The sequence below is a fragment of the Euphorbia lathyris genome, chromosome 10, assembly GCF_963576675.1.
Source record: "Euphorbia lathyris chromosome 10, ddEupLath1.1, whole genome shotgun sequence".
NCBI lineage: Eukaryota > Viridiplantae > Streptophyta > Magnoliopsida > Malpighiales > Euphorbiaceae > Euphorbia > Euphorbia lathyris.
The window spans coordinates 8,468,632-8,540,720 of NC_088919.1; the positions used below are offsets into that span (position 1 = coordinate 8,468,632).

General features: G+C 37.0%; 2 protein-coding genes, 1 long non-coding RNA gene and 2 other non-coding genes across 29 annotated transcripts; 4 read left to right on the forward strand and 1 right to left on the reverse strand.

Moving 5' to 3' along the window:
* The first annotated feature begins 8,566 nt into the window (after positions 1–8,566).
* Positions 8,567–10,681, forward strand: LOC136209717 (uncharacterized). Its single transcript, XR_010677645.1, has 2 exons — positions 8,567–9,033; positions 10,355–10,681. It is a non-coding gene; the product is annotated as an uncharacterized lncRNA (long non-coding RNA).
* LOC136210197 (small nucleolar RNA SNORD34) lies at positions 9,428–9,509 on the forward strand. The gene has a single exon (XR_010677907.1). It is a non-coding gene; the product is annotated as a small nucleolar RNA SNORD34 (small nucleolar RNA).
* On the forward strand, positions 10,052–10,133 carry LOC136210198 (small nucleolar RNA SNORD34). Its single transcript, XR_010677908.1, has one exon. It is a non-coding gene; the product is annotated as a small nucleolar RNA SNORD34 (small nucleolar RNA).
* A 1,316-nt stretch (positions 10,682–11,997) lies between the features above and the next one.
* LOC136208761 (uncharacterized) lies at positions 11,998–29,542 on the reverse strand. 22 transcript variants are annotated; one of them, XM_065999938.1, is made up of 12 exons: positions 29,319–29,542; positions 29,014–29,206; positions 26,940–28,897; positions 24,628–24,723; positions 23,123–23,784; positions 20,567–20,636; positions 20,304–20,351; positions 20,154–20,219; positions 17,297–19,947; positions 15,584–17,191; positions 14,012–14,662; positions 11,998–12,133 (listed from the first exon to the last, which is right to left on the reverse strand). In XM_065999938.1, the coding sequence occupies exons 3-6, from the start codon at positions 28,884–28,886 to the stop codon at positions 20,582–20,584; spliced, it is 2,760 nt and encodes a 919-aa protein (XP_065856010.1). In that variant the 5' UTR covers positions 28,887–28,897; positions 29,014–29,206; positions 29,319–29,542; the 3' UTR covers positions 11,998–12,133; positions 14,012–14,662; positions 15,584–17,191; positions 17,297–19,947; positions 20,154–20,219; positions 20,304–20,351; positions 20,567–20,581. The 22 variants fall into 22 exon arrangements, with proteins under 22 accessions (XP_065856010.1, XP_065856011.1, XP_065855996.1 ...); XM_065999939.1 differs by having other exon boundaries at positions 17,297–19,411; positions 19,496–19,543; positions 19,750–19,815; positions 19,900–20,636; XM_065999924.1 differs by having other exon boundaries at positions 17,297–20,219.
* A 7,143-nt stretch (positions 29,543–36,685) lies between these two features.
* On the forward strand, positions 36,686–41,881 carry LOC136209743 (disease resistance protein RPS2-like). 4 transcript variants are annotated; one of them, XM_066001324.1, is made up of 5 exons: positions 36,686–36,878; positions 37,670–37,764; positions 37,865–39,538; positions 40,092–40,171; positions 40,317–40,472. In XM_066001324.1, exons 3-5 carry the CDS (start codon positions 37,877–37,879, stop codon positions 40,333–40,335), a joined length of 1,761 nt encoding a protein of 586 aa, XP_065857396.1. In that variant the 5' UTR covers positions 36,686–36,878; positions 37,670–37,764; positions 37,865–37,876; the 3' UTR covers positions 40,336–40,472. The 4 variants fall into 4 exon arrangements, with proteins under 4 accessions (XP_065857396.1, XP_065857395.1, XP_065857394.1 ...); XM_066001323.1 differs by lacking the exon at positions 40,092–40,171 and adding an exon at positions 41,677–41,881 and having other exon boundaries at positions 36,689–36,878; positions 40,317–40,753; XM_066001322.1 differs by adding an exon at positions 41,677–41,881 and having other exon boundaries at positions 36,689–36,878; positions 37,731–37,764; positions 40,092–40,753.
* Positions 41,882–72,089: the final 30,208 nt, after the last annotated feature.

Genomic DNA, 72,089 nt, shown 5'->3' on the forward strand with positions numbered 1-72,089 from the left:
GTTTATTGTTCTTTCTATTAGTCATAAGTTTGGCTTAAAGATAGAGGCACTACAAATTTGCTAGATAGTTTTCAACTAATAGAGTTTGGCATAACACAACCTCATAACAATACCAAGATTCAATTCATTGGATTATGTCTCAATTGAAGATGAGCAGATTATTCAATTTTCTGTCTATCACTGCTGTAAAGAAAATGGTCATTTACAAAGCCTATGTAAGAAACAATCTAATTGTGTTAAAAAAAACAAAAGGAACTTGTTAAGTTACTCTATTAGAAATTGGTCCTGTTTAGAAAATTTTGTTCAAATAGCCTTGATTAGTGTAGAGTTGAGAATATATTCTCATGACCTGCAAAGTATCTTTTTATTAATAGCATTTTTCGTTTATAGTACAAACTAATAAGGATCTTATATAATGTAATTATTTAACTTGTACAATTAATAAGATGGTGGCTTACTATATTAGGAGCCAACTTGGCCCAAAAAGTTGATTGGATCTTATATTTAGAAAGTATCTCGTTAGCTTCTAAACTTGTTCAAAATAACATGATTAACTCCCTAAGTTCAAGTGACGGAACAAATTAGTTTTGGACAACTTGAAATATATATCACTTTAAGCAAATTTAAGGAGCAAATATATGAATGTAAGTAAGTTTAGGAGGCTAATAGATCATTTTAATTAAATTAAGATGATCAATATGTAATTTTAAATAAAATTAGAGAGCTAACGAGACAGTTTATAAGTTCATAGACCGGCTGAATTTTTTGAGCTAAATGGGGCTACCGATATTAAGCCTAAGATGGTGGTAATTATTATCAATATCATGGATTATGTCTAAAAACCAAAACTATAATTGGTCAACCCTAAAATTGTATGAAGATAATGAACAACTTAATGAAATATCTGATACAATAACAAAACAACATTCATACCTACCTAATCAATTATAATATGATTGTTTCTATATTTAATTCAAGGCATAAGATTCAATCTAGCCCTTATACTATACCTTAAAATCAATTGGCTTCCCGTCCTCTTCAAAGAGTCAATCAGGTCCTTATTCTATTCTATAATCAACAATCAGGACCAGTTGCTAAACTGTGGTTAAAAAACGTTAACAGTCAAATATGTTATTTATTTTTAATCCATTCATGGCTACTCTTCCTTACTGTCTGCCATAATCTTTCTGATATGGTGGCTCTTTTATTCCCCTTTCCTCTGTCAAGATATCCATGTAGCATCATCACCGTATAAAATTCAAAGCACACATCAATATACAAATACATAATCAGAAAACCCAAAACTGAATTCGTATTATTCATTTTAGGAGCATATTCTTTCTGGTGGGTAGTCAGGGTTAGGGATAGGGATAGCCTCATCATCCATCAAATCTTGGCACAGTCAGGGTTAGGGATAGCCTCATCATCCATCCACTAAGGCAACATATTGGCACAGTCAGGGTTAGGGATAGCCTCATCATCCATCAAATCTTGATGCACTGCTCGCCAGTCCGCACACTCATCAGTGTTATGCCCATTTTGCCTATGATACAAGCAGGCCTTGCCAACATGAGTCACGCGATGATTTGGGTTCGTCGGGACAGGCCCGAGATAAACCTGCCTGTCAAACTCAAGAAAAACCACGCTACGAGGCTTCAGAGGGTCAACAAACGTCGAGCCATACGGGCGAGACGGCGAAGCATGGCATCCCACTCGTCGGTACTCAGATTCGGGAGGAAGGTTTGTCACCCTTTCCAGTTCATCGGCAAGAAGCCTTTTAATCCATGAAGGATGCGGGTTCAACACAGGCGCGACTGTCTCACCAGGGTTAAGAAAGCCAATACCACCTTGCGACCAAATCTTTTTCTCAGTCGACGAGAACGCACTAACCGCCACTTCACAGGAATCCGTCACTGACCCAGTATACGGAGTAGAACTCTCACTCTCCGTATTTCTTTTTTGCGAGTTAGCACCTCATTTCATCCACACCGGGGAGGCATACCGGGATTTTCGCTCCCCATCATGATCCCCAGTCGGCGGACAGTACACATAGGGATGTGGCATCGCCGATATCGCCTTTTTCACCTCAAGCACTCTGGCAGGATCGATAATATCCCGAAGAGACATTACGAAAGAAGAACAAGGCAAAAAGCGACCAAGAAAGAATCCTAGCAAAGAAAGGCAACCCAAAATAAACACAAAACTAGATCCTATTTATAGTCCAGGCAGACAAGACATGAAAGACAGTTCAGTGAAAGTAAACATCAGATCAATTACAGAAATATAATGATAGAATTCAGAGAACCATTCCGAAAGATCTTCCAAAATCCGCAAAGTACGATTACATCATTACAAAAGAAAACAAATAAAGGATAAGCTATCTTCGCCTATTTTTTCTTCTTAAATCGCCCACAAAATTCGACAGCTTTGATGAAAACATCCGGGGAGAATACAACCTCTGGCGGGATAGCATATCCAGCAGTATGAGCAGCAGCGATCAGCATCATCCGGTCCATCTTAACAAGTTTTTCTTCGCGCTGCCTCGCAAAAGCACGAAGGTCAGTAGCCTCTTTTCGAGCTACCTCGAGGTCCCGATGAAGTCTCTCGTTCTCCGTCTGAGCGCTTGTCTTCTCCTCGGCCAACGCGGCAAACTGACGGGTCTTGTCTAGTAAATTATCTTTGATGTGACAAGTCCAGAGCACTGCCGCCCTCAACAGCAGCTTACGATAGCGCAGCTCTTCGGCATCACGCGACAACGCCTACAGCAGCTCAGAATTTTTCTTATTTTCCTCCCCCAGTTGATCGGACAAACTGGAAATCTTGGCTTCATGACGCTCCAGCAACTCGTCGGCACTAGCCAACTTCACATTCGCTGCCTCTAGCTCGGCCACATCACCTCGTAGACCCTGCTCCATCTCCCGGAACACTTTCTCATCATTCACGCACATGTCGAACACCATATTAGCATTCGCGGTGGCCTGCGAACAAAACAACACAATGGGACTCTAATCTTTAAATAAATCACAACATATTAAACAGAACTTACCACACCAAGCGTCGATAAAGTCTCTATCCCCAGGTTCATCTTCGATACACCATCCATCCAAAATGACTCTCCAGGGACCTTGGCAACCCGGACCATCGCCCGCGGCAAGTCCGACGACATTATGTCCGCATGCACTAACAACACCATGACGAACTCGTGAAACTTCGCCAGCTTCACGTCCATCGTCTTCACCATCTCTGGATGATCACCCACTATGTCGACTAGGTCTGCCATCAACTCGGCCTCCTCCTCGGCGCGTGTTCGCTTCGAGCTCTCGCTAGCACCACCAACACCATCGTCCGCAACCAACCCTTCCTTCTCACTCCCCATCACTTCTTTCCCCTTACTCATTTTTTGCTTCCGGGACGATGCAGCCTCAATCTGACCCTCGCCAGCCAAACTATCTTCGAGCACGACCTCGAGTTGCTCCCCGGCCTTGACCAACTCGTTTTCTTTCACGGGAAGCCCCTCGGGGACCTCTACAGCCATATCCCCATCATCAGCCGCGGATAGTACCCTACCCATACTTTGGATCACCTGATTCGCATCTTCGAGCGACGAGAAGGAAGCTAGAGAAGCCGAAGCACCAGCAAAAGCTTCTTCAGTATTCTCGATACCAACACCAAACTCATCCGGATCAAAATTCATGCTCACCCGAGGATTCCCTGCACTGGTAAAAAAACAACAAAGGAGTCAAATACTTAGCACGTTTCCAAGCAAAAACAAAATCACTATAACATCTAAGCCACCCACACGCCTCACCTACAACAGCAACGTTTACGGTTATCGACTCCAACTCGGCAAGCTCACCGGCTGAGAAATTATACCCTCTTTTCCACTTCTCAAAATCCGACGCCACCCAACCCCGCAGCTGAGCCATCCACCACTGATTCCAGATGTAATAACCTGAGACAAGGACGTGACCGACGAGTTCGTCCACATCCTGTTTTTTATCCTTACCCGCAGGCAAGGCCTTCAGATACTTCACCAACTGGATCTCCGATTCCAGCATCTCCCGAGGCCTCAGCCACCGACCAGAATCCATGGGATCCTCATTCTAGACTACTTGGAATGGAAAGTCCCCATCCAGCTTCCGTACAAGCAGGAAGCGATGCCTAAATTCATTCACTTTATCTTTTAGACCCCCTATCACTTTGAATTTCTGATGGGAAAAGGTAACATGATGTGATCGCGGTCCTTTATTCGGCCGAAAGAACTGACGAAATACAAGACCAGTTGCTCGAAATCCTGCTGAACAGCACAGGGAGTAAAACCCGACCATCATCTTCCATCCGTTCGGGTGAATTTGGCCAGGACAAATGTCGTATTCTTTCAGGACCTCCACGAAGAAAGGAAGAAGGGGGAGCCGCATCCCCGATTCAAGCTGTTCCTCATAAACCATCAGTTCATTAGCCCCACCCGCATGATGAGCACGATCCTCCTCGTCTAGTGTAGCCAATTCATACGGATGGCCTATTCGATAAACCGCGGAGATAGAGGCTAAGTCTGTGGACACAATGATACTGTGGGCGTCCTCTACATCGAACGACTTTGGCCTCCTTGGACGCTCCACCCTCTCAAAGCACCTACCATCGGTACCCACCACACCCGCTTGCCTCATCCACAACTTGGCCCTCATGTCTTCGTATAATGTACCCAAATGATGAGCCGGCGTTATTAAACCGTCCGGAATAACCACCACAACCTCAAGAACCCTGGAGCGTACACCACCAACAGGTCGTTCCCTACTCGGTATAGCTCGTAGCACGACCGACTTCTTCTTCTTCGCTTTTACAACAAGGGAACTACTTTCCCCTTCTGATTCTATCCGCATTTTCTGCTTCGAGGAGCGGGTCCACGATACGTCACAGAGCGTGAAATCACATGGAGTAACAAGCGGCAATCGTCTGAAGGCTCTCCGGGAAGAACCTTGTGACATACTCCCTCTCCCCAAAGAAAATAGTAAAACAAAAGCAGAAAGAGGAAGGTATGACTGACCTTCAAAAAAAGCAAGAGGAGAAACGACCAGAAAAAGCTTTCCCCAGATGGCACGAGAAGCACCAAAATCCTGGAACACTCCAACCTACAGACGGTCGACCTCCACGGAGCGGCAGCCAACTTTCGCAAAGATGGGTTTCAATTGGAAGTGACAAGTCACCAAGAAAAATAGGAAACAGGAAATGAGAAGAAATCATTCTCCAAGTATTTATACTAGGTCCAAAAGTAAAAGCGTCGGCAAAGCACTCCCCCCCAAGGTATCTGGCGGCGCGTGCAAAAGGAAAATAAATGTCACATTTAATGCTACAACGGTAGCCCTAAAAAGCACAGGCGTGGAAATTGAGGAATCTCTTCAGTAAAAATCGGACCGCTTACGCTACCTCCTCTTCGCTACTCGACCACGTCGTTTTATGGTACTCAATCTACCGCTCGCATGCAATGCTCTCAATTTCCTCTTCGCGGTGGGGACTACTTGATTCAGAATATCACAAAGGCCAAATAGGGCCCAAAGGCCCAAGGAGCAAGGCTCACTAAGCCATCTCAGCTCACTATAAATACCCCCAACATAGGAAAGGTAAAGAGATACATTCTCACTCACTACTCAATCGGGTACCCTCTAAGCTCTCCGATTATTTTCGAACATCTAACTATCTTGATCGTCGGAGTGTTCATAGGGACCGCTCCCCGCGCAGAGACGATAACCGAGAGCCACCAGAACCCCCGAAGGCTGCCCGGATCACTGTAGTTCATTACCTAATTAATATCTATGCTAGTGGTTTATTATTACTAATCTTCATTTAGTAACAAGAAAATCACACCGATTAAACAATGTTATTTGATGTGTTTGTAGCAAATTAGTCTTATCTCTAATTATTCTTTCTTATTTTTCTATATTATTCATTTTCTTTTTATTTTTTTTATGTGTTTTAAAATCTTGGCTTAAAGATAAAATAAGTCCTTAATTTATATATTAAAGGTCAATTAGGTCTATAATCTTTTAAAATTATCAATTAATTTTTTTTAAAAAAAATTGTGCGCAATGCATTTATATTAAAGAAATGAAGATTACATTAAAGAAAAAGGAAAACCCTCAACTCATCCCACCCATGTGATTCGAACCCATGACCTCTAAGGTCACTTAAATTATCAATTAAATTCTTAATATATATACAGTAAAACCTCTATATAGGAATACTCTATCTAGGAATAACCTCTATTTTGTTATAAAAAAACTCGGTCCCAACTTGGGCCAGTTATAAATAGGAATAACCTCCCAAACGTTATTTGTTATACACTTTTCAAGTCCCATCTTTAGAAAGTATGCCTCCATATAGTAATAATTATATATTTATATGTATATATTATGAATTCAAACTAAATCATAAAATATTAAAAAAAACTATTGAAATTATTTACGAGTTGGAAACCCAAACTACAACTTGAAATTATAAATATTTAGTATTCTCATTGATGTTTACATTTTTCCCATAAAACTCTTTCAATTATCTATATATTGAAAACCTAAACTCTAAATTAAAATTCTAAATATTTAATTTATTTCATTAATATCTATTGTTATACATTATATATAAACGATGTATGCCTATGATAATCTTAACCAATTTCAAGTGGTATTATTTAAAATTTAAAATTTAAAATTATATGTGTTGAAATTTTTTATTATAGCAAACTCTATTTAGTAATAACCTCTCAATTGTTATACAAATAGTCCGGTCCCAAGTGTATTCCTATATAGAGGTTTTACTATATCTAGAAAATCAATTAAGTTCTCAAACTTCTAAAATAGCCAATTAAGTCCTCAACGTATGTTGAAACTACCAGTTGGATCCTCCCCCAATTCAAATAAAATTTTGGTACAATTTATTTATATTTTCGATTTAATATATTTGTATTTGATATCGGTTTGGTTTTAGTAACACAATCAACTAAACCTAACTGAAATAAATATTAATATACACATAAAAAATACTTTGGTACCATACATTAATTTTGGTCGGTTTAATTTTTGTTTTTACTAAAACTGAACTAATAATCAAAATTTAAATATTAAAAAATATTGATAATCAAACTAAAAATATAAAATCTTCGAACTAAATTTTATTTCAATATAAGAAGAGATCCAATAGACAGTTAATATTTTTGGAGGGGAAATATTAGTTGTTTCTCCCTTATGTTGGAGATTATTATTTATCCCTATTATTGATATTGTTTTTGTTGTTTTTTTATTATTAAACTTTATATTAATTTGCATAACTTAACATCTCAAAGAAAATTAGATTTTAATTTCAAATTTAATCAAATAAAAAAAATAATTGTTCTAATTCTAACCTAATATATATCAATGATATTTGAATAAAGGTATACATCGGTCCTTAAAATTGGTATGGAGAGTAAATTTAGCCCAAAATCAATCTTTCTTTGAGTATCAACTAAAAAAGTTGGTTGGAAAAGTCAAATTAACTCAGGATCAAATCATCAATGAAATAAAATGTATTTTTGATACCTAAATTTTTATCATGTTTATATTTTGATATTTTGATATTCTGCGCAGCCTCAAAACCCTTTGGTATCGACACATTACTTTATGCGTCAGTACAGAATATCGATACACTAGTACTAATGGATTTCAAATATCAAAATGTAAATATGGTAAAGTTCAAGTATTAAAAATATATTATATTTTCAGGACCCATCTGATCAGGCTTAATTTGATCTTTTCGACCAACTTTAAAGTTTGAGTTGATATCCAAAGATTGATTTGCTAAATTGACTCTTCATACTAACTTTGAAGGCCAATTTGAATTTTTTTTGGATAAAAGAATTTGATATTCTATACAATTTTTTCAATTAATTCTGTACATCTCCCTTAAATACGTTGTCGCTTTTGGTAATTTAAAAAAACAAGAGTAAATTTTAAATAAAATCCTTATAGTTTCACTAATTTTTAGATTAAGGACTGTGATTTACATTTTTATAAAGTAAGGACTGAAGTTTTCAACTTTAACAAAATAAGAACTTTCTCGATTAATACTATTAAAATCACCATTAACGACTTAAAAAATGACATATTTTAAGAACTACTAATATTTTAAACAACTTTAATTCTTCAACTTTTTTTGAGATTATTTAGATAATGTTTGGTAAAGAGAGAGAAAGTTAAAGATGGGTTTAATAGCATTAATCCAAAAAGTCATTGTTCTATAGCAAATCTGACATTGAACAACTTTAATTCTTGAAAGTTTTCATTTTCAGGTCGTTAAAAATGGTTTTAATAGCATTAATCCAAAAAGTCATTGTTTTCTTAAATGTGCGAAACCTCAATACTCGTTTTGACAAAAAGTAAACCACAGTCCTTTATCTGAAAATTAGTAAAACCACAAGGGTTTTATTTGAAATTTACCCAAAAAACAATTCAAGGAGACAGCAAACAAAACGATGCCGTTTAAAAAGGGCAAATTCGTCCTTTCAACATACTACCTAGGGCTTCCATCTCATATCGTACTGGCTTTCTCTTCCTCTTTCTGATTTAAAAAGCAGCCGTCTCCTTCAAAGAACTTCATTTTATCTCAAGAAGCAGACGCCTCCCTCAAATCGCTACATTTCCTCTCAGGTTATGCCTCTTCTTTCTTCACCGTTCAGTTGAGGCTTCTAAGCTTCCATTTTTGTCTTTCTTTTCATGAATATCGAATATCCACCGGTGTATTCCCTTTTAAATCCAAAGTTTCTGGATATCATTTGTTAATGGATTCACTCTTCCCGTTTCTTTAAGCATCGGTGTGATTCAGATCTTCCAACTTTTTTCCAAGCTACGTGTTCTATTTTTGATAAACCTATTTTTTTCTGTTTCTGCAGATTGAATAAAGCAGGTCGTCTGCCTACTTTCTTCAGTCTCAGAAATATTGGTTTTGATTTTCTTTTTCTAGACAAACTTGGAGCTAGCACACGATGAGACCCATTGCCAAGAAAATGTGAGGTTTATTTTTTCATGGCTTAATATCTTCCCAGTTGTTTAAGTTGTCCCAATACTACAACTAATCCCCTAACTTATGTTTGTTACAACTAATCCCTCAACTTAATTATTTGCAACAAATAAACCTCAAATATGTTGATAATTGTGATTTCTGAAGTTTTTTATCCTTTAGCATCGGTAGTTTAGTTAGATGTATAGTAGAATATTATTTTGGGTTTAGAGCTTATTTGTTCCAATTGAGCAATTTTAGAGCTTATTTGTTTCAATTGAGCAAGTTGAGATTAGTTGTCACAAGTCTAGGTTCGGGATAAGTTATAGTATTGGGATAATTTAGGGGATATTAAGCCTTTTGGTGATTAATTTATTATAGAACGATAACTTTATTTATAAGGAGGGGCCTAGGATGACTAAAATTTGCCTACATTGTCTGATTGTATTACACATGACAGAGACATTTATAGTTCTGAGGCCTCTTCTGAGTAATTCTCTAATTGAAGCTGGCCAAACACAGTAGAAAAGACTGCTGAGATTTGTTAATTTACCCTTTCAATATGGGGCATGTCATCATGGCAGATGAATCAGTGATAGTTCATATCAAATTGCACCTGATGAAAGAATGCTCTTTTGTGTTGGTTCTGTTTCCACAAAGTTTAAGGCTGTGGGGTGTTAAATTGGGGATTTGATCGTGTATTTAATAAATTCGGGATTTGACCTAGAACTTTGACTGTGTATTTAATAAATTGGTGATTTGATTGTGCATTGAGATTGAGTTTGTATTTAATTAATAAATATGGTTAATTAACTCATTGAGTTTGTATTTAATTACAAAATTGAACTATATTAACATCTGACATGCGATAAGTTTCTCAGAGTTTATTAAAAACGATTCAATTTTACGTCTGTAGTTCAAATCTAGTTTAATTTTGAGATTTTTTTTTAGGTATGTAGTGGTAAAATAAGCCCCCAACGAACCTGTATACGCCACCGTATAGAATAAGAACTTTATTTTTAGGGAGGGGGGCCTAGGATGACTAAAATTTGCCTACATTGTCTGATTGTATTACATATGACAGAGACATTTATAGTTCTGAGGCCTCTTCTGAGTAATTTTCTAATTGAAACTGGCTAAAAACAGCAGAAAAGACTGCTGAGATTTGTTAATTTACCTTTTTTTTTTCTATTGTGTCTGTTATGCTTTGATTTCTCTTTTCCGTTTTCTTTCCTCTTGTCACTCTAAGCTTAGAATTTATATTCATTGTATTTTTCTTTTATGAATTTCTTAATTATTCAATGTTAATTTAAGATTTCTTCTTTTGTAGTGGCCAAAGCAGCTTAATGTACCCTTGAACAGGGCTGTAAATGAGCCGAGCTGCTCATAAACGGCTCGATAAAAGCTCGATTTGACTCCGCTCGATTTGTAAATGAGCTGCTCGTGAGCATGATTTACTAGCTCGGTTTGTAAACAAGCTGAACTTTTACAGGCCAAAGCTCGGCTAGAAAGCTCGATTAATGAACAAATTTTAGGTTTGTCGAAAACTATAGTTTTGTATTAGTTTACAAATATCTAAACTTAATATTATTTAATTTGCTATTAGATGAGTTCCTTCAAAAACATAATGATGAGTAATAGACGAACTATTTTTAAACATCTTGTTTATTTATTCATGGACTTTATTTATGAGCTTGTTTATGTACACAATTAAAGAGCTATTTGCGAGGAAACTTCCAAGTTCAAAGAGAATTTGGGGTTCGAAACAAGCTCAAATCTTGGCTTTGAGCTCGTTTATTTTCTAATGAGCTGAGCTAAGTTTGAGCAAGCCAAAGTTGGCTCGGGCTCAAGCTCGTTAATTTTACAGCGAGCCGAGTTTAAGAGACTGAGAATTAGAAAAATTACAGATTACTATGTTTTGTAGGTTCTCCAATTCAAACGCAATTAGAGACAATTAAATAGTTCTTTGCTAATGTTCGACAAAGTTCACAATATACAATATCAGGTATAAAAAACGTTGATATTTTTTTGAGAGGAAAAAAAAAAGCTACAAAAATGTTTGTGCATATTATGATCCCAAGATGAAAAATGTTTGAAATAAGGCAGAATCAGTCCTACTGGTCCTTTTGGTTGAATTTTTTTTTTTTTTGGCTTTAAACTCATTTGGTATTCAAACAAAAACTAAAGCTTCCAAATCAATTAGGATTCTAACTATTAAAATTATCAATCAAAGTTTTTAAACTACTTAAAAAATTATCAATTGAGTTTTTATTTTATCTTAAAATCAGAAACTGTGATTATTTGATACAGATTGTCATAATTTATATGTTGGTATAAAATGAGTTTGAGGAAGAGAGTTTAAAACTATTCAACTTAATGATTTTTGACGAGGTCTCAATCGATAAATTTGATAGTTTAAAATTCTAATTAACTTTGAAGCCTTAATTTAGGGAGCTAAATGAGTATTATGCCATGTTTTTTTATCAGTAAAAAATGAATAATAGCAAACAGCTGAGGTATCCTTGCAAGACTCAAGTTACAGCAAACTGTACAGAAACAATAATGGTGTTAGAGCAGCCCTCAAAACACACTAATCCCAAATAAAACAATCAAAATTACTAAGAAATTTAATATTCCCTAACTTTAATTTCACAAAGAAGCAAATAGAATGGATAATAGCTTCTCCATCAAAGTTCGTCCCCAAATTTAATAAACTGTAACAAGGAAAGATTTTCCTTTAGCTCTCCTACATAACCAACTAATAATACACCTCCATTCCATATTTACGGTTGCTTCATGCAACGGTTAGCAATAGACCGCCAAATCTCTTTAGTGATAGGACACTGGAAAAAGAGATGCTCAATATTCTCATTGCCATTATTGCACAGCATACAGGTTGCCAGGGGAATAATACCCATTTTAACTACTCGTTCCTTGACTCAAAGCCTTATGTACAAAGCAAGCCAAAGGATAAAACTACAACGCGGTATAGCCTTTTGGTTGATATTTATCAGGTAAACAATGTACATAGATTTAGATTTAAATAGATTGAGGTCTTGAACAGCACAGCACTAGCAATCTTTGTTTCTAGAGTTTCTCAGCCTTCAACCTGAAAGAAACAAAGTCAGGATAATTAATATCAAGCATCTACTTTCAGCATTTTACATGTGAAAATAAAGGATTCAATCAATTGGAGTTAAAAATAAGGCTTCAAAACTTTAACTGCCCCTGACTTTTAAAAGTTTTAAATGACCATTTATTCTTGTTCAATTACATTCAACAGCCTCTTATTTCTCAATAGAATTATGTAACGTGCAAGACAAGCTCCGTCACATGTCAAAGTGCTTGCCACATATCAAAAACAAAATGTCAATAGACAAATAATTAAGAACTTTGACTTAATACATCCATAGCCCATTGTATTTGTTCAAAAAAATCAATTACCCCACTATACTTTTAAAATGTTCAATTTATCCCTGAATTTGTTTAAAACGACATATTAACCCGTAAAATCCACGTAGCAGAGTAAGGAGAGGTTTTGGAAAAATTGAAATCTGTACACTTTAAGCAAGCTTGGTTAATATATCACTTTAAGAAAGTTCAGGGGGCTAATGGGTACTTTTTAGAGAGTCAATTGGTCACTTTAAGAAGTTCAAGGATAAATAGAACTTTTTATAAGTAGAGGGGGGCACAATTGACTTTTTAGAAAAGCACAAGGAGCTAAAGATGTATTAAGCCAAGAACTTCTAAAAGTTAAAGGGAGCCGTTAACGGTAAAATTGGATAAAAATATGAGTTATTGAATGTAATTGAACAAGAATAGACTGTTATTGAATGAAATTGGAAAAAAAATAGCATCATATGAAACTTTTGAAATTTGAAAGTTCAAAAAGTGCAGTTGAAATTTTAGGCTAAATACATGAAGCCTAAAAATAAGCACAATAAATTTGATCTTTCATTTTCATAAATGCTATTAAGTCAACTGTTTTTTCATGCATTAACAGAATGAATCAATCACACCGGCAAGCTTAAAATAGAGTAAAACAAAACAAAACAGAACAGTGTTCACCTTAAAATTTTACAAATCAAGGTCTTATATTGATGAATTAGCTTTTGACAATATGATAAAAGTTCAAGAAAAAAAAAAAAAACTATTGAAGCACATCAATGAAGTTCTCCATTTTGTATCATTAATTTATATCTATGAAACACCGAAGCGTCTAGGAGGTTAACATATGAGTTTCTGACACGCTGGGAACACTCGGGGATACGCATCCGACACTCCAAAATAAGTGTCCCCTCTTTCTTTCTTTCTCTTTTTAATATGTAGACACATCTGGGACACGATTTCTGAGTTAACTAAGTAGAATATACGGGTTATCTTTTAATAATTTTACAAAAAAAAGAGGGGTTGCTATATAAAAAAATAAAATAAAACCCTAATAAAAAAAGGGATAATTCCAAAAATAACTTCTGCTTTCGCTGCAGATAGGTGCCTATAGTTTTTTTTGTTGCAAAAAGATGACTGAGATCTTCGCCATGACCTCAAAAGAGAAAAATGGTCAAATTGATAATGTCAACCTAAAAGTACTTGGTTTTGTAAACGGGCGAGAACCTCAGTCCTTGTTTTGCAAGGACAAAAAAAAAAAGCACAGGCACAATCAGCGAAAGCGCATGAGTTATTTTTTGAATTTTCCCTATAAAAAAATCAAAATCTAAAAAATATAAATATAGCAACCACTCTTTGGTAGCTTAAATAGTTTAAAGTATTAAATACTTCTTTTTTGATGAATTAATGACTTATTCTGAATGTTATTTAAGATTTATAGTGACTTATGAATGTTATTTATATATATAAGTTTGGCCTGTCCCCACCGTACACGTACCCGTGTCGGTGCTTCCTAGATCTATATGGATTCTGAAAAAGAAGCAAGTGAACTAATAACATATCATCAATGTATTAAAATGTAGAAGGAAAGAAATTTTACCTCTTTAAAGTTGCATTGAGATCTCCCATTACTGAATATAAGCTTTCATTTAGTTGTATTTTCTCAAGATTTGGTGTATTCAATGACCCATAAGAGAAAGAATCCATCTTATTGCATTGATTAAGCTTCAAAGATTCTAACAAAGGCAATTCAATTCCAGAAATCCCACCGTAAAAAATTCTCATGTTCACCATATGTTGAAGTTCCAAAACCTTCAGTTGAGGAAATACAATTTGCTTCTACTTCATCATCATCATCATCTCTTGCTACAATTTCTTCCATCTTCCCACAACGACTAATCTGTATCTTTCGTAGCTGAACCAAATGTTTGGCTACTCGTGGCGATAGAAGATATAAGTTGCGACATTCTGATAAAGTTAGAAGTTGCAGATTCTTAAAGGCTGGAATATCTGACGGAATCTGATACCATATATGTATTAAATTTTTCAGACCATACAACTCCAGCTCTTTCAGAGAATTAAGCACCCATGTAGTATCATGTTTTTCTGTGAAGGAGAATATAACTTTTAGCGCATCATAATATGCAATTCTGAGTTTTTCCAAATAAATTAACCTTGTAATCAGTTTGGATGAAAATGCACAATACATCTCCATTTGACTATGTGCATCCTTGTCCTTGATTAGTGAAACCTTCAAAATAGAAAGAAAATACAATGTTAACAACATAATAAATTTCAGGCTTAATACATTATCCCTTGTACTAAACGCTTGATTGGTTCCTGAAATTTTAAAGTATTCTGATAGCCCCTCAATTTGCTTAAAATGTAGTCAATTAATCCATCTGTTGCAAAGAAGTCCTTAAAAAATTCAAACGAATTGACATGTAGAAAAAGAAGAAAGGTCATGAAATTCAATAATTCACAAAGTTAGGGCTTTCACGATGAAAAAAATTAATAATTAACCTCCTTTCTTTTTTCCTATGTGTCAGTCCAAGTCTGACATGTCAATTCGTTTGGCTTTTCCAAGACGCGTGTAGCACACTTTCGGCATGCAGTTTACTTCTTTGCAACCGAGGATTAATCGACTACATTTTAAGTAAGTTGCGGGGCTATCAGGACACTTTAAATGTTCAGAAGGTCAAACTTTTTGGAAGCATTCAGAAGGCGGATGATGTATTTGGCCCAAAACTTCAACTGTCCCTGAACTATCAAAAGTTTCAAATGACGCCCTATTCTTGTCCAATTGCATTCAATAACCCCTATTCTTCTCCAATTACAGTCAATAACCCCTTATTCTTCTCCAATTGCATTCAATAACCCCAAAACTTCAACTGCCCCTTGAACTTTCAAAGTTCCTAATTATTTATCTATTTGGCATTTGGCGAGGTTGTCTCCCATTTTCTGTATCCAACAAATTCTATTGAGAATTATGGGATTATTGAATGCAATTAGACAAGAATATGAAGTCATTTGAAACTTCTGCAATTAAGAGAGGAAGTTAAATTTTTGGGTTGGGACAACAGATGTATTAGGCCTACCTTTTTTATTATCACAAAATGGTATCTACTAAATGATATATAACAAAATATATTATATGATCCAGTGTTTTTACCTCATTGGTGGTGTCATCATTGACTCTATCCTTTTGTGTCAAAAAACACACCAGCTTTGGAAGTGAATGCAAATGTAGTTCTTCAATAAAGTAAACCTCATTAGTGTCATCTTCCACTTCGTTTCTGTACAAAATTCCTTCCATTTCATTACAATCAAGTATCTCTATGCTTTGAAGTCGATTCAGTCTTCTAGCAATTGACAATGGAAATACATATTTCAATTTATGGCAGAACCTTATGTTTACTTGTCTCAAGTTTATAAACCAATCAAATTGTGACCTTGTCCTTGGAATTCCATGCCATATTTCTTTCAAATTATATAACATGGATAAATGGAGACTCCTTAACCCCCAAAGTGAACCATTCTTTTAATCCGTACATCACATTATTGACATTGTTCAAATTTCTAACTCTTGTCAAAGTTAAGTCTTCAGTTCTACTTATCAAATCACAAATCCCACTCTCTTCAATATCAGATGCATCACCTCTAAGTTGCAACTCATTTACTGAACCTTTTCCAAGCAGTTGATACTTCAGATTACTCGGCACATGAATTTTGAATTGCCGGATGTTTTTGAAGACTAGTGACTTCTTAGGCAAAATCAAAGCATTCGGTACATTAATTTGTAACACCTTTAGTGAAAGAGAGCCTATCTCGCTAAGGCTTGCGTTGATTCGCTCTTCAGCATCCTTTTCCACTAGTTCACATTCATCATAATCATCATCTTCTTCTTCTTTTGCTCTGCATCCCCATCTTGTGAAGCTTAATGGCAGATACAACTCCTCTAGTTTCAACATTTTTGACAATACACCTGGTGGAATATATGCAAGGTCCATTTTTCTTAAGTCTAACAATCTCAGATCACCTAGTCGTTCCATCTCAATAGGAATATCTGTTAAACATGAGGTAGAAATTGAAAGAAATTCCAAATTTGTCAAACCCCCAATTGCAGACATATCTTCTGACTTAAGTAATTTGAGACGCAAAGTTCGAAGATTCCTTAGCACAACAAGTGATTGTGGTAGTGAAGGGACGTTCAAAGATAGAACACAAAGCTCTTTCGTTCCTTCGAAAAAATCAATTGGAAGGCTTTGTGAATCTTCACCATATTGAAGTTGTAGCAAAGCAAGCTTTGGACACTCCAAATTAACAGGGTACTTATTGATTTTTTTAAGTACAAGCAATAGACCATAGCAATCTTTATACCTACTTGTCTTTGGCCACTGTTCTATTATAGTGTCGCTGTGAAATACCAACTTATATCTTGAGGAAATTGACTTGGCTAAATCATGTGCCCCTACCAGCATTTTTACAAACTGATTATCGTACTCATCTTTCTCACGACGAAGCCTAATTTTGTCGCCAATTATTTTTCGGGGGTCTTTCGGATCTTTAATGATTGGAATGGATTCATGCACTCGATATCTCGCTTCAAACATGTCATGAACATCTTCAAACGACTTTAGGCCCATCACTTATATAACCAAATCTTCAATTGGTATTCTGGAATCTTCAGGAAACATGCTACAAATCAAAATACATAATTCTGCTTCTAGTGGTAAGCCACCACGCTTATATGTAAGCTGCCTCGCCATTTGATTCAAATCTGAATAGTTAATATAAATGTCATCAACTATTCTCCATAAACTAACCAAATATACTTAATACTTAGCTTCCAATCAACTAATCAAATTATAATTTAAGATTTTACCTATAAATTTGACTTTCTGATTTCACTTCTGCTTCTAATACAAATGTCAGTAGACTTCAGCTTGCTCAGAACTCTGCTTGAGGGGGCTAAATGTAAAACAATAGGGTAGAGAATGGAAAGAAGAAAGTATAAATATGGGAGATGTCCATCCAGACTAAATGTAATTCTCTCTCGACATATACCTAAACAAATCAATGTAAAAATAGTTTACTGCCAATTGAATAAACAAATCATGGTTTGAGATTTTATCTAGAAATTTTTCATGGGCTTGTTTCTTTTCAGCTTATGATTCAAGAGTTAAGCTTCCTCAGAAACACAGTTCAATAACTAAATGAAAAGGAAAAGAAGTAGGTATTTGGAGAGTGGAGGAGATTACAGCAATGATTTCCATGGAAAATGAAAGAACTGTATATCAATGGCAGATGAAATGTGGAGTTAAGTGATAAAATAAGATAATATATATGCAATAATAGTCAAGAGGAAAAGAAGGAATATGTCTACTAACAATCCCCAACCCATATAAAACAATTTAAAAAAGAAGTTCTGAAGATGAACTTCTGTATGAAAATTTTTTTTTTTAGGGCGGCCCGGTCGCATTACGCGTCCCCGCTGAGCGAGGGTCCGGGGAGGGGTCCCACCACAAGGGTGTATTGGGGGCAAGCCTTCCCTTGCCAATTTAATTGGCAAGAGGCCGCTCCTAAGACTCGAACCCGTGACCTCTGGTCACACGGCAACAACGTTTTACCGTTGCGCCAAGGCTCGCCCTCTAAAGTTTAGGCCTTTTATATTATTATGGAATCTCTATATGTATAAAACCAACTTATATTAATAGTTTGGATAAAAAGTACGATTTATACTTGAAACTTGTAGCTGGAGGTGTAGTATTTAAGGTAGGTGTAACAAGAGGTATACTATTTGTCTGTAGGATCACATAATGTTCAAAGGCGGACGACATCAAAAGCTATGGACACTACGGGATCCGAGATAAGCCCTAATGCATGCCCCCTTCCGGGATGGAATGCCCAAGGATGCATTGACCGGACATGTACAGCTTGGTATCGATTGGCTGGCCAATAACTTGGGGAAGTCTAGGTGCCACACGGGAATTTGACATACTTCAGGTCTAGCCCATGGTTTTCTAACCCTCATTTAACCATCGCCTCCATTTAAATAACCTCCCTTCAATTATCTTCCCCTAACCCCAAAACAAGCAGACCAAGCAATACACAGAATTGAAATTAAGACCTGTAGATGGAAGATTGGCAGATGATTGGAACTTGGGTCAGATGATACCGTCGGAAATCAGAGGAATGTGGAAATCTGGATAAAGCAATTAATTAAGTGAATCGATTCCACGATGAAATCAAATTTGTTTCAAACAAGATCCAGAGGCTTACCTTACGAGAGAGAAAGAGTTGAGAGACTGCTATAACACAAAGCTACAACAGAAGAAAAGAGAGGAAGGTATAGAAGATGTATGGAAATTAGTCAAGACACTGAACTGAACGTACTACATGCCGACCATTATCAACCAGATTCTTGCAAAGCATATTATATTATTGGCTAGATAGTAGGGGGCTGTTTGGGTACCTGGAAAACCAAATATCTTAACTTATTTTTTGAGCAGTAATGGAGACAATCTTACAGTGAATATCAGAAATCAAGACGGTCCCATGCTGGCAATGATTTTTTGAGTAGGAATGGAGACAATCTACCAGCAAATATCAGAAATCAATTAAGTGAATCGATTCGACGATGAAATCAAATTTGTTTCAAACAAGATCCAGAGGCTTACCTTACGAGAGAGAAAGAGTTGAGAGACTGCTATAACACAAACACAAAGCTACAACAGAAGAAAAGAGAGGAAGGTATAGAAGATGTATGGAAATTAGTCAAGACACTGAACTGAACGTACTACATGCCGACCATTATCAACCAGATTCTTGCAAAGCATATTATATTATTGGCTAGATAGTAGGGGGCTGTTTGGGTACCTGGAAAACCAAATATCTTAACTTATTTTTTGAGCAGTAATGGAGACAATCTTACAGTGAATATCAGAAATCAAGACGGTCCCATGCTGGCAATGATTTTTTGAGTAGGAATGGAGACAATCTACCAGCAAATATCAGAAATCAATTAAGTGAATCGATTCGACGATGAAATCAAATTTGTTTCAAACAAGATCCAGAGGCTTACCTTACGAGAGAGAAAGAGTTGAGAGACTGCTATAACACAAACACAAAGCTACAACAGAAGAAAAGAGAGGAAGGTATAGAAGATGTATGGAAATTAGTCAAGACACTGAACTGAACGTACTACATGCCGACCATTATCAACCAGATTCTTGCAAAGCATATTATATTATTGGCTAGATAGTAGGGGGCTGTTTGGGTACCTGGAAAACCAAATATCTTAACTTATTTTTTGAGCAGTAATGGAGACAATCTTACAGTGAATATCAGAAATCAAGACGGTCCCATGCTGGCAATGATTTTTTGAGTAGGAATGGAGACAATCTACCAGCAAATATCAGAAATCAATTAAGTGAATCGATTCGACGATGAAATCAAATTTGTTTCAAACAAGATCCAGAGGCTTACCTTACGAGAGAGAAAGAGTTGAGAGACTGCTATAACACAAACACAAAGCTACAACAGAAGAAAAGAGAGGAAGGTATAGAAGATGTATGGAAATTAGTCAAGACACTGAACTGAACGTACTACATGCCGACCATTATCAACCAGATTCTTGCAAAGCATATTATATTATTGGCTAGATAGTAGGGGGCTGTTTGGGTACCTGGAAAACCAAATATCTTAACTTATTTTTTGAGCAGTAATGGAGACAATCTTACAGTGAATATCAGAAATCAAGACGGTCCCATGCTGGCAATGATTTTTTGAGTAGGAATGGAGACAATCTACCAGCAAATATCAGAAATCAATTAAGTGAATCGATTCGACGATGAAATCAAATTTGTTTCAAACAAGATCCAGAGGCTTACCTTACGAGAGAGAAAGAGTTGAGAGACTGCTATAACACAAACACAAAGCTACAACAGAAGAAAAGAGAGGAAGGTATAGAAGATGTATGGAAATTAGTCAAGACACTGAACTGAACGTACAGTGCGTACTACATGCCGACCATTATCAACCAGATTCTTGCAAAGCATATTATATTATTGGCTAGATAGTAGGGGGCCGTTTGGGTACCTGGAAAACGAAATATCTTAACTTATTGTTTGAGCAGTAATGGAGACAATCTTACAGTGAATATCAGAAATCAAGACGGTCCCATGCTGGCTGGCAATGATTTTTTGAGTAGGAATGGAGACAATCTATTAGCAAATATCAGAAATCAGAAATCAAAATCAGAACCGTCACATGGTTTCTGTTTGCTGTTTAGATGGTTTCTAAAGAAAGTAATCATTATTTTGTTTTTTTCCAATCATCCGGTCAGATGATGATTTTGTTTTTTTTCACCATCTGATTAATTTTCTACCTCATCATCCAATTGTAAAAAGAAAAAGCAATGGCTATTTTATCAAAAACTATTATTGTTAATTTATGAGGCAAAATATTATATATATATATATATTGTACGCACGACTTGAATCGTTTAACCATTCAATTTCAAAGATTAATTTAAAAAAAAAAATACTAATGTGGTTTTGTGGTTACATCCTTATGGTTAAAAATTTACAAACTGGTACCTTAAAGTTTATTCCGTTAATAAATACAGGTTAAATTAACTAACAGTGTTAAAAGTCAAAAGAAAAAGAGTTAATTTTGTCCTTGTATTTATTTATTTTATAAATTAACCCATTTATTATCCAATTATTACAAACAAACTCCAAAATAATAAATAAAAATTAATTACATCATCTCGCTTTAATTTTTTTTTTGTTCTCTTCCCTCTCATCGTTTTTGAGCTAGATCAATCATCTCGGATGATTTGGGGAAATCAAAACCCTAATCTCATCCCTCAAATTTCCGATTCATATCCGTTAATCCCTGAAAGCCCCTTTCTGATGCGAGAAAATCACCAAAACCGCTTCTTTTCGCTGGAGAATCACCTGACTCCATCGTATCAGATGAATCATCGTGATGCTGGTTTATTCCTAAACCCGAGTTTCGACAGCGAGCTTATCAGTTTATCGTCGAATTATTATTCACTGAATAGAATGAGAACTATGTCTGCTGGTCTCGGTTTGCTCCGGGCGGCAAATTCGAATATGCTAAACATTGACGCTAACGCTCTCTATCAGAATAGGGCTAATCTTAATCCTAATCCTCGCCGGAGCTGGCGGGCTCCTGATCATGATTATCAGAGTGGTTATTCGTCTTCTGTTCGGCCGATAAATTTGCATCTGGATTGATGGAATCAAGAGGGAGCTCGAGCTCGAGTATTCAATTGGATTTGGAGCAGCTGAAAGGGCAGATTGCTGCTCTAGCCAGAACTCAAGAAGGGAGTCGTTGGTTGCAGAAGAAGATTGATTAGCATAGATCTGATCAAACTGAGATGATTTTTGCAGAATTAAAAGATCATGTTTGTGATCTTGTTGTTGATCAATTTGTTGATGTTGTTGAGAAGGGCGGATTACTCAACTTTTGTTCTCTTTGATTACAGGGAAGGGTGAAGAGAGAGAAGCAAGAAAAAAAAAATTAAAGAGAGATGGAGAAGATTGTGTAATTGATTCTTATTTTTTCCAACCCGCGCGGCACTTAGTGGCTTGCTATCAAAGTCGGCTAAGTAAGCCTTTTATGAGTTGTGGAAGCTAAGTTCGAAAGCACTTGGAAAGATAAAGAGGATTGGGAGAAATAGCAACTGTATTGAACAAGCAAATAAGCTTTACAACCTAATGCAACAAATTTACAAAGTGTTGCAAATGTGATAATTAGATAATAAATGGGGTTAATTTATAAAATAAATAAATATAAGAACAAAATTAATTCTTTTTTTTTACTTTTAACACGTTTAGTCAATTTGGCATGTGTTTACTAACGGAATGAACCTCAAGGTACCAATTTGTGAATTTTTAAACTACAATGGTTCCGATCGAAAACAGGGTATAACCACAATGTTTATTTTTGTACTTTTCCCAAAAAAAATCACACTTTTTGACTTTTTTTTATTCTTCCTCTTTTTCCTTTTTTTCTATTTTTTGGAATTCCAGAAAATTCTAGAATTCCAGAATTTCTAATGGAATTCGTTGGAATTCTAGAAAATGAATGAAAAATAGAAAAGAAGATGAAAGTGTTTGAAGAAAAAGTTAAATTTTCAAAATCAACTTTTTTTTTCAAAAATACCCTTGCCACATCACTCTTTTAATGGTATCAAGTTATTTGTCTTGATTTTGCTAATGGCGCAAAACACATGATTTGTTTTGACGCAAAAAAACCACTGGTACAGATCTGTGAAAACGTGAAACAAATGATATAGCAAATGATAAAATTATCAAGTTGGATCGCTGCAGTTGGGTCTATATATATTAGTCTCCATAAGCCCAACATAAGGCGCAAGACCTTGAGACTTGCTCGAGGCGTGCCTTTAACAACTATGGTGAAACACTCAAGTATTTGAAATTAAAATGAAAGATTAAGGAATAATGGTGTCAATCATACATACAGTAAAGCCTCTATATAGGAATAATCTCCCAATTGTTATACAAATAATCTGGTCCCAAGTGTATTCCTATATAGAGGTTTTACTGTATATCCTTTACCTAGTCTTGATTAAGAAACACACATACACACACTTTCAATCTAAAAATAAACTATACACCAGATAGTAACAAAAAGTACAAGGAAAAAGAGATTTTACCGCTCCATAGTTGCATTAAGATCTCCCATCAATGAATATAAGCCTCCATTTGTTTCTACTCCCTTAAGCATCGGTGTATTCAACGGCCCAGGACAGAAAGATTTCATCTTATTGCATTGGTTAAGCTTCAAAAATTCTAATAATGGCAACTCAATTGTAGAAAACCCACTGTAGAAAATCTCAAGGTTCGGCATGTATTGAAGTTCCAAAGTCTTTAGTTGAGGGAATACAATTTCTTCCCTATATGCTCCTATTTCCCATTCATACTCTCCTAAAACAATGTTTTCCAACTTTTCACAACGGCTAATCTCGATTTTTTGTAGTTGAACTAAAAGTTCGGCTACTCTAGGTGAAAGAAGATATGAGTTGTGACATTCTGATAAAATTAGAATTCGCAAGTTCTGAAAAGCCATGATTTCTAGCGGAACACGAAACCATATATGCAATAAATTTCGTAGACCATGCAACTCCAGCTCTTTCAAGGAATTAAGCACAGCAGAATTAGCATAATTTTCGTCAAACGAAAATATAACCCTCAGTTCATCACAAAATGCTATTTTGAGTTTTACCAAACTTTCCAACCTTTTCTTCATCAATTTGGATGAAAATGCAGAATACATCTCAGTGTCGCTAATTATGTCCTTGTTCTTGATACATGACACCTTCCAACCAAAAAAATTAGCGCATAAGATGCCAAATAACAAACAAACAAAAAAAACATTTCGTAAAATGATTAACCATAAATCTTACTCCAAAATTACTATATATACGCTAAGTCATAAGCAAGAATATGGGCGGAGCCAGTCCAGGGCCGAGAGGGCCGGAGCCCCCCGGCCACCCTTGACCCTTGAGTATTCGTGGTTTCGTCCCTTGTAGTCCCCTAAAATTAGTTTATATAAAGTCTATGTAGTATTATTTCAATATTTTAAAGTAAATAAGATGATTTAAGATGCATGCTCCAAGAGGTTCAATTCCCACCAACCTAATTTTATTTTAGAAAGTTTTTATTTATTTGCACTTTATTTTTCAATAATTCTAGAACTATGTTATTATTAATTAATTTAAATGGACTCCTTATTTTCATAACACTTTTGAACTCATTTTTATTATGTCCTTTCCACCAAAAAAAATAATTTCTTATTTTTGACACTCAAATAGCTTAATTTCTAAATTAAATTTTATTTTATGAAAAATTTTAAAAATTCAAAACTAAAAATAAAAATAAAAAAAATGTAAAACTGTTATAATTTTTTTTAAAGGAACTGTTTTAATTTTTTAGGAACTAGCATTAAACTTATTGAAAATTAAATATGTCTACTCTTAATCTTAATGTTTTAGCCAACATACAAAAACGACCATGTTTTAACGGATTGGACTTTTAAAAATTATCCCAACCGCACTGCTAAAATTAGCCTCCGAGTATAAATTCCTGGCTTCGCTATTGAACAACAAGTTCTATAATCACGCTACATTAGAAATTATAAAAAATTGAAGTGGATATGTACCTGTTTGTTGGAAATGAGTTCATCATCATTTGTTGGAAAAAATAGGAAATCGCCGTCAGATGCAATAATAGGTTCCTCGGTGTAATTTGACACAATCTGTCGAAGAAGATACTATTTCAGTAATATTTTGGCATTTCAGTAAGATAATGCACAATTCATTTATTTTTTTAAAAAGAACAAAAAAATAACTCAAAATGGCAATTGATGTTAACAGAAAGATTTAGCAAATATGATTGAAGAGTAATTCCAATTCTCTGTAAAATGCATAAGGAAGCCAAGACTAAAGCTAGTTCATCATCATTTGTTGGAAAAAATAGGAAATTGCAAATGCACTAATCGGTTCCTCGGTGCAATTTGACACAATCTGTCGATGAGATACTATTTCAGTAAAAAAGTTGCTCAATGTTTGATTTTTTTTTTCCTTTGAAGAAATAAAGTTCTTTGTATGGAGGAAAAGTATCTTAATCCCTTTGTATAAGAACAAAGGCGATGTCCAAGATTGTGCCAACTATCGGGGAATCAAATTAATGAGTCACACTATGAAACTTTGGGAGCGAGTGATCGAACAAAGGCTAAGGAGGACGGTGAAGATCTCAGAAAACCAGTTTGGCTTTATGCCGGGAAGATCAACTATGGAAGCCATCCATCTAATGAGACAATTAATGGAGCACTATCGAAATAAGAAGAAAGACTTGCATATGGTTTTCATTGACTTGGAGAAAGCATTTGGAGAAAGCATATGATAAGGTACCAAGGGAAGTACTTTGGTGGGCCTTGATAAGGAAAGGCATTTCGCGAAAATATATTGACATCATAAAGGACATGTATGAGGGAGCATGCACGAGTGTACGTACTAGTGTTGGGAAGACTGAAGAGTTTCCTATTACGATTGGAGTGCATCAAGGTTCCGCACTAAGCCCATTTCTTTTTGTCATCGTTATGGATGAACTAACAAGTTCACTTCAAGATGGTATACCATGGTGCATGCTGTTTGCAGATGATATTGTGTTGGTTGATGAGACGAAAGAAGGAGTGGAGAGGAAGTTGGAACTATGGAGACAAACTCTAGAATCTAGAGGCTTTAAGTTGAGCCGAAGTAAGACAGAATATTTGGAGTGTAAGTTTAGCGGCCATAGGAGTAGGGAGGCAGGGACAATCACCCTAGATGGGAGAGTTGTTCAAGCCTCGGATTGCTTCCGATATTTAGGATCTATTATCCAAACGGATGGAGAAGTAGATGGAGATGTTACTCATAGGATTAAAGCTGATTGGTCGAAGTGGAAGAGTGCTACGGGTTTCCTTTGTGACCTCGGCATACCTAATAGATTGAAGGGAAAATTCTACCGGACGGCAATTAGACCAGCATTGTTATATGGTACGGAGTGTTGGGCAGTGAAACACTACCACATCCATAAGATGTCGGTGGCGGAGATGCGTATGTTGAGATGGATGTGTGGTCATACGAGAAAGGATCGGGTTAATAATGAAATAATTAGGACAAAAGTAGGGGTTACATCTATTGAGAATAAAATGAGAGAAAACCGACTAAGGTGGTTTGGCCATGTGAGACGTAGAGCGCTTGATGCGCCGGTTAGGAGAACCGAAGAGTGGCAAAGGGATGTAGTGGTGAGGGGTAGGGGAAGACCTAAGCAAACTTGGAGGAGGGTGATCGAGAGTGATATGAGTTTACTGGGAATTGAGGAAAATATGGTAGTGGATAGGACGGAGTGGAGGGAGCGAATTTGTGTCGCTAACACGACTTGATTTCACGGTTTTATATGATGGTTCATGTTAGCCGACCCCGAATCATTTCGGGACTAAGGCTTTGTTGTGGTTGTTGAAGAAATAAAGTTCTTTCTGAGCTTTACTCTTTACATTCAAGCATTACTTACAATTGATTTTAAACATAAAAACAGTGTCTTGCTTGCTATATTAACTTCAAAACAAATTAAATAGGATAAATTCTACAAGTTACTCAACTTTTTAGCATAATTTAAATTCTGTTATTATGGCAAAAACAAGCAAAAAAAGTTAATTTTCACCTATCGTGGAAGATACTAAACAAATTTGAGACCAACAATCATCAAAAAATAAATTAATTGTTTTTGGTAAAATATAAAATTCAATTGCTTATATATATACACGCATACTACTTACACACATCATGCATGTAAGTTATTAAGACATTAAATTTATACATGTTTTTAATATTAAATGTAGACATATTGCAAGTGATCGTATAGATATTAGAATTAGGGTCATAAAAAAGAAAATAGATCAACCAATCCAGGTGAGTTATGCTATGATTTTACCTCATCATCGGTGGCTGCATCTTCATCAATGACCTCACCATTTGCATAATCCTTCTGTACTAGGAACCCAACTAACTTTGGAAGTGAATGCAAATGTAATTCTTCGACGAAGTATACCCCAGACGTGTTATCATCCTTGTTTTTGCAAAAAATTCCCTCCATTTCATTACAATCAAGTATCTCTATGCTCTGAAGTTGTCTTAATCCTCTAGCCATTGACAACGGAAACGCATATTTCAATTTATGACAAAACCTTATGTTTATTCGTCTTAGGTTCTCAAACCATCGAAAATGTGGCCTCGCTCCATGCCATATTTCTTTCAGATTTGATAACATTGATAGATGGAGACTATTCAACTCACAAAATAAACTCAAACCAATCAAATTTGGTTTTCTTGTATCAACTAAGCATTTTAGTTCATCACATTCAGTAATAAACATCCTTTTCAACTGTGGAAAGCCATCGTCTCCTAGTTGGTACATGACATTCTTCAAGTTTCTTACTCTTGTCAAAGTCAAACTTTTAGTTAAACTAATCAAATCCAATACACCAATCTCTCTGATATCATATGCATCACCTGTGAGTTGCAACTCATTCATCAAACTATTGCCAAATTCTTGATGTTGAAGATTATTCGACACAAGAATTTTAAATCGCCGGATGTTTCTGAAGAATGGTGACCTTCTAAGCAACATTAAAACATTTGGAATACAGATTTGTAATGCAGATAGCGGAAGATGTTCTAGCTCAGGAAGGCGCACATAGAATCTCTCTTCATCATCATAATCATCCATTTTCCTTTCTGATTCATCGGAACCATCGTATTCTTTGTTCCTGTATCCCCAACTTCTAAAGCTTAATGGCAGATACAACTCTTCTAGCTTCAACATTCTTGAGAACACTCCTGGTGGAATATATGCAAGATTCATTTTTCCTAAGTTAAGAAACCTCAGATTTATGAGCTCACTCATCTCCATCGGAATATCAATTAAACTAACTGTAGAAATAGTAAGAAATTCCAAATTTATCAAATATCTAATCCAAGAAATATCTTCCAATTTACGTACTTCAAGACACAATGTTTGAAGATTCCTTAGCCAATAAAGTGACTGTGTCAATGATGGGACATTCAAAATTAGAATACGAAGCTCTTCCATTTCTGCAAAAAAGTTAACTGGAAGGCTCTGTGAATCTTTCCCATACGTAAGTCGTAATATACCAAGCTTCGGAAACCAATAAACAGGATGCTCGCTTATATTTTCAAGCGAAAGTGAAAGCGAAAGTACGTAGCAATTTTCATACCTATATACTTCATCTTTACCCCATGTTCTCATTCCCCTGTTACCTTGAAGTATTGAAGAATACCTTTCGCTAATCATAAGTGCTGCATTGTATACACTATCCGGCAGTTTGACATATTGACTGTCGTATTCCTTATCACAAAGCTTGATCACATCATCCATCTGAAAGAGGTCATTCAAGGTCTCATTCATGGTCTCAATGAGGCCATACACTCTATCCCTTGCTCCAATCATGCCATGGACATCTCCAAACATGTTTAGGCATATTCCATACATAACCAAATCATCAATTGGTATACATAAATTTTCATAAAAGGAGCAAATAATCCAAATACATAACTCAGGTTTTGTTGGCCTCCATCTATTGGATTCAATTCTTGCAATAAATCTATCATCTTCAGTTATTACTGGAGCTTCAACTCTTATAGGATAATAAGCTTCAACTGACATAGGACTATCAACTTCAACCTGTAAAGGTCTAGACCTAGACTTATTTGGAGGTATACAATTTGAGCTACAAGCAAAATCGTTTGATTTTGACTTCAGCTTAAGCCAAAAACTTTTTGACTTGTTTCTCAATGCATTGAGAGAACTTACTATGGCAATAGATAAGCTACCACGTTCGTTGGAAATCTGACTTGCCATTTGATGCAAATCTGGATGGTTAATAGCAAAGACACCATTTATACTCCAAAAACTTACCAAATATATAATAATAATAATAATAATAACAATGAACTTCAAATCGATCAATCAATGGTTTGAGATTTACCTAGAATTTTCACTCCTTGTTTTCAGTTTTGGCTTCCAATCGATCCCGCGACTAAATGAAGAACAGTAACATAAAGAATGAATTATACTGAAATTGTATGCTACTCTTGAACAATCGAAGTATAAGTCTCAGGGCTCTCTGCGTCAGAGCTACCGCCGGTATTAGAGGCTGTTCAAGTTCCATCCATTAGGTTCTTCAAAATGTTCAGGAAAAAAAAACGATAAGGAAGAATTTTGTACAGTGCAACATTTGAATTGATATGAAAAGTAAAACAAAATCAATGAGATTAATATTTAGGGATTTACCTAGAAATTGTCCTGGCTTTCTTCCTTTTGAGCTTCTCCTTCTAGTATGTACGCTAGAATCGGGAAATGGAGCAAAATCGGGCATAGAATAATGAAAAGAAGAAAGATTATGAGATTCAGGGAGTGGAGAATTACTTCGTAGCTATGGAAGGAGGAACAATGGCGGACTTATAAGCTGGAGCTCAGTGACTAATAAAATAGTCGCCCCTATTTTACTTGCGGCGGACAGTTTTTGCCCTTTTCATTTTTCATTCAAAAAAAAGTGAAATTCTTTCGACCCTAAAAATAAAATGAAGAAAAATCATACCTCCAAAACAAAGAAAAATACTTAAATTTCGTATTTACTAATAATCTGAAATTTAAGGAATTTAACTTGAAACGAATTTATTTTCCATTGAATTTGCACTAAACGGGTAGCTCATACGGTCCGGTCCATGAACCGGTAGTATGACTCGTTTCTACCTAGGAAAAACGGGTAGCCTACCCGTTTTCCTTTAGGGAAAACGGTTTTTTTTAATTATAATAAATATTAAAAATTGATTGGACGCTTCAATATGTATTTTTTATTTCCGATTTATCTATACGTTTTTTCTATCCAATCAATACATAATTTATCAATAATTAAATTTACGTTCTAAAAGATAAATAAATATAAATTAACAAATAAAAATTAATTGCACGCGTTAAAACGTATTTTTTATTTCCAATCAATAATTTATCTATACGTTTTTTCTATCCAATCAATACATAATTTATCCATAATTAATATTTATTATAATTAACAAAAAAAAATAAACCCATTTTTCCTAAAGGAAAACGGGTAGGCTACCCGTTTTTACCTAGGTAGAAACGGGTAGGCTACTCATTTCTACCTAGGAAAAATAGGTAGTTCATACTACCGGTCCATGGACCGGACCATATGGGCTACCCGTTTAGTGCAAATTCAACGAAAAAAAATTCGTTTCAAGTTAAATTCGTTAAATTCCAGATTATTGGTAAATACGAAATTTAGATGTTCAAGTATTTTTCCTTGTTTTGGAGGCATGATTTTTCTTTGTTTTATTTTTCGGGGTTGAGAGAATGTCACTTTTTTGAATGAAAAATGAAAAGGACAAAAATGCCAAACAGGAGGCGACGGTAAGTAAAATAGAGGCGATGTATAGCAAAACCCAAATATTGGGATTAAGTTCAACTTTAACTTTATTCCCTCCCTTAATCTTTCTCAAGTATTGATTCCCTCCTTCCTTTAACAAAGATTATTTGAAAATATTTATTATCATATTATAAAATCAATAAAAGAAATTAATCTTTTTTTCCTAATTTCATCTTTAATAAAAAAAAATATACTAAGCAATTAAAAATAAAATAATTATTTCTACCAAAAAAAAAAATAATAAAATAATTATTATGGACCTTTCATAAAATTACAGATCTTTGTATTAAAAATTTATTAATAATTTAAGACGATAAATTTCATAAAATTAGACAAACAGTAAATCTATGTCAATAAAATCATTATTACTAGATGTAATGATTTGGATCACCGAAAATATGTTGTAGCTACCACGTCAATTACACTTCATGATATGTCTCACTTCGCCGTGTGGAAAATAAAAATAAAAATGAAAATAATAATAATAATAATAAATTGGATCAATTTGAGATAGGAGTTACCGTTATAATATTCAGAATATTTATTTTTTAATTGTCGCATGTCACTATGTAATGGCCATATGGAGACCTGTGTCAAACATACGTGCTAGCGGTTTCCCCAACTGTGGTTACAGATGTCAATAGATTCAAATATGTCAAACTTTCTTAAGCTACTTATGATATGAGAGTTCAGTTATGTGCCAATTTTTTGATTGACAAGTTGGATGTGAACAAAGTCAATAAACCATAAAAGATAGCAAACATGAAATAGGTTTTAATAAATGTTTGAGAGACTAAGGATCTGTGGCTTCATTTTGTCACAAGTGTGTCTTTTCCATAGTTGTCCCGTGCAAGCCATGTGTCGCTTTCATAATATCTATTAGCTTGAAAAAAAAATCGATCCAAAGTTTTTTTGGTTTCTAGTCACGTTGATGGGATCCTTTTTTCGCACTAAGAATATAAACTAGGGTTTATGTGTCATGTACATCCTGACGGGTTTATGTGTCAGTTTCTGATGTCAATTCCACTCTCATTTTCATTACTTGAAACAGCAACAACAACAAAAATACATTTTGGCACACAAAAAATAAACATATTATTTCTAATTATTTTCATACATCTAAAAAAATCGTTTAATGAAGCAGGAAATGATATCTTGGAATTCGCATCAGCTTATGACTTGAGTATCATGAACACATGGTTTATAAAAAGAACATCCCACTTAGTGACTTATCGGAGTGGCGGTAATACGAGCCAAATTGACTTCTTCCTAGTAAGGAGTGCTCGGAGAAAGAATTATATTGATTGTAAGGTGATCCTTGGTGAGAGTACGACAACCCAACATAGAGTAGTGGTGCTTGATTTTCGAAGTAGGAGATGTATGAGAAAACGAACACCACAAATGGAGATTAAGATTAAGTGGTGGAAGCTGCAAGGGGAGAACCAACAAAAATTTATAGATGAGATGGCCAAAAAAGATATTTGGACTTGTAATATGGATTTAGATATAGATTCGATATGGACTAAGATGGATCATAGTATAAGGGAAGCAACGAAGGAAGTTCTAGGGGAATCTAAAGGTAGCATGCCACCGGGTAAGGACACATCTTGGTGGACAGAAGAAGTACGACAAGCAGTAAAGAGTAGGCGAGAATCCTATAAAATATTAGGGAAGTGCAAGAGTGATGAGAACTACGAAAAGTACAAAGAGGCTAAAAGGTAAGTAAAAAAGGTCATACGAGATGCCAGAGCAGGTGAATCGGGATCTGTACACAAGATTGGATACGAAGGAAGGGGAAAGAGACATATATAGAATTGCTCGGATGAGAGATAGGAAGACGCGAGATCTCGGAAAAGTTAAATGTGTGAAGGATATGGACCAAAAAGTCCTAGTTGGAGATAATGATATCAAAGAACGATGAAGGTCCTATTTTGATAACTTATTTAATAAAGATCGCAGACAAAAGGTTGGAGATATAAGTATCCCTCACGATATGATAAATCGTGAATGCATACAGAGAATTCAAAATGGTGAAGTCAAAATGATATTAAATAAGATGAGATTGAAGAAAGCAGTAGGACCTGATGGCATCCCTATTGAGATTTGGAGATGTTTGGGAGAGAGAGGAATCAAATGGTTGACGATGTTCTTCAACAAAATTTGGAGAAACAATAAGATGCCATCCGAATGGAGGAAAAGTATCCTAATCCCGTTGTATAAGAACAAAGACGATGTCCAAGATTGTGCCAACTATGGAGGAATCAAATTAATGAGTCACACTATGAAACTGTGGGAGCGAGTGATCGAACAAAGGCTAAGGAGGACGGTGAAGATCTCGAAAAACCAGTTTGGCTCTATGCTGGGAAGATCAACTATGGAAGCCATCCATCTAATGAGACAATTAATGGAGCACTGCCGAAATAAGAAGAAAGACTTGCATATGGTTTTCATTGACTTGGAGAAGGCATATGATAAGGTAACAAGGGAAGTACTTTGGTGGGCCTTAATAAGGAAAGGCATTTCGCTGAAATATGTTGACATCATAAAGAACATGTATGAGGGAGCATGCACGAGTGTACGCACCAGTGTTGGGAAGAATGAAGAGTTCCCTATTACGATTGGAGTGGATCAAGGTTCTGCACTAAGCCCATTTCTTTTTGCCATCGTTATGGATGAACTAACGAGTTCACTTCAAGATGGTATACCATGGTGCATGTTGTTTGCAGATGATATTGTGTTGGTTGATGAGACGAAAGAAGGCGTGGAGAGGAAATTGGAACTATGGAGACAAACTTTAGAATCTAGAGGCTTTAAGCTGAGCCGAAGTAAGACAGAATATTTGAAGTGTAAATTTAGTGGTGATAGGAGTAAGGAGGCAGGAACAATCACCCTAGATAGGAGAGTTGTTCAGGCATCAGATTGTTTTCGGTATTTAGGATCTATTATCCAAACGGATGGAGAATTAGATGAAGATGTTGCTCATAGGATTAAATCTGGTTGGGCGAAGTGGAAGAGTGCTACGAGTTTCTTTTGTGACCCCGACATGCCAAATAGATTGAAGGGAAAATTCTACCGTACGACAATCAGACCATATGGTACGAAGTGTTGGGCAGTGAAACGCTGTCAACTCATAAGATGTTGGTGGCGGAGATGCGTATGTTGAGATGGCTGTGTGATCATACGGGAAAGGATCGGGTGAGTAATGAAATAATTAGGACAAAAGTAGGGGTTACATCTATTGAGAATAAAGTGAGGGAAAATCGACTAAGGTGGTTTGGCCATGTAAGACGAATAGCGCTTGATGCGCCGGTTAGGAGGACTGAAGAGTGACAAAGGGATGTAGTGGTGAGAGGTAGGAGAAGACATAAACAAACTTGGAGGAGGGTGATCGAGAGTGATATGAGTTTATTGGGGATTGAAGAAAATATGGTAGTGGATAGGAAAGAGTGGAGGGAGAGAATTTGTGTCGCTGACACGACTTGATTTCACGGTTTTATATGTTGGTTTATGTTAACCGACCCCGAATCATTTCGGGACTAAGGCTTTGTTGTTGTTGTATAATTTTTTCCTTAAATCAAAATTTGTTTTTATTATTTTTTTCTACAATAGTTTTTACCTCAATATAATTTTTTTCCTCAATATTATTACCTAATTTAATTTTTTATTATCATTGTTATTAATTAATTTTAATTTTTCCTGTTAATCAAAATGACAATGTAAAAAGAATAATATACTTGTTTAGGGGTTTTAATTTAAAAATTTATCGTTAAACTTATAGAAAATTAAATATGTTCATGCTTTTCACATTAGACACTTTTTATTTTTTACTCAATACACTAAAACGATACAGTTTTATCACGATGAACACTAAAAAAAATCTTGTCCAACCCGTTAAGGCTGGATTTTAGAAAATTATCCTCAACCTCAGACCACAATTAGCCACCAAATATGAAATCCTGTCTCCACCACCAATGGAAAAAGAGGATCAATGGCAGACTTATAAGCTGGAGCTAAGTGAGGAATAAAATAATATTGGAACAAATATTCAACTTAAGTTCAACTTTAACATTATTCCCTTCCCTTCATCTTTCTCAAGTATTTTTTCCCTCCCTTCTTTGAAAATATTTAACATATTAAAAATAAAGTTCTTACGTGAACAACTTTAAAACTTCCCATCTGTTTGTTTGGGGGAAAATAGTATATAGGAACATATTTTTCCAATTTTCCAGTGTTTGTTTAGACAGAAAAATAAGTCAAAAGAAAATAAGTAGTAAGTCAATGAAAAAAATTGAAGAAATAAGGGAAAATGTTTTACCCTTTTCAAAAGGGTAAAACATTTTCCTCAAACCGTCGCGTTTAGAGAAAAATGAGGAAAACGTTAAAAAATGTAAAAATACGAAAAATATGAAACACAAAAAAACATGAATAACGTGAAAACGTTACAAAACACGAGAATATGAAAAAAATCCGCAAAAAAGATGAAAAGGTGAACAAACGCGAAAAACACAAAAACGCAAAAAGCAAACACTTGAAAAAGCACAAAATATGAACAACGCGAAAAAGTGACAAAACACGAAATATACAAAAACGTGAAAAATACAAAAAAAAAACACGAAAACACGAAAAATGCTAAAACACAAAAATGTGACAATACGTGAAAAACACGATAAACATGAAAATTCGAAAAATGCAAACAAAACACGTAAACGTGAAAAATACGAAAAACATGAAAAAACGTGAATAACACGAAAAAATAACAAAATGCAAAAAATAAAAAACGTGAAAAAGGAAAAAATCGAAAAACTAAACGTGAAAACACGAAAGATTGAAGAAAAAATACAAAAAAACACAATAACATTAATAACACGCGAAAACGTACAAAAAATGCTAAAAATAAGAAAGAACGTTTTTCTTGTTTTTAACATTCATTTTTTTTTTCACATTTTCGTATTTTTCCACTTCTTTTCCATGTTTTCATGTTTTTAATATTTTTTTTACTTTTCGTGATTTTCGCATTTTTCCAAATTTGTGTTTTTAACAAATTTTCACGTTTTTCTTTGTGTTTTTTCACGTTTTTCTGTTTTCTATATTTTTTCAAGTTTCCGTGTTTTTAACGTTTTTGTGTTTTATATATGCAATTGAAAATAAAAAAAACTACAGAAAATATGTATTTAGTGTTTGGAAAATATTTTCCAGTGTCGTAGCCAAACACCAGAAAATATTTTCCAATGGTGTTGCCAAACATAAGAAAATATTTTATTTCATGCACAATATTTTTCCTGCAAATTTTTTTACAGAACACAATATCTTCCCCCCAAACAAATAGAGCTTTACATTAGAATCTCCTACCTCGATGTTGGTTTTTTTACTTGTCCAAGATATATATTTTCTATGAAATTTGATATTTTTATAAATTCATTAATGTAATAAAAAAGGGTAAATTCAAAAAAAAAAACTCACGTGGTTTCATGGATTTCAAGAAAAACCCCTATGGTTTGTTTTTACAAAAAAAAGGAGCGTGTTATACGCCGTTACCCGAAAAACGGAAAATGGCTTAACACCGTTAAAATGGATGACGTGGCAATGGGTAAAATTGGAAAAAAGAATTTTTTTTCGGGTAAGAAGAAAAAGAAATAGAAAAAAAGGAGGAGAAGAAGAAGAAGAGAGAAAAAAAACAAAAAAAAAACCGTCTTTCTAATTTTACCCATTGCCACGTCATCCATTTTAACGATGTTAAGCCATTTTTCGTTTTTTGGATAAATTATAAGAGCATCTCCAACGCTCCCCATAAGGAGCATTGGGGATGCTAATATAGGGAGGGTTGAAGTCCAACCCTCCCTATATCCTTCTCTTCTTTTAGGGAAATTCAGAATTCTTCTCTAAAAGAAGGGAATGAGAACACTAATTTAATATATTTTTATTAGTTTTTATTTATTAAAGATATGTTTTAAATGTAAAAGGTATTATAATATTAATAAATGTTGTATATTAAATGAAATTGGGGAAGAAATTTGATTAGTGAGTTGGAGAAAAAATAGGGATTGGGGAAGAAAAAATGGAGAATTAAGAATATGGAAGGGAATTAAGGGGAATTGGGTTGGAGATACTCTTGCTAATTTTTTTTTTTTTTTATAAAAACAAAGCAGATGAGTTTTTCTTGAAATCCATTAAACTACAATGAATTTTTTGGAATTTACCAAAAAAAAAAAAAAAAGTGTTAACTAATTTTTCTACTTTAATTTTGATCAGTAGGGCTCCAAAATCCCATAATCAGGCAGGCCTGCTCTCTTCCCTAACCCCATCCAAGCAGAGCCTAACTCTTTCATACAAATTTGATCTTACTATCTCTGTTGATTTGACGGCATCCTCTGGCCCAAGTCCCAATCATGAAACATATGTGATTACAGGTCTTAATTTTAATTTTGTTTGCAATTACTTTCGTAATTCTGCTTCTGTTTTCTTGGCGTCTTTGGCAAATTTAAGCTACTGATAATTGTCACTGCTTGCTGCTCCTATTTCTTTCCTCACTTGTTTAGTGTGTGTGACTGTGAGCATAACTTAATTGAGCTGCTGATGAACAACAATCAGTGTTTTTGAAGTGATTTTTAATTCACTTAGTATTTCAACATTTTTCTTCGTAGAATTGTAGTCTGCGCAATTACTTGAGCACTTTCGCTATGTTTATTGCTGATTTCAACAAATCAGGGCGGGCTTTCTCTAGTATAGTATGTATATGTGTAATTAAAGTGTTTTAGGTTTTTATCTCAGTTCTGCAAAACCATGAGTGAGATCATTGATTCATTTGATTATGGGAGAAGGGTAAAAAATGGCCCTAAAGTATCTGGTGAAGTGTACTTATACCCTTAATGTTTTTTAGCTTGCAATTTTACCTACTTCGTTTTTTCCTAGCTCAATTTTTCAATTGAATTTCATTAGTAAATAGGTCCGAAATTACTGATCTTGTCAAAATTCGTCAATATGTTTCATCCGTATTCACTTGAAAGTGGGCAAAATTGAGCTAGGCAAATGATGAGGTGAAAACTTTAAGGGTATATTTACATTTAGCTCTCTTTTATTCTATCAAACAATTGTCATGACCTTGCAGTTAAAACAAGCCAGTGCTACGATATATCATTCAGTTAAAAAAGAGTCTAAGATTGAGTTACAACTAGCTTATAGACTAGTATTTACTTTACAGCTTGGCAGTTGTTGCTAATTCTTCTGAGCAAGCTTAATTCCTCTGCCATTTTGTGTATTAGAAGCAGAAGCTGATACAGGAAGTCAAATTTGCAGGTAAAATTTCAATCCTTAATTTGACTGCTTGATTAAATGATTAATACATATTTGATTAGTTTATGAAGTATGATTGACGATAGTACTGTTCACCATCCAGATTTTCAATCAAATGGAGACACCTCTGGAAGCCGATTTGTGTCTTTTAATTTGCAGCATGTTTCGTGAAGGTTTTAGAATACCAGTTGAAGATTTGGTTAGATATGGGATTGGTTTAGAGTTGTTTAAAGATGTGCATGACATATTTGGAGCTAGAGATAGGGTCCATCACCTCATTGAGATCATTAATAATACATCACCTTACAGAGTCAAGCTTCGACGCAGTAAAGATGAGTACAATAATCACTATGTCGAAATGATGGATGATGCATATGGCTTAGCAACATCAATTGCCTTAAGGCATCAATTAGTATTTGGCCATGAGACTGTCATGAAAAAGTGGCGAAAAACAGGTGAGTATAAACATTACTTTGGACTTTCACTTGTGCTTAAAAAAATTAGTGAGAACCCTGTTAGTTTGAAGTGTCCAAAGCTTGTTGTGCTACAACTTCAATATGGGGAAGATTCACAAAGCCTTCCCGATAGCTTTTTTAAAGGAATGAAAAAGCTTCGAGTTCTATCTTTAGACATTCCATCACTGCCACGTTCACTTAGTGTCCCAAGAAGTCTTCGAATGCTGCATCTTAAAGCACTTAATTTGGAAGGTATGCATGTAATTGGAGGTTTGATAAATCTGGAATCTCTTTCAATATCTACCTTTAGCTCAACAGATGTTCCTAGGGAGATGGGACAACTAGGTAATCTGAGGTTGCTTGACTTAAGAGAAATGAACCTTTCATACATTCCACCAGGTGTACTGTCAAAAATGTTGAAATTAGAAGAGTTGTATCTGCCGTTAACCTTTAGAAGGTGGGGATGCAGGGCAAAAGAAGAATATGATGCTTATGATGAATGGGAACCAAGGGAGGAGGAGGATGATTATTATAATGAGGATCGAGTCAATGCAAGTCTTAGTGAAATAGCTTCTCTTTCGCTAAATGCATTACAAATTAGGGTACAGAAAGCTTCACTTTTGCCTAAAAAGTTTACATTCTTCAAAAGCATTCGGAAGTTTAAAATTCTTGTACAAAATTATCTTAAATATCAATTGTTTGGCGAAGGTTCAATGAATAAGTTGGAATTCACAGGCCATGCATGTGATATCAAAGAGAGCGGTATCTATGATTTGATGAGTAGAACTGAAGACTTGAGTTTAACAAGAGTTAGAAATTTGAAAAATGTCATGAACCAACTGGAAGTGGATGGCTTTCCTCATTTAAAGAAGATGAGTATTACTGAATGTGATGAACTAGAATACATAATTGATACAGAAGAAAAACAGATTTCGTGTAGCTCATTCTGGGAGTTGGAGAGTCTCCATTTATCAAAGTTATGCAAGTTGGAACAAATTTGGCATGGAACAAGGCCACGTTTTGGATGGTTTGAGAAATTGAGAAAGATAAACATAAGGTTTTGTCATAAATTGAAAGATGTTTTTCCGTTGTCTATGGCTAGAGGATTGAGACAACTTCAAAGCATAGAGATACTTGATTGCAATGAAATGGAGGGAATTTTCTATAAAAATGAAGGGGATGATAATGACAATGATGTTTACTCTATTGAAGAATTAGATTTGCATTCACTTCCAAAGATGATTGGTTTTCTAGTACACAAGGATAAAACAACTGATGGGGTTCATGACAACACCAATCGATTCTTGACAAATAATAATGAGGTAAGAATGCAGTATAATTTCTGTTGACGCCTTATCTTTTTATAGGATTTTTATTTATTTAAAAATATGGTAGTGGATAGGATGGAGTGGAGTGGAGGGAGAGAATTTATGTCGCTGACACGATTTGATTTCACGGTTTTGTATAACGGTTCATGTTAGCCGACCCCGAATCATTTCGGGACTAAGGCTTTATTGTTGTTGTTTTAATCTTTCTTAATATTACTCAAATAGTATCCCATTCACAAATTGTGTCAAATAGTGCATCCAATGGCGCTTTCCAATCCTTTTCATCAAATGAAAGCACATCATCATCATTGAATGCTATAAGTTGTATTGTTCCGGCGACGTAAGGACCTGTTTCCAACAAACAGGTCCCGTTTGTTTGCCGGAAAATATTGGGCAGAAAAATATTTTACTGATTTTCCGGTGTTTGTGTGCTTAGGAAAATATGAAGTATGTCTATGTCTATTTTTATTATGATGCGCAATAATATTTTTAGAGTAAAATTCAGTATTATTTGTTAACTAGCCTTTTTTTTCATTTCATTTGGAAGGTTTCACTTACCATGGACGAGGACATAATTAGTCATATGGAGCTGTATTGTGCATTTTCATCGAAAATGATGGATAAAAGGTTGAGAAATTTGAAAAGGCTCAAGATTGCATTTTGTGATTCACTAAAAGTTATATTTTTGTTTAAGAATAGAGTGTTCAATTCACTGCAACAGTTGGAGTTGTTTGGTCTACGAAATTTATTGCATATATGGTTTCCTATTCAGATTCAGATTCAGCCGATGATCATGGCATTTCAGAAGTTGCAAGTTCTAACTTTATTAGAATGCAACAACTTACTGTATCTTCTCTCACCTCTGATAGCCAATCTTTTGGGTCAATTAAAGAAGATACAGATTAGCCGTTGCGAGAAGATGGAAGAAGTTGTAAAACAGAATGGAGAAGAAGAAGAAGAAGCAACTGTGGATAAAATTGTATTCCCTCAACTAAAGGTTTTGGAACTTCAACATTTGCCTAACCTTGAAGTTTTCTATGGTGGAAATTGTGCAATTGAGTTGCCTTTGTTAGAATCTTTGAAGCTCAATCAATGCAATAAGGTGAAGTTTTTTTCTTATGGGGCATTGAATACACCAATTCTGGAGCGTATACAAATGAATGGAACCTCATATCCACTTATGGAAGATGTTAATGTAACTATAAAGTGGTAAAATCTCTTCCCTTTTTATTAAATTGATGATATGATGTTAGTTTACTTGCCTTTTTTGTTTTTTTTGGTTTGATATATTAAGGGCATTGTGATTGGCCAAACAACCGGTTGGCTTCTGAACCTTAGGTGTTCCATTACCCGGGTAAAAAGCATCCATATGATCACTCAAGTTTGGCCGTTGTCACGGCATGGTCATTAAACTTTAGAAATAAGACAATAAAGTTATTAAAGTGTTGCTCCGGCCACAATAAAATCACAATGATCGGTTTTAGTGTCCATGTGACGCCGGAGTGATGATGTGGACAATTCTTAAAATCAATTTTATGATAACAATTCTTAAAATCAATTTTATGATATGTACTTGAGGTTTTTACAATATGTGGAATTAGGTGGGTCAAACCACAATTAATTTTATTTTTCCTATTTATAACCATAGTTGATGTTTATTTTATTTTTTTAATTCATTGCCAGGTGGCAGACACGTGTCTGACTTTATTGTCTTATTTTAAAGTTTAATAACCATGGTGTGTCAATGACCAAACTCGAGTGACCATGCGTCCTTTTCATCCTCCATTAGCCCTCTGAACTTACTTAAACTGATATGGTTAACCTTTAAAGTCTTAAGTGGCAACAAAGGGAGATTTGGACAAGTTGAAGGATATATCACTATAAGTAAGTTCGTAAGGTTTAATAGATCACTGTAATCAAGTTTAAGGATTAAGAGGTTACTTTAAGCAAGTTAAGGGAGCCAATAGATCATCCTAATCAAGTTTAGGAGGATGAAGAGATATCTTCAAAATGGATATCTTTATTAATATGTTTTACTAATCAATTTTACTTTTTTTTTTTTTTTCATATGTCAATTGCTAAAGCTCGACATTAATTAATAAATTATATTTACAATGTTCTTTTTTTTCTAGGCTGACGGCTAAAAAACTGTAGAGACAAGTTCTCAAGATTGCTAGAGTTTATGATCAGACCTCAACCAAATTGACGAGTAATAATTTTTATATTTACTAAGATATGCTCCTTGAGATTTTCCATTTGATTTGTGTGTTGTGTGCAGGGAGAGACAATTATTGTAATATTGTTCTATCTATGAGAGTGTTAAATGAAACATTGTAATGAAGGAGTTAAAGCAAGCCGAACAATTGAATAATCGGTCCGGTTTAACAGAAAGGTCTGACTATTTCCAATAGAAGTCGTTTGGCTTTATTGTTGTCAGATATTAACATGAAGCGTGTAGGTCCCTTATAACGTGCCAAGTTAGTTCCAAGGGGGATAGGAACTATCTAAAATTTTGTCCGTAGGCTGACTTCTTTTCTTATGAAAAGGATTACACAGCGTCACTAAGTAGATTCAAGACACAAGCTTAGTCAACTTGTGACTAAGTCTGCTTCTTTACTTGAGTCAGGAAATACCACTTAGAGTCTATTCCTGAACTCAGCTTCTTAGTAAACTTAACTCAGCGTGAGCTCTTTACTTAGTCAGTTTTTCACAGCAAGCAATATATATTAAAGGAGTTTAAGGGTTAGAAAGATATTACTCAGCAGACTTATCCTGGTTCGGCCTCTCCGTCTACGTCCAGTTCCCGGAACTCGTTCCGAGCTTTTTGAATTCTCTACTGAGCTCTTTAAAGGTAGAGCACGAAACCTTTTACAAATAGAAGCTGAGTATGACAAGAGTACCTTCCTCTATACCTCTACTCACTCCTATATCTATGCTGAGTACTATAACCGAGTACTCAGCCTCTCCTTTCTATTCTTCTAGAAATGATAAAGTGTTTGTCCTAAACAACGATTGCTAAGACACTTTAGATGATTGGAAATCACTTTAGACTTTTACACAATAATATGGAAATTGGTGTAAGGTATTTGCTTTGCTTTTCTCACAGAATCTTCGAGTATGAATTTGGTCAGCGTTTTGACTAATTGAAGTTTTGCATTGATTGAAGCAAATGGATGGCCTTTATATAGTGACACTTGAGGCACCTGGTCATTTCGAATTTCGAAATAACCGTTGGAGGGAAACGGCTTCCTGTCGTTGTCACTCTAGGCGTGCTCAGCGTCGTTGGCCAATAGGATTCTTGCATCTTCTGTCTTCGTCAGTCTTCGGTAGAATGTTTCGCCATTTAAGGAAAAGTCTACGAGACAGCTTTCTGCGCCTTCTGAACTTTTCCCAAAGTAGAAATACTTTGTCTAGAAGTTGAACATTTCCTGCCGCTGTCCAGACTGCTTTGTCGTCCAACTCAGCAGCTTCTTCTTGAAGCTTTTGCCACGAAGGCTTCTCGATCATTCTCTTGCTGAGTCGTCGTTTTAGTTGATACGGCTTCGTTTTGAACTCTTGAGCCGAATGATCTTGATGTGTTGACTTGGGCTTGACTTCCACTTTATGGGCCTTTGGGCTTTTTTAATCTCAATGTCTTATACACAATTAAACTCAACATTGAACAAACACATTAGTGTAATAAATCAAAGCATTTAAATTTGATGTGTTAGAACATTTTTATCATTACTTAAATAATTTTGTCAAATCAAAATCATGTGGAAAGATGTTTCAACAAACTCCCCCATTTTGATGTTGGCAAAAATATTCAGTCGAAGAACTCAGTGTTGAGCTCCCCCATGATAGTTGACCTTATTTTATCAAATAACTCCCCCGTAAGGGTTGAGCCACTGACTTAGTTTTACTCAAAACATTTCAAGCTTTAGTTGAGTAAGTCTAAGGTCAGTTTTCAGAGATAGGTCAGCTCATGGAACATATTCTATTTAACTCAGTTTTACGCGGAAGGTTTAAACATCAGAGAGCGTTGAGTAAGCTTTGTTCAATGAGTTTTAGTTAAGTGGACATATAAGAAGTGGTCAACATGTATGATCAACACAGCAGACATATCATCAATTAATATAGACAGTGTAGCACAGTTGATTTAATGAAGATGCGTTTTAACAAATTATATCAATCACTTATGTAAGCATCGCATAAGAGTAGTCAGTATGAAAGAGATGCATATAATTTGTTTTGAATTTAAAGTCAGCACAACAAGGTTCACACAAAAAAAATATAGATATAAAGGTTCAAAAAGCTAGCTATCCTAGACAACTTAAGCTACTTTTGTTTGCCCTTGCCCTTGTGTTGCGACTGACTAACTGAGGCTTGCTGAGTTCTTGGGGCTGGTTCTTTCTCCCCCGTTTTGCCATCATCAGGTTTGGGAATGAAGGTGGAGTCAATTGCAGCTTGAGTGAGGCGCTGAGAAAATGCCTTCAGCTTTCTCGTGCTTTCATTCATTCCGTCGAAAATGGGAACACCATCATCCACAATGGATCGAGGAATTCCGATTGATGCAGCACTCAGCATGCTTAAGACAGCGGCTTGAGACTTGCCAATCCAGTGCATGTTTTCAGTGAGCATGGCAAAGGCTTGATGAAACATCTTTAGCAAAGAGGAGTCATAATACTCACGCCGAGCGTTGATTTCGTGCACATTGCTAAAAGTTGCTCGAGAATACTTCAGAATCTCGTTGGTTTTAAGCTCGTCAGTTGCCATCTCTTGTCGGTTTAAGTTCAGCAGACGCACAGCCTCACTAATTTGCTCAATGGAGCATTGAGAGGAAGTGGAAAGCTGGTGATTGGTTTTCTCTTGCTTGGTGTGAAGCTGGCTGAAGAGATGTTGTACTTCGACAGAAGTGGCATAAGCTGAGTTCGCAGCTGACAATTGATGAATCTCCCCTTGCAGTGAGTTCAGATGGTTAACCATGGTCAGCTGGAGTTCGGCCAGCTTTGTTAAGGAGTCCTGTCTGGGCTGTTGAGATTGTAGTGTAGTCATGACACTCAGAAGATCCTTCATACCTTTGATCTCAGTAAGAAGCTGAGTGACAGATGAAAATGGAGTTGACTCAACAGTAGCAGACCTAGCGGTATTGGTACTTGTTTGATGGAGGTCCTGGATAAGAGCTTGAGCTGAGTCAACGATTCTTCGACCAGACTCAGAGGCATTAAGGTAGCTAAAGGATCCATCTTGTGCTGGCCCAGATGCCGGAGGTGGAGTAGAACCGAATAAGGGCAATGTTTGGTTCTGCTCGTTATTGGAAGGCCCAGCATTGTCAACGGCTGGCCTAGAATTAGTATTGTCAGTGGAAACTGACTGAATCTGATTCTGCTCATTTAGTTGGGGAAGTGAAGGATCAGCAGAAAGAGTTGCTTGCTCATTGCCAGGCTGAAGCTGACTAGGTGATGGAATTTGAGGAAGTTCAGTGTCCACCTGAGCAGGAAATTCCTTAGCTTGCTCAACAGTTTGAGGAGCGGAATCTTCGAGCACTTGCTCGGCATTACTTGGGTTAGCGGAGGCATTTAAGTTGGCATGTCCCTCTTGAGAAACAGAGGCTTGATTTTCTTGCAACTCAAGTTAAGGTACAGGTGGGTTGGAGAAGTATTTAAGTTGGACATCTGTAAGATCGGGAATCTCATCCCTCAGCGGTGAGTCACCCATGAGGTCAATAACGGGTGCTTTAAAGGCTGTCTTCTTTCGCAGTCTCCTAAGCTTCGGAGGAGTAGGGTCACACGGAATAGACTCAATGGAGTCAGTGGGAGAGGCATCCCTTTGAACAGCAGGAGCATTTTCTTGGTTCTCGGTTTCTTCTTCATCAACCAACTCAGTGTTGATTGGTTCAAGATGCTCATCATCTGCTAGTTCCTCAGTGTCATCCTGACCACTTTCTTCTTCTTCAGACTCATCATCCAGTTCTTCTTCTAACTGGTCATCCAACTCTTCCTCATCAAACTGACCACCCAATTGGTCTTGGTCTTGTTCTTCCTCAACCTGTTGCTCAGCGTCAATCCCTTGACTCTGTGCATAGTGTGAGTTAGGAGGAACGACGATATCTGTTGGCATGGCCTCAATAGGTCTTAACTCAAAGTTGAGCTTCTTCCTCTTTCTTAGTGGTTGGTCAGCAACCTCTCTTTCTTCTATCTCAGGCTCAACTTGCCTAGGTCTTTTCTCAGCTGACCTAGATCCACCCTGACCTGGTTGAATCTGAGGCTTGGTTCCTCCGCAGAAAAATTTAAGCTTCTTCGGGGCAGAAGCAGCAGCTTTAGAGGTGCTTTGCACAGCTTTCCTCTTTCTTTGTGTTCTGCCTTTTCTAGTTACTACCCCTTCAGCATTGGTCTCCTCAGCGTTCTGGACAGCTTCTCCTTTTCCTTCCTTCAGCACGATTGGTAGGTCATGTGCCAAACCAAATAGGGCAGCAGCTGTAATTTCGGTTCCCTGAACTTGTATTTCTCCAACCGTGTCCACCTTGTGATCCTAGAGGATTCGAGTGATGAAGGAGCCCAGCCTAAGGGTTCCTGTACTTCGTAGAAACCCACTGATTATGAAGACATGCATATTTATCGGCGTGTAGGTCAGCATGTGCCATATGAAACACTGCTCGAAGTTGGTTGCTGAGTTGGTGCAGTTGATTTTGGGGTAGAGGAAATTTGTCAGTATGTAATGGGCCATCTTTTGATGCTAACCCATGGAAGTGCTTGAAATTTCACCTACATGACCCTCAGGTTTGCAGAAGGTCTGAACGTAGTCGGTTTTGGTATGGTCACCAGATTTACGAAGTATAGCTCCTTCGTTTTTCAGCTTAAACAGTGAGGCTAGATATGCTGGGTTGATGGAGATGTTCTTTCCTCGAACATGAGTTGCTAGGTAGTTCCTGTTATCATTGGCGACTTTCAGGTTGGCGTAAAATTCTCGTACCAACTCAGGGTAAGTGGGATCCCGAACTGAGAACAGCTCGGTCCAGCCATTGTTCTTGATCCACTCACAGAAAGGCTGCTCGGCATCCACGAATCCTTGTGAGAACCACCGCGAGTGGTCTATCTTCCACCCCCTCATGTTAAAACACCTTTCCACAAGATTTTGATTTGACAAAATCATCCATGATTAAGAGGCAATTAAATTTAGATGCTTTGATTTAATTGTACTAATATGTTTGTTCAATATTGAGTGCAAAAATATATAAAGTAAAGACAGGACAAAAGTCAACATAAGCAAAGCTGAGTGGAAAGCAACTCAGCATGATAGAATAGAAGCTGAGTAGAGTAAAGATTCAGAAGCAAAACGAAGCTGACTAAAGTTGAAGACTTCTTAAGGAGTGATTAAACAGAACGGAGCTGACCTAGAAGGAACTCAGCATGTACGACGAACACTCGAAAAGAACAAACGAAACTGAGTAATAGTCAGGACAGCATGAAGGATCCGTTCACTAAAAGACGAAGTCTGCCAATGTACTGCACCAATAATTGGAACCTCGAAGACACCTAAAAGACTAATTCCAAGAGTCATGGGACGATGGATTATTGGAAAAAGACAACTGACGCAAACAGACAAACCAGACGCTAGAAGACAAACCTGACGCCTGAAGAAAACAGAGAAAAGGAATGGCGGTGCAGTCTGAAGCTATCCAGAAATTGTTCCCCAAAAAGAGCCGTTTTGACATTAACGGTCAAGACATTTCAAACAATCAAATCTACAGATTTCCTTCTATAAAAGGACAATCAAAAAACCGAAAAAATACTGAAGCATCGAAAGACAAATACAAGAGAGAAAGTTTCAAAAGCACTCAAATACAAAACGAATCTTACACCGACTTTTCCATCCTATGTGTAAATGCTAGATTGAGCTGTAATCATCTAAAGTGTTCTTTAGTTCAAAAAGAACAAGTCTGTGATCAATAGGAATATTGAGAGTGTAAAGCTGAGTGCTTGGTTGTAAGCATTTCAGTGGTAGAGAAATCTAGGTGCTGGGTTGTAGCACTTAGTAGGAGTTGAGTAGACGGATAGAGGAAGGTACTCTTGCATATTCAACCGCTTTGTAATTGGTTTATGCTCTACCTTTAAAGAGCTCAGTATTGGATTCAAAAAGCTCGGAGGACTCTGGGGACTGGACGTAGGCAGAGAGGCCGAACCAGGATAAGTGATACTGAGTAATCTCTAAACTCTCTCTTATAATTGCATGTGTTGTTTGCTTTATTTACTCAGCATATAAATTGCCTAAGCTAATCCTGAGTAAGTAAGTGGTGCTGAGTTAGAAGCTGACCTCCAAGAGTGTCAATTCCTAACTCTCAAGGAAACAACTTTGGTCAACATCTGACTAAAGCTGTCCTGTGATATATCTCACCAAGCTGACCAAAGGCTGAGTTAATAAACTCTCAAAATAACATCCAGTCAGCTCAATTAAAACACGAAAAAGTTATATTAGTTCCTAACCCTCCCTTGGAACTAATTACCAGGGACCAACAAGTGGTATCAGAGCTTAAGCTCACTACTCAAAGATTTAACAATCTTGAGCTGATCCCTAAAAATGGGTGAGAATAGCACTCGTTTCCTTCCTGGAAACCAAACAACGCAGATACTCCCTGAGGGGTTATCGATCACTAGACCTCCCCTATTCTTTGGGTCAAACTATACTTTCTGGAAGAATAGGATGAAGAACTTTATACAAGCCACAAACATGAGTGCATGGCTTGCAATTGTTCAAGGTCCACATGTGCCATACAAAACTGTTGACAATGAGAAAATTGTTAAAAGTGAGGCTGAATGGACAGAGGATGACCTCAGAAAATTACAAAATAATGCTTCGGCTATAAATATGCTTCACTGTGCGTTAGATGCTGCAGAATACAATAAGATTTCAGGTTGTGAGTCAGCACAGGAGATTTGGAAGAAGCTTGAAGTAACCTATGAAGGCACAAGCAAAGTTAAGGAGTCTAAAGTCAATCAACATATGAGACTCTACGAGCTGTTTGAGATGAAGGAGAATGAAGACATCTCAGAGATGAACGCAAGGTTCACAAACATTATAAATGAGCTAAAAAGGCTTGGAAAGAACTTCACTGAAGAAGAACAGGTGAAGAAAATTCTGAGAAGTCTGCCCAAGAGCTGGCAAGCAAAGAAAACAGCCGTAGAAGAAGCCCAAGATTTGACTACCTACAAATATGATGAGCTGATCGGATCACTGCTGACTCATGAAATCTCTATAAAAAACTTTGAAGCCAAAGAGAAAGAAAAATCAGAAGATAAGAAACAAAAATCCCTTGTCATGAAAGCTGACTCAACTGAAGCAGAGTCAACTGATGATGAGGAACTGGCCATGTTCACCAGAAAGATGAAAAAGCTGTTCAGGAGAAATGATAGAAATGGCAAAAGATCATTTAGAAGAAATGATAAGTACAAAGCTGAGTCAAGTGACAAGTACAAGAAGGACAGCTCGAAATCTGTCACATGTTTTGAGTGTCATCAAACCGGGCACATCAAGTCAAGCTGTCCCAACCTCAAGAAAGAGAAGAAGGGAAGCAAAAAGGCTATGGTAGCCACGTGGAGTGACAGTGATGAGTCAACATCATCTGAAGCTGAGCAAAATGAAACAGCCAACATATGTTTTATGGCAGATGATGGAGCTGACCAATCCCAATCTGAGCATGCTGACCTCTCTGATGAAACTGACCAGGAGAATCACAACAATGAGGTAACATCCTTACTTTTACTTAGAAACGAAATGGTAAATGCCCTGAGTGACTTATATACACTAACTAAGAAGTGTAACAAAAAGATTAAGGCACTCAGCAGGCGCTGTGATGAGATTGAAGAGGTCAAGCTGAGTGACCTCCGATATCTTCTCCAGGACAACTCTGACTTGCATACCAACATGCAAATCTTACATAAGTTTGTCATGGAGGCTCAATCTGAGTCAAAGAAACTTAGAACGGATATCACAACGTTACAGAGTCAAGAGAAGGGCTCAAAAAGAAATAAAGCCCATGCTGAGTATGCAAATACTAGTCAGCATAAGCAAGTTACTCAGTGTGAGTGTTGTGGAAAAAGGGGACACACAAAGGATGTGTGTTGGCATAACAAGCGGACTGTCCAATGTGACTTCTGCGGAAGAAAATGGCATACCACAAAAGTATGTTGGCATGCCCAACACAATAATGCTGACTATACTCAGTTCAACCCACAAAGGGTGTCCTTTTGTGATTTCTGTGGCAAGCCAGGCCACACCATAAAAGTATGCCGTCACAAGTTAAAGTACGATTTTGCACCTGTTTATACTAACAAGAAAGGACCCAAAAGAAATTGGGTACCTAAAAATGAATAGTTTAAACTGCAGGTCAGCTTGACATGCGTGGAGAAGTCAAAACTATGGTATGTAGACAGCGCATGCTCAAGGCATATGACAGGTGATGAAACTCAGTTCATCACACTAGAGCTTAAACGAGGTGGAAGTGTAAGCTTTGGAGACAACAAGAAGGGTAAGATAGTCGGCTCAGGTACTATCGGAGGTAACCCAACTATTGAGTCTGTCTCCTTAGTTAAAGGTCTCTAATACAATCTGCTGAGTGTAGCTCAGCTGTGTAAGAGCGGCATAAAGGTTGTATTTGATGACACTAAGTGTCAAATACTCGAGGGAAATACAAACGAATTGATTTTAACAGCCCCTCGTGTAGAAAATGTATATATGTTGAACTTAGAAAAACAGTTTTCTAAAAACATATGCTTAGTGTCTAAAGAGGACAACTCCTGGCTATGGCATAGAAGACTTGGGCATGTCAGCATGGATCTTCTTGCCAAATTAGCTAGAAAGCAATTAGTTGAGGGATTACCCAAATTAAAGTTTGAAAAAGATCAACTGTGTAAAGCTTGTCAGCAAGGCAAACAAACTAAAAAGTCATTTCATAGCAAAAATATTGTCTCAACCAAAAGACCATTGGAATTACTACACTTGGATCTTTTCGGACCTATCCAGCCACTCAGCTTGGGAGGTAAGAAATTCTCCTTGGTTATTGTAGATGATTTCTCTCGGTATACTTGGATCATCTTGCTGGGTAGCAAGGATGAAACCTTTGAGATGTTTACCACATTGATCAAAAAGCTTGAAAATGACAAAGACCTAAGAGTAGCTCACATTAGAAGCGATAATGGTGGAGAATTCAAAAACCAACAGTTTGATGAATTCTGTGAAACCAGGGGTATTGACCACAACTTCTCTGCCCCTAGAACACCTCAACAAAATGGGGTCGTTGAAAGGAAAAATAGAACCATTGTCGAAATAGCTAGGACAATGCTGAGTGAAAATAGGCTTCCAAAGTACTTCTGGGGTGAAGCTGTTCACACGGCATGTTACATACTGAATAAGGCTCTAGTTAGACCTATACTTAAGAAAACCCCATACGAACTTTGGAAAGGTCGAAAGCCCAACATTGGATACTTTCGTGCCTTTGGGTGTAAATGTTTTATACTCAACACAAAAGATAACCTTGCTAAATTTGATGCTAAAGCTGACGAGGCGATCTTTTTAGGGTACTCAACAAACAGTAAAGCATATAGAGTATTTAATAAAAGAACTCAGGTTGTAGAAGAATCTGTACATGTTGAGTTCGATGAAACTGACCCTACAGGTAAGTCAGCTCAGCCTGAAGAAGATGAACCAGGCTCAGCTTCCGCTGATCAACCAGAAGCCTCTGCGTTATCTAAGCAGGAGCTGACTCAAGGTAAGCAAGAAATTGAAATATCATTTGCTGACCAATCTATTCCTGTAGAGATTGTAGAAACACCTCTTCCAAACGACTCAACACTGCCCAAGGAAATAAAGATCCCAAGAGGACATACAGAGCAAGCCATTCTTGATGCCGCCAACAACAAATTAATGACCAGAGATCAACTCAGAAAATACTTCAGCAATGTTGCATTCGTCTCAATACATGAGCCAAAGAACTTTGCTGATGCTGAGCAAGATGAATATTGGATCAATGCTATGCAAGAAGAGCTTGACCAATTCACCAGAAATGAGGTATGGGATTTAGTACCTAAACCTAGGAATCAAAAGCCCATAGGAACCAAATGGGTCTTTAGAAATAAGCTAGATGAGCATGGAAATGTGATTAGAAACAAAGCTCGACTTGTAGCCCAAGGCTATAGTCAGCAAGAGGGTATAGACTATGGAGAAACATTTGCTCCTGTTGCTAGATTAGAAGCTATACGTATACTGTGTGCCTATGCTAGTTACATGAATTTTAAACTATACCAAATGGATGTAAAAAGTGCGTTTCTTAATGGCTTTATAAACGAAGAGGTATATGTTAATCAACCTCCTGGGTTTGAAGATTCAAAATTTTCAAACCACGTTTATAAACTCAAAAAGGCTCTGTACGGCCTAAAGCAAGCTCCAAGAGTATGGTATGAGAGGTTGACCAACTTCCTGCTGACCAGAAATTATGTCAGGGGAAAAGCTGACACAACCTTGTTTATTAAGAAAAAGGGTAAACATACCCTACTTGCGCAGATATATGTTGATGATATAATTTTTAGTGCTACTGACGAATCCTTGTGCAAGGAATTTAGCCAACAGATGCAAACTGAGTTCGAAATGTCCATGATGGGTGAACTCAACTTCTTCCTTGGACTTCAAATCAAGCAAGGAAAGAATGACATCTTTATAAGTCAGTCTAAGTACACCAAGGAAATGTTAAAGAAATTCAGCATGGTAGATTGCAAACCAATATCAACTCCCATGGGTACTGATACTGTCCTATGCAAGGATGAAAAGAGTAAGTCAGTTGATAGTAAATTCTATCGAGGTATGATAGGTTCATTACTCTATCTCACTGCTAGTAGACCAGATATTCAATACTCAGTATACTCACTACAACAAATCATCACTTGCGCCACGAATCATGCCACAAAAATTCAAAATTCGTGGCGTATTTTCATTTAGCCACGGGAAAAACAGATTCCACTATAAACTTAGGATCTCTTGATATATTTATGCCACAGATAATTTTATTTCGTGGCAAACATACACCTATGCCACGAATTTTGCCACGGTAATTTTTTTTCCGTGGCTAAATCTATCTATGCCATGGAAAAAATTTACTCGTGGCACAAAATTATTTATGCCACGGATAATTTATTTCGTGACTAGATAATTAATTGTTCTAAAATTAATTTCTATTTTGTTTGTAATAAAAATAGTACTTTAATTTGATTTATTTTTTGGATTGGCGGGGAGCAAAAGAAAATTATTTGGGCCAAAATTTCAAAGCCATAGATTAGCCCTCCCCAGCCACTAGGTCAAAAAATTGCTTGTTCAGTGTTTCACTCGTTACTTCACGCGATTTTTCCCCAAATTGCTTTTCCATAGGTTTTTTATTCGATACTCTTCCCTAATTTCTAGAATCTCTAAACTACTAGGGTTGATAATTTCTTAATGGGTATCTGATTCTTTCTTTATCTCTGTAATCTTTGATTTCAGACGGCTCAAAACCGGAGAGGAGTATCATCGCCGTCTTATCTTACTAAGGAAGTTGTTATTGACGCTGGAAAAAAATTGTTTCCCTAAAAATTTGGTTATATTGGCTTCGTGATTGTTGTTGGTAAAGCTTCTTCTATAAGAGTTTTTCAATGGCTTTACTCAAAGTTAATTTTTGAACTTATTATGCATATAAAGTATTAGATTTTATGGGTATGTGTTTTTGCATCATGTTATGTTTGCTATGTTGATTGTATCATGTTCTTTTTATGTTTGGCAACTCTCTGTAGAAATTTACTTGGATTAGAATATATGGGCTAAGTTCTTATTCTTAATTCATATAATTCTAAATAGGGGTAGTAATATGTTGTTAGAGAGGTTAAGAATACCAAAATATCACCCTTTAAATGTTGGTACAAGATGCTATATCGGTTTTTTGTTGAACAAATATGGAAGATGAGTTAAGGCTAGACACCTTGAATGTAGCTTCTCCATCCACTGCCCAAATTTCTTCCCATAGTGCTTTTGCTTAATTTGTTAATGATTTATTTTTGTTTTACCTCACCAAATCAGATACACACCTGTTGGTTGAAGTTTAACAAGTGATTGAAGTTTACTTTTTTAAAGTTTACTAATTCATAACTCTAAAACAAACACATAGTGTCTCTCTGTTGAATCGAAAACTTCAAGGACTTTCTCTACATCACCACATTTAGAATATTTGTCAATTAAGCAGTATTCACATGGACCCTAAATGATCAAATTTAATCATTCACCTTTACATTTAAGCTTATTAGAATCTCAGAGTGGATATTCAAAACATCCTAATAAGACTTAGATTTAATAAGTATAGGTCTAGATCTAACGGTAAATGACCAAATTCATTTGGTCACTCTGGATGCATGTGAACATTATTGTTGTCAACAAGTGAGGTTGTTAGATGAAGATTTAACTTAATCTCTTTGATTCTTTATATGCACATATGGATCCAACTTGAATTAATTCTTAATAGCATCATGTCAAGTATGTTAGAAATTAGAGAGGAAATTACAACTTTTTATTTTATTATAATATTTTTTTTATTGTTACTTTATAATTATGATGTTTCACATGCCTTTGGATGCTCAAGAGGGATTTAAAATTTAAGCATCTGCAATATTTTTGTCTTGAGTTTACATGGTAATAAAATCTCTGACCTAGCAAAATCATATGGATCTTTATTTTACACCGTATTATCATCTTAACTAACTAGCTAAATTGCAAGACATGTGACTCCCATTATTATAATACAATTATATTTCACAGGCCGCTTGCTCCGTTTATCAGCAGCAGCAGCTTAGCCTGTCGCACTAGCCAACTAAGGTTGGTAATTTGATTTTTCAACTTACAAAAATGTTCTAGAATCCAAATATGAATTACTTAGTGGCTAATTATCCCTTTACTACGAATCATTTTCTTGTACAACTAATATGTCGAGCGCTTTTACTATAATTATTGTGATGGTCTAATCTTTGTATTATAAAAGAAAGCATGTCATTATTCTTATTTAATGTATGCACAAAATTGACTAAACATGTTATTTAGACATTTGGTGGAATGGAGTTTTTTCTCAATCTATGCCTTGAATACAACTTAAAAAGAAATTCAAAATATATATGGTGTGAGCCAAACACATAAGAAACAAGGTTGTAAGTACACTTATATTCATGAGTACGGTTCCTAAGTTATTTCCTCTTCTTCTTCAATTCGCAGTTTTCAGATATTTTGCTGTCATTGTAGACCTTTATATAGTGGTTTTTTTATGTCTGTTTCTTCTCCTTTGTTTTCTTGCAGAGCTATTTTCTATTTCCCTCATCCAGTTAGTATTTTTCAGGTAAATTAAGGTGTATTTTTACTATATTTTCATTGGTTTTGTTTAGATTTTATTGCTTCATAATTATAGTTGCTGGTAAATTTCTGGCCATTTGAATAATCATAGTGCTCGAGGATTTTATGAAGATGAAGTTGTAATGCTTATTTAGTTGGTATGCAAACTGTTTGCTTGAACTAAGAATGCAGTTAAATCATCAGACAATATGAACAAGTATTGGAAAATACACTAATAGTTCGAATCCTCCTCATATCTTAGCTTGGTTATGTAATGGTTCATCGGTTTTAGATTACAGATGTTTGGTCATATGGGGTGACACTATATGTAATGTTGGTGGGAGCATACCCTTTTGAAGATCATGAAGATCCTAAAAACTTCTACAAAACTATCAAGGTGAGTTTCTTCCAACGATCACTATAAATAATCTTCTCTCTTATGTTACCGAACTTAAATTCATACTTGGAATTGTTTTAGTGAATAATGAGGGTTTAGTACTCTATATCAAACTATGTATAGCTTTCTGCAGATTGCAAGCATCTCATGTCTTGTATTTTTGTTGCTAACTGTGTTGCTTATGTTAGATTATGGTTGTTGTTATTAATCATAAGCACGATTGTTGTCGTATTTAGGAATGACAATGCTCAGTAGGTTTTACTACAATCTTTATAATGCAAATGACTGACATTGTTGACACTGGTTTTGCAAAACTCCTACTAATTATTCAACAAAAACGAGGCACAATTTGATTAGTTCAATTGACATATTTTGTTGCATTGTCATTCTTTTAACTCTTATTTCTAACTATAAGGTAGTTGTTTCCGTCAAAATATACTTTTGAGAGAATGCTAGAGTTTATTTTGGACTCATGATTTGCGAGAAGTATATAGCTTTGAGACTCTAAAATGCTTTAAGCCACTCCTATATTGTTCTGGTTATAACTTTTTTCTCTTAATATATGATTGTTTGAGACTTGCAGAAATCATCAAGGAGCTGATAGTTGAGGTGTAATTTTAAAAAGCGGATTATATTCAATTCTACGTTTTCTGATGACCAAATTCGCTGGGTATATCCCTGGTGGAGGATTACTCAGGCAACAACGAGCTTAGAGCAGTAACAAAAGGATCCTTATCACAGTAAGAAAGGATCGTTAGAAGGACCTGTCACTATTATTTGTATAAGTGGTACACTAATAGGGAATATAATCTTTGTGTATCTTAGCTTTACACTTGTAGTTTTCTTAATACATATATTGTATTTTTTGTGTGCGTTTCCAGTAGTTCCTATGTTGGATGATAAAATCTTTATTGGATGATAAAAGGATTGATATTTATTTAATAATTATTTATTTTCGTTAAGAATGGTTAAACTTTTAGACTTTATTTATTTTTTATTCTTTTGTTCTGATCGATTTTAATGTAGCACCCTCCAATCCAAAAGTCATATAATAATAATAATGATAAGTAAAAGTTAATTAAAAATAAATTACCAACATTTGAATCAAATTTGTCACGATTATACTCGTGGCTAAGGAATCTAGCCACACGTGTTTTATTTATTTTTTGCCACGGTCATGCTCGTGGTTAATTGGGATTGGTTTCCATGGGCCACTATATATAGCCACGAGTATTTTACTCTTGCCATGATTTTACCCGTGGGAAAGGGATATGATTAGCCACAGATTTTTCCGTGGCATAAAAATCAATTTATGCCACGACTCTTATTTTCCCATGGCAACCACCTAGCCACGCTCACTTGCGCCACGAGAGTCCCCACCTTGAATTTCTGTGGCTAAATAGCATAGCCACGGAAATATTACACTTGAGCCACGATTCTAACTATGGCCCAAGTGATGATTTGTTGTAGTGGCTATTGTGCTAGATATCAAGCTGACCCCAGGGAATCTCATCTAACTGCTGTAAAAAGAATTTTTAGATACTTGCAAAGCTCAGTTGATGCAGGTCTATGGTATCCAACCTCAAATGATTTCACACTCATTGGATATACTGATGCTGACTACGGACGAGATAAGCTAGAACGAAAAAGTACTTCGGGAGGATGTCATTTCCTCGGAAGCTGTCTAGTATCTTGGTTCAGCAAGAAGCAATCATCCGTAGCTCTGTCTACAACTGAAGCTGAGTACGTGGCTGCTGGAAGCTGTGTTGCACAAGTCCTATGGATAAAGCAACAGCTTGAGGATTACGGAGTCAAAACAAAGACAATAGAGATCAAATGCGACAACAAAAGTGCCATTGATCTATCTAAAAATCCAGTCCAACACAGCAGGATGAAGCATGTTAGCATAAGGCATCACTTCATCAGAGACCATGTACTAAAAGATGAGATCAAGCTGACCTACGTGCCTACAAATGATCAGCTTGCAGATATCTTCACAAAGCCCTTGGCACGAGAACAGTTCAACACACTAAGGGAAGCAATTGGTATGTCAAATCCACTCTAACTAAATCTGTATTGAATAAATTGTCACATGAGTTGAACTTTGAATAATTGTGCAAATGCCATGTTGAGTAAAATATCCACTCCTTACTAAGCTTGAAAATGAAAAAGCCACCATATGCTGAATTGACATATATTGAGTGATGATACTGAGTAGGCATAAAAGCTGAGTAAACATCCTATGCTGAGTAGATAAACATATTGAGTAATCACTCTATGTTGAGTAAATACACATGTTGAGTGAGTAACGTATGTTGAGTAAATTAGTGATAGAGAAATTATCTTAGGCAATCAATATCGTGGATGCTTCGAATTCTAGCAAAACCTAGTAAAAACCCACTGGCGTAAAGAGAACCTACACGTGTTACCTCTGGCACCTTGGGAAGACGCACATTAATGACAAATCCCATGCGCCGAAGATGTCATAATTGACAGAATTTTTGTCGGTTGAACGTCCCTAGGTAGAAAGGGTTAGTTAATGATTAAGGGTCGTCGTAAATTTATATAAAAGGGTGGAAGAATCCCCACTCTTCATTACGCCTGTAATCTCCCAAAATCGAACTTCCTTCTCTCTAAAAACTTCAAAAACCTTCAAAAATAGCTTCCGGCAAACACAAATCCCCTAAAACTCAAACCACAGACAAATCCACTGACCACGCTGGTCCTTCAACGGAAATTGAAAGGACAATGATCAAGGTACACTCAAAGGTCAATAATCTGGAGGTTTTAAAGTGCCGGTGGTTTTCTCCAAGCTTCGTCTCATCTGAGAAACCATTCTGTGAATGGATCAAGAAGAAAAAATGGAAAGGCCTCTTCTCTCTTTCAGGAACAGCTTACCCCAGGTTAGTACGGGAATTCTACTCGAATCTACGTGTTGATGCAGACGACTCTGATTGTTTGGAGACCACTGTGAAAGGTCAGAAAATCGTTATAACCCCTGCTTATCTAGCCACACTGCTAGAATTACCAGACGAAGGAATTCAATTTAGAACGACGAAAGAAAAAATACCAAAAGCCACATCTGATAAGCTAAAGGGGTTCTGTAAACCCAAAGATCATAAGGGGGAAATACCCAGCACCTGTATGGGTAAAGAACAAAAGATGGTCCACTTCATGCTGACCAACTTTATCTTCCCCAAACTCAGCTCAGCTTCATCCGCATCGAACTTTGAACAGTGCTTCATCTGGCACATGTTGACCTACACTCCATTCAATCTTCCTGTCTTTCTAGTTGGTGCGTTTCAACGAAGTGGTAAGAAACTCCGCTTGGGATCTCTAATCACAAAGATTCTTGAAGACAAGCAGATTGAAACGAAAAGTGAAACAAGTAGCTTGGGGAGTGAAATTACTGCAGTTCTGCTGGATGGACTGTTGTATAATCAACCCTTGAAGGGATATGAAGGAGCTGGAGATGTTGAAGAAGATGAAGAAGATGAGCAACAAGAAATTGAGCCTGAAGCTGAGCCTGCAGAAGAGGTTGAAGCTCGTGCTGAGTCACCAGAAACTGCTCAGCCTGAGAAGAGGAAGAAGAGGAAGGCTGTAGAAACCTGCTCCAAGGACATTCATGCTGTCCCAAAGAAAGTAAGGCTTTCATCAAGAGAAAAAGCTAAAACTGACAAGGCTAAGGAGCAAGCTGAGAAAAGAAAGAGGCAAGAAGAGCCTGGGGATGAGAACGAAGAAACTCCAGAAACCCCTTTAAAGAAGAGAAAAAGGATAACTCCTTAAAGATAGTAGAAGCTGTCCCACTAGCCTCTACTCAACCTGAAGGTCATGGAACTGACCAAGAAAAGGAAGCTGTGGAAGAGACTGAGCAACATGTTGAACACCAAGAAGTTAATACTGAGCAGGAAGAATGTCCCAATGTTGAAGAACCTCAGGATGATACTGAGCAGAGAAAGAAAGAAAGTAATGCCGTTGAGGGTCCTGTTGAGCAACCTGTAGAAGAGGAGGCAGTTGCTACTGAGTCCAGTGAAGGTATTCGAACTGACCATTCACCGCCAAGAACTGAGACACGGCGAAGACTCAAAAAGAAAGCACAAAAGCAAATTGATCTCATGGACGACTTTCCCATTGATGAGCCTGAAACTGACCTCTCTACAATCCAGTTCCAGTACTTCTCAAATGAAACTGAGTCACCACCAGAAGATCCAGTGGAAAAACAAGCCTATGTTACTCAGGATGAGGAACAAGCCAAAAACCCTGCAGATCCAATTCAAGATGCTCAAGGTAGCACACTTCCTGTCTCCACTTCCCCACTTCAAGCTGAGCAGATTAACTTATCTAATCAAGTTCCACCCCCAACACAACATGTTGATGATTCAGCTCATCAAATCCATCAAAGTCCAGGTACCAATGAAGGTACTCAATCTGGCAAGGAACCAACTCCTCCACCACCGTCAAATTCTGAACCAGCCTCTGAGTTCAATGCTGCTAAGTTTGCATACTTGAATGCTACTGAGTCTGGCCGACGGGTCATTGCTTCTGCTCAGTCTTTGCTTCAAGATTTCCATCCTACTCAAGCTGATGGTCCCCAATCTACTCCAGCTGAGTCCTCTCACCTGACAGGTATTACTCAGTTTCTGAATGAACTTCGAGGGCTTAAGGATTTGGTTAGCGTTATCACTGCGGTTCAAACTCAGCAACCAAATCAAGAGCAAATTGCAAAACTGACTGAACTAATGCTTACAATGGCCACCCATATGGATTCGCTTGAAGGCAAAATTCACCAACTATCAGAAATCAATCCAGGGTATGTCACTTCCACTGAGCTTCAAAGCTACTTTGTTAAGCTAGCAGCGGAACTGACCACCTCGAGAGCCTCTGCCAATCCTGAATCTGTTACGTCTGCTGAATTGCAAGACTGTTTTTCCAAATTGAATGCTGAGCTGACAAAATTAAGTCCACCCGACAATGCTGAGTTTGCCACCTCTGCCGAACTTCAAAAATGTTTCACTCAACTTCATACTGAGCTGACCAGTACACGTGATCTAGTATCCTCCTCTTCTCAGTGTACTATTGACCAATTGAGTGAGGCTGTCAGACTCCTCAACATTGACCGAGCCCAAATGGATGTTGATCCCATTTCCAACACTGAACTCCTGAGCTTTTTACAAGCTATCATGAAGACAATGCGTATTAACAATGGCCAGCGCATGTTTTATGATTCTGCTCTGCTCAAATTATTTCATCAAGCTTTTGGACAAATCACAAGTTGCCTCACCTGCCTGAGCAAATCTCATGAATGCCTCCTCAGTATGATCAGCAGCTCTATCAGGGTCCCTCGGCATATCCAGGACGACAGTGTGCCAGTCATTGATAGCTTGGGTGAAAGCACCAAAAGGCTCCAGCGCTACTCTCAGTATCTATCCTCCGCCGCACGGAATGAAACTTTCCTCTACAAACCCGATGATGGCAAAACGGGGGAGACAAGTGTAGACACCGAGTCGGAGGACCTGTGACGAAAACCTGGAAACAAGACGGTTGAAGCGATTGATTCCGAAAGTTTCAAAAAAATAAAATAAATAAGTTACGGTCGGTCGCTGTTGTCGATCGGATAGCTCACGAATGCTTAACGGCACGGTGCGAGTGATTAGCGGCGGCCGGCGCGCGTTCGACGACAGTCGGATGCCCGCTCGACGACGCAAAGCGCGCGCTCGACGTCTGTTGGACGCACGCATCCAACCATGAATGGTACGCGCTCGGTGTCCCAGCAAGACGCGAGCTTGGCGGCACGGGACGCGCGCTCGTCGGCCACGAGGCGTGTGCGCCCGGCAGCGCGGAACACGCGCTCGGCGGTCACGACGTGTGAACGCCCGACGATGCGGAGCGCGAGCTCGACGGCCGCGGGGCGTGCACGCCCGACGATGTGAGACGCGCCCCGGCGGCCGTTGAGCGAGTGCCCGACCGCGTCGGGTGGAAGCCCAACAGTAGGCGGGCGCGAGCGCCCAACCGCGTCGGGCGGACGCCCAACGGCAGTTGGGCGCGCGCGCCCAACCTCGCGTTGGGCGCTCGCCCAATGCTGTTGGGCGGCCGCCCAACAATCGTTGGGCGGCCGCCCAACGGCTTTGGGCGACGCCCGATTTTACTCGGGCGTCGCCCATTGTTCCGGGACCCGTTTCCCTATAAAAAGGGGCACGGATCCCAATGGAAAAGGGGAGGATTTTTGGGAGCCTTTCTCACTCAAGATATTTTTAGAGAGAGTGATTTTTTTTGAGAAAAATATTTTTTTTCTCAAAAATTCCTAATTTCCTAAAGTTAAATTTTTACTAAAAAAATATAAAAAACGGGAGATCGCAACTCGTGGAATCAATCGGCTTCGACTGTCAGATACCGAATTTAAGGTATTATCCGAGGACTAGACTCTTTTATTTTATTTTATTTATTTTCTCCTTCCATTTATTTTTATGTTATAGTTTTTATTTATTTAGTTATTCATTTATTTCGTCACGTTTTATTTAAATATCGTATTTATTTAATTTTCGTTTCGTGTTGAATAAAATTCGGTTTTGTTTTAAAATAAAAAAAAACCTCGTTTTGATATCCCAATACGAACCAGGATCCGATAAAAAGGTAGTTCGGGTATCGAAAAACGTTGAAATTATAAGTTTTTAATTTAAAAGAAATTTCCAAATAATGTTTTAAAAATAAAAACCTCGTTTTGGGAACTTCCGTTATTGACTATGATCCATTTTTGGTAGTTCGGAAATCCAAAACGATTGAATTAGATTTAATTTAAAGCTTTTGAATAACTCTGAAAAGAGTTGGAGTGCTGCTGTAATTTGCCATTTCTGTCACTAATTGCTGTTTACCGACGGATTTTCCGTCGGTAAATCTGCCAAAACGTAAAAAATGCCATTTCAGTCCCTTTTTCTTAACTTTGAAGCTTTTAATCCTTAATATATGTATGTATAGTTACGTAATATGTATTTTCAAACTATTTTAGATATTTTGTATATATAATTATTTAGGATGTTTGTATATCATTTTGTATTCAATTTTAAATATAAGTATATGTATATATATATTCTTTTTGTTATTAATTTGAGTTAAATTAGATTCTATTTTAAATGTTATTTATTTGGGCATTTTGGGAAATAATTAGTAGATATTAGTATATGGATATATGTTATTTTTTAATATTTAAAACTATATTAGTTATGTATATGTGTAGTTTTGGGATATTTGGGTTATGTTATTGGTTATTAGATGAAACTATTTTGGATAAATGTTATTTTCTTATTTATGAGATTTATTCACTGGTTTCACATCTTTAAAGTATAAATGTATTATATCTAGTATTTTCATATATGTATTATATAGTTTCTTTGTTATTAACTTTTATTTTCATATTTTCTTTTTGGTTTAAATGTATATATATATGTTTATGTTATTTCATTTATTCTTTTGGACCATTTATGGGTCCACATTTCAAATGGGCTTTATGTGGGAGTGAATCTTGATTTAAATGGGTTTATTATTGTAATTATAATAGGTAAAGAGTCCATTAAATATAAGGGAAAAAATAAATCACAAAAGAGTTTTCAATTTCATTATTTAAACTAATGAAATTTTTAGAGGTTCCCAATGTAAATAAACAGAGTTTTCTTGACATTTCAAATCGTTTCTCAAAACACCACGTTTTAAAACCTTAGTCCGTTCCAACGACGGATTAAGCGAACATTGTAATTAAAATTGTTCTTTGTGAATAATAGAGTTTTGAATCGTTTTCTTAAAGGATTTGTACAAAATAAAATTGACTTGTATGTTTAACCACGTTTTCTTATTAAAGGTTTTTTTTATCTCAACCTTTTCAAACGCTCGAGTCGTTCCAACGGCGATTTAGGTGAACTTCATTAAACGGGGTTTTAAAACGCACCTAAATCGTTCCAACGGCGATTAAGGTGCGAACCATGTAAATAAACTTGTTTTGGGTAAATGAATTAGTATAGAATAAACACGCAATATGACATTTAAAGTTGTAAATAAATCACTTCTTTCTTCCCCCTTTTTCTGTGTATGTATAACGTAAATGGGTGATTCTTTACTTACGTGGCTTTCCAATAATATATGCTCAAAACGGTTTCTAAAAAGAGAAAGAAAAGGTTTCAAATGAATTTTAAACTTAAAGAAGTATACGATTAGTCCGTTATCGCCTAACATGCTGAGTAGGAGGCCGGTGGTTCATAACCGGGCGATGTCGGGGTGCCTAGTAGCCTTTCTCCGGAAAGGAGCTAGCCTTCTCGGCTCGTACCTAAGTTTCCCGAACCCACACCGGTCTCCCGTAAGGGATCGGTGTTCATTTTCCCATTCGTAGGTGGCGACTCTTCCATATCTCCGAGCTCCGGTCCTGCCAAGCAGCTTGATTCCACGATTGGTTGCTTTCGGCGCCAATCACCGCTTACGTCGCCATGAGGTTGTCCACCCCCCGGTCCGCCCGGGAGATTAGGCCGCGGCACCTCGTCTAACAACAAGTAAAGGAGGAACTCAGCCTCAGCCTTTAGGAACTGCGTCTGGAAGCAAAGGAAAAGGAATTGCCCACGCTGATCACTCAGCTCAGAAAAAGAAGAAGTAAACCTAGCTTAAGACTCAGCTTCTAGCTTAAGACTTAGCTTAATATTCTGTCTTTAAATTCTTGGTTGTTTGTTGTCTAGGTTAATATGTTTCTTTTGTTGCTTAAACTCAATATAGCAAGCATTAGTTTTCTTTCTGATCTGACTAATCTAGTTTGAACAGTTCAAATCAAAAAGGTTAAACACATTAACTCAAAAATAAACTGAGAGTCAACATCCTTCCAAAACTAAGTCAGTACACACAAATGTCTTAAATCTAATTAAATTAGATCTTGGAAGGTTTAGAATAAAGTTAAAACAAAATGTATGCAACCCTTACGGGGGAGTCATATCAAAAATATCAATCATGGGGTAACTTATAACTGAGTTCCGTAATTATGTATTTTGCCAACATCAAAATGGGGGAGTTTGTTAAAACACTTTTCCACAAGATTTTGATTTGACAAAATCATCCATGATTAAGAGGCAATTAAATTTAGATGCTTTGATTTAATTGTACTAATATGTTTGTTCAATATTGAGTGCAAAAATATATAAAGTAAAGACAGGACAAAAGTCAACATAAGCAAAGCTGAGTGGAAAGCAACTCAGCATGATAGAATAGAAGCTGAGTAGAGTAAAGATTCAGAAGCAAAACGAAGCTGACTAAAGTTGAAGACTTCTTAAGGAGTGATTAAACAGAACGGAGCTGACCTAGAAGGAACTCAGCATGTACGACGAACACTCGAAAAGAACAAACGAAACTGAGTAATAGTCAGGACAACATGAAGGATCCGTTCACTAAAAGACGAAGTCTGCCAATCTACTGCACCAATAATTGGAACCTCGAAGACACCTAAAAGACTAATTCCAAGAGTCATTGGATGATGGATTATTGGAAAAAGACAACTGACGTAAACAGACAAACCAGACGCTAGAAGACAAACATGACGCCTGAAGAAAACAGAGAAAAGGAATGGCGGTGCAGTCTGAAGCTATCCAGAAATTGTTCCCCAAAAAGAGCCATTTTGACATTAACGGTCAAGACATTTCAAACGATCAAATCTACAGATTTCCTTCTATAAAAGGACAATCGAAAAACCGAAAAAATACTGAAGCATCGAAAGACAAATACAAGAGAGAAAGTTTCAAAAGCACTCAAATACAAAACGAATCTTACACCGACTTTTCCATCCTATGTGTAAATGCTAGATTGAGCTGTAATCATCTAAAGTGTTCTTTAGTTCAAAAAGAACAAGTCTGTGATCAATAGGAATATTGAGAGTGTAAATCTGAGTGCTTGGTTGTAAGCATTTCAGTGGTAGAGAAATCTAGGTGCTGGGTTGTAGCACTTAGTAGGAGTTGAGTAGACGGATAGAGGAAGGTACTCTTGCATATTCAACTGCCTTGTAATTGGTTTGTGCTCTACCTTTAAAGAGCTCAGTATTTGATTCAAAAAGCCCGGAGGACTCTGGGGACTGGACGTAGGCAGAGAGGCCGAACCAGGATAAGTGATACTGAGTAATCTCTAAACTCTCTCTTATAATTGCATGTGTTGTTTGCTTTATTTACTCAGCATATAAATTGCCTAAGCTAATCCTGAGTAAGTAAGTGGTGCTGAGTTAGAAGCTGACCTCCAAGAGTGTCAATTCCTAACTCTCAAGGAAACAACTTTGGTCAACATCTGACTAAAGCTGTCCTGTGATATATCTCACCAAGCTGACCAAAGGCTGAGTTAATAAACTCTCAAAATAACATCCAGTCAGCTCAATTAAAACATGAAAAAGTTATATTAGTTCCTAACCCCCCCCCTTGGAACTAATTACCAGGGACCAACACCTCACACTCTCGAAGACCTGAGTGTAGGTGCGTTCAACTACTTTCTTACCCTTGTCTTTTTGCTGCTGTTTCCCCTTGGAAGAGGCAGCTTGAGCTTTCTTGCTCGGCGTAGTAGCTCCAGCGTGGTCACGCTGAGTAGGAGAAGTGGGGTTGTCATCGGAGCGGTTATGGGAGAGACCAGCACCGGAGATGTTTAGAGAAACTCTTGTCATGTTCTCAGAAAAGTTTTGGGAATTTTTGAGAGAGAGAGTATGAATGCCAAAGATTTCTAAGCGTAAAGAAATAAAAGTGGGAATTCATCCACTATTTATAGAGATGTTGAGTTAATCCAAGGCGTTGAGTAATACGTTTTGCCTCGAGATTCTCAATCGACAAAGATTCTGGCATTTATGACACATACGGAGCGTGTATTTTCTAATTATAGCCTATACGTCATCCTAGGTGGGTATTTAATTCGCGTGCTTTGCATTAAAGTTTACAACGGCTCTTTACTCAGTGTTAAGAATTTCAGGCGTTTAAAATTCTGAGTAGTCAGTGTTATGCAAAGGAATCGATCTTATGCGCAGTAGCTCAGCTTGAGATAGATACTCAGCATATATATTTATCTACTCAGCATGTAATAGCACAAATCATTCGGCATGGAAATTCACTCAGCATGCATACTATACTTGAAATTTATTGAAGAGGATTGAACATACCAATTGCTTCTCTAAGTATGTTAAATTGCTCACGAGCCAGTGACTTTTTGAAGATATCGGCAAGCTGCTCATCCGTTGGGACATAGGTCAGCTTGATCTCTCCCTTGAGTACGTGATCTCTAATGAAGTGATATCTTATGCTGACATGCTTCATCCTGCTATGTTGGATTGGGTTCTTTGATAAGTCAATGGCACTTTTGTTGTCACATTTGACGTCAATTGTTTTAGTCTGAACGCCAAAATCTTCAAGCTGTTGCTTAATCCATAGGACTTGAGCAACACAGCTTCCAGCAGCAACGTACTCAGCTTCAGTGGTTGACAGGGCTACCGACGCCTGCTTCTTGCTGAACCAGGACACAAGACAGCTCCCAAGGAAGTGGCATCCTCCTGAGGTGCTTTTTCGCTCAAGCTTGTCTCGTCCGTAGTCAGCGTCAGTGTATCCAATGAGTGTGAAGTCATGAGTGTTGGGATACCATAAACCTGCATTCACTGAGCCTTGCAAATATCTAAGGATTCTTTTTACAGCTATGTAGTGAGATTCCTTAGGGTTAGATTGATATCTAGCACAATAACATACTGAGAACTGAATTTTCGGCCTACTAGCAGTTAAGTAAAGTAAAGAACCAATCATACCTCAGTACAATCTGCTGTCTACTGACTTACCATTTTCATCAGCGCAGAGGACAGTGTCAGTGCCCATTGGGGTAGATATTGACTTACAATTCTCAAGTTCATACTTCTTCAATATCTCTTTAGCATACTTAGTTTGACTGATGAAAATGCCATTTTTCCCTTGTTTAATTTGAAGTCCAGGGAAGAAGTTGAGTTCTCCCATCATTGACATTTCAAACTCAGTCTGCATCTGCTTACTAAATTCCTTGCACATTGACTCGTTAGTGGCACCAAAAATGATGTCATCAACATATATTTGAGCCAGCAGGGTATCTTTACCCTTCCTCTTAATGAATAAGATTGTATCAGCTTTACCTCTGACATAATTTCTAGTCAGCAGGAAACTGGTCAGCCTCTCATACCAAGCACATGGTGCTTGCTTGAGGCCATACAGAGCCTTTTTGAGCTTATAAACGTGGGTTGGGAATTTAGGATCCTCAAACCCTGGAGGCTGATTAACATAAACTTCCTCGTTTATAACTCCATTAAGGAATGCACTCTTAACATCCATTTGAAACAGTTTAAAGTTCATATAGCTTGCATATGCACAAAAAATTCTAATAGCCTCTAGCCTTGCCACTGGGGCAAAGGTCTCACCGTAGTCAATACCTTCTTACTGACTGTAGCCCTGAGCTACAAGTCTTGCTTTGTTTCTGACCACGTTCCCTTGTTCATCCAGCTTGTTGCGGAAGACCCATCTTGTTCCTATGGTCTTCTGGCTTTTTGGTTTTGGCACTAGATCCCATACTTCATTTCGTCTGAACTGATCAAGTTCTTCTTGCATTGCATTCATCCAGTATTCGTCATACTCAGCTTCAGCGAAATTCTTTGGCTCCTGGATTGAGACGAATGCTACGTTGCTGAGGTATCTCCTGAGTTGATTCCTCGTCATCAGGGTATTCTCAGCGGCATCAAGGATGGCACTCTCTGAGTGACCTCTTGGTATCCTGATCTCCTTTGGTAGATTGATGTCTTGTGCTGGTTGTGTTTTAACAATTTCTGCAGGTGTAGATTGGTCAGTGAAAGTAATTTGAGTTTCACTTTTACCTTTGGTCAGCCCTTGAGGGAATGACTCAGCGGCAGTTTCTTGGTCAGCGGGTGTTGAGTGTGGATCATTCTCGGTCATCGGCTGGTATCTTCCTGCAGGGTTAGTTTCATCGAACTCAATATGTACTGACTCTTCTAAGACTTGAGTTCGTTTATTGAAAACTCTGTATGCTTTGCTGTTTGTTGAGTAGCCTAAAAAGATAGCATCATCAGCTTTTGAGTCAAACTTAGCTAGGCTGTCTTTAGTATTCAAGATAAAGCATTTACAGCCAAAGGCACGAAAGTATCCAATGTTGGGCTTTCGTCCTTTCCAAAGTTCATAGGGGGTTTTCTTTAGTATAGGTCTAACTAGAGCCCTATTAAGAATGTAGCACGCTGTGTTGACAGCTTCTCCCCAAAAGTACTTTGGAAGCCTATGCTCACTCAGCATTGTCCTGGCTATTTCAACCAAGGTTCTGTTTTTCCTTTCAACAACCCCATTTTATTGAGGCGTTCTAGGAGCAGAGAAATTATGGTCAATGCCGTTGGTTTCACAGAATTCAACAAACTGTTGGTTCTTGAATTCTCCACCATTATCACTTCGGATGTGAGCTAACTTAAGGTCTTTATCATTTTCAAGTTTTCTTACTAAATTTGAAAACGTCTCAAAGGTTTCATCCTTGCTACTCAGCAAGATGATCCAAGTGTACTGAGAAAAGTCATCTACAATGACCAAGGAAAATCTTCTTCCACCCAAGCTCAGCGGCTGGACTGGACCGAAGAGATCCAAGTGTAGTAACTCCAATGGACGCTTAGTTGAGACAATGTTTTTACTATGAAAAGATTGTTTGGTTTGTTTTCCAGCTTGGCAAGCGTGGTATAATTGATCTTTTTCAAATTTAAGTTCTGGCAGTCCCTCAACCAATTGCTTTCTTGCTAATTTGGCCAGGAGGTCCATGCTTACATGACCAAGTCTCCTGTGTCATAGCCAGGAATTTTCTTCCTTTGACACTAAGCATACAGTTTTTGAAAACTTCTTTTCTAAGTTCAGCATAAAGACATTATCAATACGAGGGGCAGTTAAAATTAACTCATTTGTTTTACCCTCGAATATTTTACATCCAGAGTCATCAAATATAACTTTTCTCCCATTGTCACATAGCTGAGCTACGCTGAGTAAGTTATATTTGAGTCCGCTGACTAGGGAGACTGACTCTATAGTAGGATTACCACCAATGGTTCCTGACCCTACTATCTTACCTTTCTTATTGTCTCCAAAACTTACACTTCCTCCTCGTTTACGCACAAACATGATGAACTGAGTTTCATCACCAGTCATATGCCTCGAGTATGCGCTGTCAATGTACCACATCTTTGACTTCTCAGCACACCTTAGGCTTACCTGCAATATAGCTAGTTGCTTTTAGGTACCCAATTCTTTTTGGGTCCTTGCTTGTTAGGTTCAACAGGTAAAGCATCATATTTCATTTTATGTCGACATACTTGGACAGTGTGTCCATTCTTTCCACAGAAGTCACAGCTGTACTTCAGTTTAGTATGTCTCACTGACTGGTCAGCACCCCAGTGCTGAGCATGCCAGCACACCTTTGTGGTGTGTCCTTTCTTCCCACAGAAGTCACATTGGACATTCCACTGAGGATTCCATCTCTGCTGACTAGTACTTCGGTACTCAGTTTTCAGAGGAATGTTTCTTTTATTCGGAACCTTAAGTTGGTTCTGAATTGATGTGACATCCTTTCTCAGTTTCTTAGAATCTGATTGGACCTCAGAGACACACTTTTGCATAATTTCTACATTACTATGCAAAGTTGAGTTGTCCTGGAGAAGATATCGAAGGTCACTCAGTTTGACCTCCTCAACCTCGTCACATCGCCTGCTGAGTGTTCTAACCTTTTTATTACACTTTTTGACAAGTGTATAGAGGTCACTCAGGGCATTAACCATTTCATCTCTGAGCAAGGATAGTGATATTACCTCAGTTGAGTGTTCCTCATCGTTAGATGCAATGGAGGGGTCAGCATGCTCAGAAACACATGGCTCAGCAAGTTCGTCAGCCATGAAACAAATCTTTGCTGACTCAGTGGCATCAGCTTCTGATGATGAAGACTCATCACTGTCGCTCCAAGTTGCCACCATTGCCTTCTTGCTGTTCTTTCTTTCTTTCCTCAGCGTGGGACAACTTGACTTGATATGGCTAGTTTGATGACATTCAAAGCATGTAATGGGCTTTGAGCTGTCCTTCTTGTACTTGCTGTCGCTGGACTCAGCTTTGTACTTATCAAACTTCTTGTAAGGCTTCTTAGAATATTTGTCATTCTTTTTTAACAGCCTTTTCATCTTTCTAGTGAACATGGCCATTTCTTCATCGTCTGTTGAGCTCCCATCAGTGGAGTCAGCTTTCATGACAAGAGACTTTTGCTTCTTCTCTTCAGACTTTTCCTTCACCTCGAAATTCTTCATTGAAATCTCATGGGTCAGCAGTGAGCCAATGAGTTCATCATACTTGTAGGTGGTTAAGTCTTGAGCTTCCTGAACAGCAGTTTTCTTTGCTTGCCAGCTTTTAGGAAGACTCCTAAGAATCTTCTTGACTTGCTCTTCCTCAGTGAAGCTCTTTCCAAGTCTCTTGAGCTCGTTGTAAGGCTTCTTAGAATATTTGTCATTCTTTTTGAACAACCTTTTCATCTTTCTAGTGAACATGGCCATTTCTTCATCGTCTGTTGAGCTCCCATCAGTGGAGTCAGCTTTCATGACAAGAGACTTTTGCTTCTTGTCTTCAGACTTTTCCTTCACCTCGAAATTCTTCATTGAAATCTCACGGGTCAGCAGTGAGCCAATGAGTTCATCATACTTGTAGGTGGTTAAGTCTTGAGCTTCCTGAACAGCAGTTTTCTTTGCTTGCCAGCTTTTAGGAAGACTCCTAAGAATCTTCTTGACTTGCTCTTCCTCAGTGAAGATCTTTCCAAGTCTCTTGAGCTCGTTGATGATGTTTGTGAACCTTGCGTTCATGTCAGAGATTCCTTCATCATCATTCATTTCAAACAGCTTGTACAACCTCATGTGCTGGTTGACCTTGGATTCCTTCACCTTGTTGGTTCCTTCATATGTGACCTCAAGCTTCTTCCAAATCTCCTGCGCTGACTCGCAACCTGAAATCTTGTTGTATTCTGCAGCATCTAAAGCACAGTGAAGCATGTTTATAGCCGAAGCATGATTTTGTAGCTTCTTGAGATCATCCTCTGTCCATTTAGTCTCAGCTTTGACAACTGTTTGGCCATCAACAATTTCAACAGGAACAAATGGGCCTTGAACTATAGATAGCCATGCACTCATATTTGTTGCCTGAATGAAATTTTTCATTTTATTCTTCCAAAAGGTATAGTTAGACCCGAAGAATAGAGGAGGCCGAGTTATGGACAGACCCTCAGGCAAAATCTGAGTTGTCAGATTTCCTGGGAGAAACCGAGTGCTGTTCTCAGCCATAGTGGGGATCAGCTCAAGGTAGTTAAACCTTGCACAGTGAGCTTTTAGGCTCTGATACCACTTGTAGGTCCCTTATAACGTGACAAGTTAGTTCCAAGGGGGGGGGGGGGGGATAGGAACTATTTAAAATTTTGTCCGTTGAGGCTGACTTCTTTTCTTATGAAAAGGATTACACATCGTCACTAAGTAGATTCAAGACACAAGCTTAGTCAACTTGTGACTAAGTCTGCTTCTTTACTTGAGTCAAGAAATACCACTTAAAGTCTATTCCTGAACTCAGCTTCTTAGTAAACTTAACTCAGCGTGAGCTCTTTACTTAGTCAGTTTTTCACAGCAAGCAATATATATTAAAGGAGTTTAAGGGTTAGAAAGATATTACTCAGCAGACTTATCCTGGTTCGGCCTCTCCGCCTACGTCCAGTCCCCGGAACTCGTTC

Excerpts from the sequence above, each read along its gene's own strand:
- LOC136208761 (XM_065999921.1), bottom strand. The coding sequence starts at position 28,886 with ATGGCAAGTCAGATTTCCAACGAACGTGGTAGCTTATCTATTGCCATA. Across the intron at positions 24,724-26,939 it reads ATGCAGCCACCGATGATGAG|ATTGTGTCAAATTACACCGA; the intron begins GTAAAATCATAG and ends CTTCTTCGACAG. Across the intron at positions 20,637-23,122 it reads CTTAATGCAACTATGGAGCG|ATTGTCTCCATTCCTACTCA; the intron begins GTAAAATCTCTT and ends ATTTGCTAATAG.
- LOC136209743 (XM_066001322.1), top strand. The coding sequence starts at position 37,877 with ATGGAGACACCTCTGGAAGCCGATTTGTGTCTTTTAATTTGCAGCATG. Across the intron at positions 39,539-40,091 it reads TCTTGACAAATAATAATGAG|GTTTCACTTACCATGGACGA; the intron begins GTAAGAATGCAG and ends TTCATTTGGAAG. Across the intron at positions 40,754-41,676 it reads GTTAATGTAACTATAAAGTG|GCTGACGGCTAAAAAACTGT; the intron begins GTAAAATCTCTT and ends TTTTTTTTCTAG.